The sequence below is a fragment of the Triticum urartu genome, chromosome 2A, assembly GCF_056163025.1.
Source record: "Triticum urartu cultivar PI428250 chromosome 2A, HENAU_Tu73, whole genome shotgun sequence".
Taxonomy (NCBI): Eukaryota; Viridiplantae; Streptophyta; class Magnoliopsida; order Poales; family Poaceae; genus Triticum; species Triticum urartu.
The window spans coordinates 17,813,860-17,885,798 of NC_141874.1; the positions used below are offsets into that span (position 1 = coordinate 17,813,860).

Here is a 71,939-nt window from a genome sequence, read left to right on the forward strand (position 1 = left end):
CTGTGTTTATACTTTTGCCTGAAAGTATTATGATGCCTCCTGTGCGGCCGTTTATGTATATATGTATATAACCTGAAAGTTTGCAGTCGTCGGCTTCAGCCCCCACGCATATAATGCGGGGGTGTTTGCAAAAAACGCGTATTCACACTTAATCCAACGTCTTGGTCCATGAAGGAGGTGGTAGCGCAGCGAATGAGGCAATCAGACTATATTGCTTTAACACTTTCACTTAGCCATAGGAGTTTGACGGTGGGACTACTATATAGCCCCTGGTACTTCCGTGCTCGTCCGAATACGGGGCGCGTACGTACATGACCGGGAAACGGCCCTTCGTTAATGCGGAGGAATCCCGAAGATTCCGCTAAGTCATCGAGTGGTTGACCAGTCTCGCGCTTTATCATGACAGTCAGTTTTCGGCTTTCTCTACTGAGGTGCTCATCCGGATGAACCAGGGCAGAATGGCAGTAGTTCCCCTGGTGCCGCCTTAGCCGATAGAGTGGAACGTAAGGTAGCAAAACCCGGGAGCCGGGCAAACCCAACATTTGACCAAAGACATGATTCGGAGCTGATGCATATAAGGCCAAACTCGCGATGCCAAACACTCCCTAAGGTATTCGGTCTTTATAACATATGCCGGGCTGAACGATGCCCTTAATAATAAGCCCCGAGTGTCCAGGTACGTGCAATATCCTGACGTGGCCACATGCCAATAACGTCAGCATCCTTCTCGGTTGTATTGAGTATCCGGAGGATGCGAATCAACAAGAGACAGTAAAAAAGGTTTACACAGGGTCTTAATCTGAAAAGAAACTTTTGAGCGGGTCCCTGCTGCACGTCTGCGCCTGTATCTCCGTTGTGCCGTGTCCTGGACGGGTGTAGCACGATTTTTATCTGTAAAAGAGAAGAACTTAGGTGAAAGTTGTCGTGCCAAAAAAGGTTGGTTATTCTAGATAAACCACTAAAATTCAAGATAAGTCAAGTTGAGCCGAACTAGCCCTGATTACACGCGTGAAGCCCCTTGTACTGTCTATGAGGGTTTAACCATCAAACCAATCTCAGGTATATCTAGTGATGCGCCGGACTCGTCTAACCATGTCCGCGGTCTTGATGACCTGTCACTTATTCTGGTTGGAGAGGCCGTCTATTGCTCAGCTGTTAAAGCCGCCGCACGTTCTTCCGCGCGTAGAGAACGCTAAATATTTCCACTAACTGTGATGGTGCCACGTGGACCGGGCATCTTAAGCTTGAGAGAAGCGTCATGCGGTACTGCATTAAAACGAGCGAAAGACGCTCTTCTGAGTAGTGTTTGATAGCCACTTCAGAATGGAGCGATGTAGAAAATTAACTTTTCGCTTTGGAAGTTGTCGGAAGAACCGAATACAACCTTTAGTAATAGAGAGCCCGTGCAGCGGGCCTCTGGGCCTGGTATTACTCCCTTGCAGGTAGTATTACTATGTCTGATTTTTGTCGGGCCTATCCCCATTTTGCGGACTGTGTCCTATGATACGTCCATTTTGCATCATGCTTTTATATCGATATTTATTGCATTATGGGCTATTATTACACGTCATGTCACAATACTTATGCCTATTCTCTCTTATTTTACAAGGTTTACATGAAGAGGGAGAATGCCGGCAGCTGGGATTCTGGGCTGGAAAAGGAGCAAATATTAGAGACATATTCTGCACAGCTCCGAAAGTACTGAAACTTCACGGAAGACGTTTTCAGAATATATAAAAAATACTCAGCGGAAGAGATTCACCAGGGGGGCCACACCCTGCCCACGAGGGTGGGGGGCGCGCTCAACCCCCTGGGCGCGCCCCCCTACCTCGTGGGCCCCCTGGTGGCCCTCCGGTGGCCATCTTCTGCTATATGAAGTCTATCGATGGAAAAAATAAGAAGCCATCTTCTCGGACGAAACTACGCCGCCACGAGGCGGAACCTTGGCGGATCCAATCTAGGGCTCTGGCAGAGCTGTTTTGGCGGGGAAACTTCCCTCCCGGAGGGGGAAATAATCGCCAGCATCATCACCAACGCTCCTCTCATCGGGAGAGGGCAATCTCCATCAACATCTTCATCAGCACCATCTCCTCTCAAAACCCTAGTTCATCTCTTGTATCCAATTCTTGTCTCCAAGTCCGGGATTGGTGCTAGTAGGTTGCTAGTAGTGTTAATTACTCCTTGCAGTTGATGCTAGTTGGTTTAATTGGTGGAAGATCATATGTTCAGATCCTATATGCATATTAATACCCCTCTGACTATGAACATATTTAGGCTTTGTGAGTAGTTACGTTTGTTCCCGAGGACATGGGAGAAGTCTTGCTATTAGTAGTCATGTGAATTTGGTATTCGTTTGATATTTTGATGAGATGTATGTTGTCTCTCCTCTAGTGGTGTTATGTGAACGTCGACTACATGACACTTCACCATTATTTGGGCCTAGAGGAAGGCATTGGGAAGTAATAAGTAGATGATGGGTTGCTAGAGTGACAGAAGCTTAAACCCTAGTTTATGCGTTGCTTCGTGAGGGGCTGATTTGGATCCATATGTTTCATGCTATGGTTAGGTTTACCTTAATACTTTTGTTGTAGTTGCGGATGCTTGCAATAGAGGTTAATCATAAGTGGGATGCTTGTCCAAGTAAGGACAATACCCAAGCACCGGTCCACCCACATACCAAATTATCAAAGTACTGAACGCAGATCATATGAGCGTGATGAAAACTAGCTTGATGATATTCCCATGTGTCCTCGGGAGCGCTTTTCTCTATATAAGAGTTTGTCCAGGCTTGTCCTTTGCTACAAAAAGGATTGGGCCACCTTGCTGCACTTTATTTACTTTTGTTACTTGTTGCTCGTTACAAATTATCCTATCACAAAACTATCTGTTACCACTTGTTTCAGTACTTGCAGAGAATACCTTGCTGGAAACCGCTTATCATTTCCTTCTGCTCCTCGTTGGGTTCGACACTCTTACTTATCGAAAGGACTACGATAGATCCCCTATACTTGTGGGTCGTCAAGACTCTTTTCTGGCGCCGTTGCCGGGGAGTGAAGCGCCTTTGGTAGGTGGAATTTGGTAAGGAAAAAATTATATATTTTGCTGAAATTTACTGTCACTTGTTACTATGGAAAGTAATCCTCTGAGGGGCTTGTTCGGGGTATCTTCACCCCGACCAGTAGAGCAAAGAGTTGCTCCTCAACCTACTGAACCTACTGAAAATGAAAATGTCTACTTTGAAATTCCTTCGGGTATGATAGAAAAACTGCTAGCTAATCCCTTTTTAGGAGATGGAACAAAACATCCTGATGAGCATCTAATATATGTGGATGAAGTTTGTGGATTATTTAAGCTTCCAGGTGTACCCGGAGATGTTGTTAAGAAGAAGGTCTTCCCTTTATCTTTGAAGGGAGATGCATCGACATGGTATAGGCTATGTGATGATATGGGGTCTTGGAATTACAAATGATTGAAATTGGAATTTCATCAGAAGTTTTATCCTATGCATCTTGTTCATCATGATCGCAATTATATATATAATTTTTGGCCTCGCGAAGGAGAAAGTATCGCTCAAGCTTGGGGGAGGCTTAAATCAATGTTATATTCATGCCCCAATCATGAGCTCTCAAGAAAAATGATTATTCAATATTTTTATGCTCGGCTTTCTGATAACAATCGCACCATGCTTGATACTTCTTGTGCTGGCTCTTTTATGATGAAGACTATTGAATTCAAATGGGATTTATTGGAAAGAATTAAACGCAACTCTGAAGATTGGGACCTTGACAAAGGTAAGGAGTCAGGTATGACACCTAGTTTTGATTGTGTTAAATCTTTTATGGATACCGATGCTTTCCATAAATTTAGCACTAAATATGGACTTGACTCTGAGATAGTAGCTTCTTTCTGTGAATCTTTTGCTACTTATGTTGATCTCCGCAAGGAGAAGTGGTTTACATATCATCTTCCCATAGAAGTAAAAGTAGCTGCACCTATTAAAGTTGAAGAAAAGATTGTCACTTATAATGATCCAACTGTCCCTACTTCTTATGTTGAGAAACCACCTTTCCCTGTTAGGATAAAGGATCATGCTAAAGCTTCAACTGTGGTTCGTAAAAGCAATATTAAAACTTATACACCTCCTGAGCAAGTTAAAGTAGAACCTAATATTGCTATTGTTAAAGATCTCTTGTCTAATAATATTGATGGGCATGTTATTCAGTTCAAAGGTGAAACTGCTAGAATTGCTAAACCTTGTGATAAAGATAAACATAGACCTGTGGTAGGCGTGCCTGTTATTTCTGTTAAAATAGGAGATCATTGTTATCATGGCTTATGTGATATGGGTGCCAGTGCTAGTGCAATACCTATTAGCCTATATAGAGAAATCATGCATGATATTGCACCTGTTGAATTAGAAGATATTGATGTCACAATTAAATTGCCAATAGAGATACTATTTCACCAATGGGAATGGTTAGAGATGTTGAAGTCTTGTGTGGGAAAACTAAATATCCTGCTGATTTTCTTGTTCTTTGTTCCCCACAAGATAGCTTTTGTCCCATTATATTTGGTAGACCCTTCTTAAACACTATTAATGCTACAATAGATTGCAAAAGAGATGTTGTTACTATCGCTTTAGATGATATGACTCATGAATTTAATTTCTCTAAATTTAGTAGACAACACCGTGAAGAAGAATTACCTAGTAAGGATGAAATTATTGGTCTTGCTTCTATTGTCATACCTCCTAGTGATCCTTTAGAACAATATTTGCTAGACCATGAAAATGATATGTTTATGAATGAAAGGAGGGAAATAGATGAAGTATTCTTTAAACAGGAACCTATTCTGGAACACAATTTGCCTGTTGAAATCCTAGGGGATCCTCCTCCACCCAAGGGTGATCCCGTGTTTGAGCTTAAACCGTTACCTGATACTCTTAAATATGCTTATCTTGATGAGAAAAAGATATATCCTGTTATTATTAGTGCTAATCTTTCAGAGCATGAGGAAGAGAGATTATTGAAAACTCCGAAGAAGCACCGTGCTGCTATTGGGTATACTCTTGATGATCTTAAGGGCATTAGTCCCACTCTATGTCAACATAAAATAAATTTGGAAGAAGATGCTAAACCAGTTCGTGATCATCAATGACGACTGAATCCTAAAATGAAAGAAGTGGTAAGAAAGGAAATACTAAAGCTCCTTGAGGTAGGTATAATCTATCCCGTTGCTGATAGTCAGTGGGTAAGTCCTGTCCATTGTGTCCCTAAGAAGGGAGGTATTACTGTCATCCCTAATGATAAAGATGAATTGATTCCTCAAAGAATTATTACAGGTTATAGGATGGTAATTGATTTTCGCAAATTAAATAAGGCCACTAAAAAGGATCATTACCCCTTACCTCTTATCGATCAAATGCTAGAAATATTATCCAAACATACACATTTTTGCTTTCTAGATGGTTATTCTGGTTTCTCTCAAATACATGTGTCAGCCAAAGATCAATCAAAGACTACTTTTACTTGCCCTTTTGGTACTTTTGCTTATAGACGTATGCCTTTTGGTTTATGCAATGCACCTGCTACCTTTCAAAGATGCATGATGGCTATATTCTCTGACTTCTGTGAAAACATTTGTGAGGTTTTCATGGATGATTTCTCCGTCTATGGATCTTCTTTTGATGATTGCTTGAGCAACCTTGATCGAGTTTTGCAAAGATGTGAAGAAACTAATCTAGTCATGAATTGGGAAAAGTGCCACTTTATGGTTAAAATGAAGGTATTGTCTTGGGGCACAAAGTTTCTGAAAGAGGTATTGAAGTTGATAAAGCCAAGGTTGATGCTATTGAAAAGATGCCATGTCCCAAGGACATCAAAGGTATAAGAAGTTTCCTTGGTCACGCCGGATTTTATAGGAGGTTCATTAAGGACTTCTCAAAAATTTCTCGGCCTTTGACTAATTTATTACAAAAAGATATACCATTTGTTTTTGATGATGATTGTGTAGAAGCATTTGAAATACTTAAGAAAGCATTGATCTCTGCACCTATTGTTCAGCCACCTGATTGGAATTTACCCTTTGAAATTATGTGTGATGCTAGTGATTATGATGTAGGTGCTGTTCTAGGGCAAAGAGTTGATAAGAATTAAATGTTATTCAATATGCTAGTAAAATCCTAGACAATGCTCAAAGAAATTATGCTACTACTGAAAAAGAATTCTTAGCAGTTGTATTTGCTTGTGATAAGTTCAGACCTTATATTGTTGATTCTAAAGTAACTATTCACACTGATCATGCTGCTATTAAATATCTTATGGAAAAGAAAGATGCTAAACCTAGACTTATTAGATGGGTTCTCTTACTACAAGAATTTGATTTGCACATTATTGATAGAAAAGGAGCTCAGAACCCCGTTGCGGACAACTTGTCTAGGTTAGAAAATGTGCTTGATGACCCACTACCTATTGACGATAGCTTTCCTGATGAGAAATTAAATGTCATAAATGCTTCTCATACTGCTCCATGGTATGCTGATTATGCTAATTACATTGTTGCTAAGTTTATACCACCTAGTTTCACATACCAGCAAAAGAAAAAGTTCTTCTATGATTTGAGGCATTACTTTTGGGATGATCCACATCTTCATAAAGAAGGAGTAGATGGTGTTATTAGACGTTGTGTACCTGAGCATGAACAGGAACAGATCCTACGCAAGTGTCACTCCGAAGCTTATGGAGGACACCACGTTGGAGATAGAACTGCACATAAGGTATTGCAATCTAGTTTTTATTGGCCTACTCTCTTCAAGGATGCCTGTAAGTTTGTCTTATGTTGTGATGAATGTCAAAGAATTGGTAATATTAGTAGACGTCAAGAAATTCCTATGAACTATTCACTCGTTATTGAACCATTTGATGTTTGGGGCATTGACTATATGGGACCTTTTCCTTCCTCTAATGGATATACACATATTTTAGTCGCTGTTGATTCCGTTACTAAGTGGGTAGAAGCTATTCCAATTAGTAGTGCTGATCATAACACTTCTATTAAAATGCTTAAAGAAGTTATTTTTCCAAGGTTTGGAGTCCCTAGATATTTAATGACTGATGGTGGTTCACATTTTATTCATGGTGCTTTCCGTAAAATGCTTGCTAAATATGATGTTAATCATAGAATTGCATCTTCTTATCACCCACAGTCTAGTGGTCAAGTAGAATTGAGTAATAGAGAGCTCAAATTAATTTTGCAAAAGACTGTTAATAGATCTAGAAAAAATTGGTCCAAGAAACTTGATGATGCGTTATGGGCCTATATAACTGCATATAAAAATCCTATGGGTATGTCTCCGTATAAAATGGTTTATGGAAAAGCATGTCACTTACCTCTCGAACTAGAACACAAGGCATATTGGGCTATTAAAGAACTCAATTATGATTTCGAACTTGCCGGTGAGAAGAGGTTATTTGATATTAGCTCACTTGATTAATGGAGAACCCAAGCCTATGAAAATGCCAAGTTGTTTAAAGAAAAGGTTAAAAGATGGCATGACAAAAGAATACAAAAGCGTGAGTTTAATGTAGGTGACTATGTATTGCTATGCAACTCTCGTTTAAGATTTTTTGCAGGAAAACTTCTCTCTAAATGGGAAGGTCCTTACATTATCGAGGAGGTCTATCGTTCCGATGCCATAAAAATCAACAACTTCGAAGGCACAAATCCGAAGGTGGTGAACGGTCAAAGAATCAAACATTATATCTCAGGTAATCCCATAAATGTTGAAACCAATGTTATTGAAACCGTAACCCCGGAGGAATACATAAGGGGCACTTTTCGGAACGTTTCAGACTCCGAAAAGGAATAGGTATGTGGTACGGTAAGTAAACCGACTCCAAAACAACTTTTAAGGCAATATTTCTCCGTTTTGGAATATTTAGAAAAATTGAAAAATAAGAAGCAGTCCGGGAAGGACACGAGGGCTCCACGAGGGTGGAGGGCGCGCCCTACCCACCTGGGCGCGCCCCCTACCTCGTGGGCACCTCGTGTGCTCTCCGGACTCCGTTTTCGTACACGACACATATTTTGGTCGGTAAAAATTCATTATATAATCTCTCGAAGGTTTTGACTCCTGTATCACGCAAATATCCTCTGTTCTTGTTTCGAGCTGTTTTTCTTACAGATCTAGATTATCATGACGTCTCCAAGTGCCCCCAAGGACAAGTTCTTCGAGAAGGTCATCAACCCTTACCTCGCGGAGGTGCAGCGACACCCTCAAACCATTGAGATGCATGATGGGTTGCTGCACATCTGTGATGCTGAGGGACCAAAGGAGACCGGAAGTGTGGAGACGAGGCTCGAAGCAATGGAGCAACAAGTTTTCAAGTGTCAGGGGATGGTGGAGCATGGACTCAACTCCAACCACATAATGATCGCGGAGTTCACCAACAAACACAAGCTGGATGCCGACAACATCGGGGAGACCATCTTCAAGCTTCACGAGAAAATCAAGCACCTTCAAGCTCAAATCTATGACCTGCAAAACCAAAACTGTGAGTATGAATATAGATTCAAAAGGATGAGTTTGGCTACAGATTTGAGGATCCCGGAGACTCGGTCATCCTTCTATGATGGTGAGCCTATGCCTTGGAAGAAGGACGACAAGCCTATGCCATCAACAAAATCACCACCGTCTCCACCAACAAAGAAGAATTGAGTATCTGGTATGGGCACTCCCCTTGTCAACTACCAAGCTTGGGGGAGTGCCTCGGTATCGTATCACCATCACTCTTATCTTTACCGTTTTCCTTATTTCGATCCTTTTGGTAATATCTTGACCTAGTAGAATAAAAGTTCTTAGTATGATCTAGTTGTGAGTTTTGCTTTATAATCCTTCTATGTAATCGAGTCTGTGAGCTATATAATAAAGATTAGTGTTGAGTCAAGGGCTTGATTATTTTGCCATGATCCTAAGAGAAAGAAAAGAGAAAGAACTAAGAAGAAACAAAGAGATTATGTGAACCTTATGGAGAGTAATGAGCTCACATAGAAAAGGTATGATGAATAAAAGTTGTTGAGAGTTGACAAACATAGTTTTGGTCATAGTTGCAATTAATAGGAAGTAATAAAGAAAGAGAGGTCTTCACATATAAATATACTATCTTGGACATCTTTTATGATTGTGAGCACTCATTAAAATATGACATGCTAAAGAGTTGACGTTGGACAAGGAAGACAATGTAGTGGGTTATGTTTTCTTACATCTGAGATAAATTATATTGTCATGGATCATCCAACATGGTTGAGCTTGCCTTTCCCCCTCATGCTAACCAAATTCATCGCACCAAGTAGAGATACTACTTGTGCTTCCAAATACCCTTAAACCAGTCTTGCCATGAGAATCCAGCATACCTACCTATGGATTGAGTAAGATCCTCCAACTAAGTTGTCATTGGTGCAAGCAATAAAAATTGCTCTCTAAATATGTATGACTTATTAGTGTGGGAGAAATAAGCTTTACACGATCATGTGATATGGAAGAAATAAAAGCGACAGACTGCATAATAAAGGTCCATATCACAAGTGGCAATATAAAGTGACGTTCTTTCGCATTAAGATTTTGTGCATCCAACCATAAAAGCGCATGACAACCTCTGATTCCCTCTGCGAAGGGCCTATCTTTTACTTTTATCTCCTACATTGCATACGAGTCATGGTGATCTTCACCCATCCTTTTTACATTTTATCCTTTGGCAAGCACAATATGTTGGAAAGATCCTGGTATATATGACTAATTGGATGTGACTTTTCATGAACTATTATTGTTGACACTACCCTTGAGGTAAAGCGTTGGGAGGCAAAACCATAAGCCCCTATCTTTCTCTGTGTCCGACTAAAACTCCATACCCATAAGTATTGCGTGAGTGTCAGCAATTGTGAAAGACTATATGATAGTTGAGTATGTGGACTTGCTGAAAAGCTCTTATACATTGACTCTTTCCTATGTTATGATAAATTGCAATTTCTCCAATGACTGAGATTATAGTTTGTTAGTTTTCAATGAAGTTTACGATTCATACTTGAAATTGTGATTGAATTATTACTCTAGCATAAGAAATCATATGACAAGAATTATATAAGTTGCTGTTCTAAGAATGATCATGATGCCCTCATGTCCGTATTTTATTTTTATCAACACCTGTATCTCTAAACATGTGGACATATTTTTCGATTTCGGCTTTCGCTTGAGGACAAGCGAGGTCTAAGCTTGGGGGAGTTGATACGTCCATTTTGCATCATGCTTTTATATCGATATTTATTGCATTATGGGATGTTATTACACATGATGTCACAATACTTATGCCTATTCTCTCTTATTTTACAAGATTTACATGAAGAGGGAGAATGCCGGCAGCTGGGATTCTGGGCTGGAAACGGAGCAAATATTAGAGACCTATTCTACACAGCTCCAAAAGTCCTGAAACATCACGGAAGACGTTTTCAGAATATATAAAAAATACTCAGCGGAAGAGATTCACCAGGGGGGCCACACCCTGCCCACGAGGGTGGGGGGAGCGCCCTACCCCCTGGGAGCGCCCCCTACCTCGTGGGCCCCTGGTGGTCCTCCGGTGGCCATCTTCTGCTATATGAAGTCTTTCAATGGAAAAAAATAAGAAGCCATCTTCTCGGACGAAACTCCGCCGCCACAAGGCGGAACCTTGGCAGATCCAATCTAGGGCTCCGACAGACCTGTTCTGCCGGGGAAACTTCCCTCCCGGAGGGGAAAATCATCGCCAACATCATCACCAATGCACCTCTCATCGGGAGAGGGAATCTCCATCAACATCTTCATCAGCACCATCTCCTCTCAAAACCCTAGTTCATCTCTTGTATCCAATTCTTGTCTCCAAGTCCGGGATTGGTGCTAGTAGGTTGCTAGTAGTGTTAATTACTCCTTGTAGTTGATGCTAGTTGGTTTAATTGGTGGAAGATCATATGTTCAGATCCTATATGCATATTAATACCCCTCTGATTATGAACATGTTTATGCTTTGTGAGTAGTTACGTTTGTTCCTGAGGACATGGGAGAAGTCTTGCTATTAGTAGTCATGTGAATTTGGTATTCGTTCTATATTTTGATGAGATGTATGTTGTCTCTCATCTAGTGGTGTTATGTGAACGTCGACTACATGACACTTCACCATTATTTGGGCCTAGAGGAAGGCATTGGGAAGTAATAAGTAGATGATGGGTTGCTAGAGTGACAGAAGCTTAAACCCTAGTTTATGCGTTGCTTCGTGAGGGGCTGATTTGGATCCATATGTTTCATGCTATGGTTAGGTTTACCTTAATACTTTTGTTGTAGTTGCGGATGCTTGCAATAGAGGTTAATCATAAGTGGGATGCTTGTCCAAGTAAGGACAATACCCAAGCACCGGTCCACCCACATACCAAATTATCAAAGTACTGAACGCAGATCATATGAGCGTGATGAAAACTAGCTTGATGATATTCCCATGTGTCCTCGGGAGCGCTTTTCTCTATATAAGAGTTTGTCCAGGCTTGTCCTTTGCTACAAAAAGGATTGGGCCACCTTGCTGCACTTTATTTACTTTTGTTACTTGTTGCTCGTTACAAATTATCCTATCACAAAACTATCTGTTACCACTTGTTTCAGTACTTGCAGAGAATACCTTGCTGGAAACCGCTTATCATTTCCTTCTGCTCCTCGTTCGGTTCGACACTCTTACTTATCGAAAGGACTACGATAGATCCCCTATACTTGTGGGTCATCAAGACTCTTTTCTGGCGCCGTTGCCGGGGAGTTGATACGTAAGAGTATAGGGGATCTATCGTAGTCCTTTCGATAAATAAGTGTGTCGAACCCAACGAGGAGCAGAAGGAAATGATAAGCGGTTTCCAGCAAGGTATTCTCTGCAAGTACTGAAATAAGTGGTAACAGATAGTTTTGTGATAAGATAATTGTAATGAGCAGCAAGTAATAAAAGTAAATAAGGTGCAGCAAGGTGGCCCAATCCTTTTTGTAGCAAAGGACAAGCCTGGACAAACTCTTATATGGTGTAAAGCGCTCCCGAGGACACATGGGAATATCATCAAGCTAGTTTTCATCACGCTCATATGATTCGTGTTCGGTACTTTGATAATTTGGTATGTGGGTGGACCGGTGCTTGGGTGCTGCCCTTACTTGGACAAGCATCCCACTTATGATTAACCTATATTGCAAGCATCCGCAAATACAACAAAAGTATTAAGGTAAACCTAACCATAGCATGAAACATATGGATCCAAATCAGCCCCTTACGAAGCAACGCATAAACTAGGGTTTAAGCTTCTGTCACTCTAGCAACCCATCATCTACTTATTACTTCCCAATGCCTTCCTCTAGGCCCAAATAATGCCGAAGTGTCATGTAGTCGACGTTCACATAACACCACTAGAGGAGAGACAACATACATCTCATCAAAATATCAGACGAATACCAAATTCACATGACTACTAATAGCAAGACTTCTCCCATGTCCTCAGGAACAAAAATAACTACTCACAAAGCATAAAAATGTTCATAATCAGAGGGGTATTAATGTGCATATAGGATCTGAACATATGATCTTCCACCAATTAAACCAACTAGCATCAACTACAAGGAGTAATTAACACTACTAGCAACCTACTAGCACCAATCCCGACTTGGAGACAAGAATTGGATACATGAGATGAACTAGGGTTTTGAGATGAGATGGTGCTGATGAAGATGTTGATGGAGATTGCCCTCTCCCGATGAGAGGAGCATTGGTGATGACGATGGCGATGATTCCCCCCTCCGGGAGGGAAGTTTCCCTGGCAGAACAGCCCCGCCAGAACCCTAGACTGGTTCCGCCAAGGTTCCGCCTCGTGGCGGCGGAGTTTCGTCCGAGAAGATGGCTTATGATTTTTTCCCATCGAAAGAGTCCATATAGCATAAGATGGTCACCGGAGGGCCGCCAGGGGGCCCACGAGGTAGGGGGCGCGCCCAGGGGGGTAGGGCGCGCCCCCACCCTCATGGGCAGGGTGTGGCCCCCCTGGTGAAGTTCTTGTGCTCAATGTTTTATATATATTTGGAAAACATCATCCGTGAAGTTTCAGGACTTTTGGAGCTGTGCAGAATAGGTCTCTAATATTTGCTCCTTTTCCAGCCCAGAATCCCAGCTGCCGGCATTCTCCCTCTTTATGTAAACCTCGTAAAATAAGAGAGAATAGGCATAAGTATTATGACATAATGTGTAATAACATCCCATAATGCAATAAATATTGATATAAAATCATGATGCAAAATGGACGTATCAACTCCCCCAAGCTTAGACCTCGCTTGTCCTCAAGCGAAAAGCCGAAATCGAAAAATATGTCCACATGTTTAGAGATGAAGTTGTCGATAAAAATAAAATAAGGACATGAGGGCATCATGATCATTCTTAGAGCAGCAACTTATATAATTCTTGTCATATGATATCTTATGCTAGAGTAATAATTCAATCACAATATCAAGTATGAATCGTAAACTTCATTGAAAACTGACAAACTATAATCTCAGTCATTGAGGCAATTGCAATTTATCATAACATAGGAAAGAGTCAATGTATAAGAGCTTTTCAGCAAGTCCACATACTCAACTATCATATAGTCTTTCACAATTGCTGACACTCACGCAATACTTATGGGTATGGAATTTTAATCGGAAACAGAGAAAGATAGGGGCTTATAGTTTTGCCTCCCAATGTTTTACCTCAAGGGTAATGTCAACAGTAATAGTTCATGAAAACTCACATCCAATTAGCCATATATACCGGGATCTTTCCAACATATTGTGCTTGCCAAAGGATAAAATGTAAAAAGGAAGGGTGAAGATCACCATAGGCCCTTTGCAGAGGGAAGCAGAGGTTGTCATGCACTTTTATGGTTGGATGCACAAAATCCTAATGTGAAAGAACATCACTTTATATTGCCACTTGTGATATGGACCTTTATTATGCAGTCTATCGCTTTTATTACTTCCATATCACACGATCGTATAAAGCTTATTTCCTCCACACCAATCAATCATACATATTTAGAGAGCAATTTTATTGCTTGCACCGATGACAACTTACTTGATGGCAAAACTGGTTTAAGGGTATTTGGAAGCACAAGTAGTATCTCTACTTGGTGCAATGAATTTGGCTAGCATGAGGGGGAAAGGCAAGCTCAACATGTTGGAGGATCCAAGACAATAAAATTTATCTCAGATGTAAGAAAACATGACCCATCATGTTGTCTTCCTCGTCCAATGTCAACTCTTTAGCATGTCATATTTTAATGAGTGCTCACAACCATAAAAGATGTCCAAGATAGTATATTTATATGTGAAGACCTCTCTTTCTTTATTACTTCCTATTAATTGCAACGATGACCAAAACTATGTTTGTCAACCCTCAATAACTTTTATTTATCATACTCTTTCTATGTGAGCTCATTACTCTCCATAAGAGTCACATGATCTCTTTGTTTCTTTTTATTTCTTTCTCTTTTCTTTTATTCACTTAGGATCATGGCAAAAATAATCAAGCCCTTGACTCAACACTAATCTTTATTATATAGCTCACGGACTCAATTACATAGAAGGATAATAAAGCAAAACTCACAACTAAATCATACTAAGAACTTTTATTCTACTAGATCAAGATATTACCAAAAGGATCGAACTAAGAAAAGCGGTAAAGATAAAGGTGATGGTGATACGATACCGGGGCACTCCCCCAAGCTTGACAGTTGCCAAGTGGAGTGCCCATACCAGATACTCAATTCTTCTTTGTTGGACGAGACGATGGTGATGTTGTTGATGGCGCAGGCTTGTCGTCCTTCTTCCAAGGCATAGGCTCACCATCATAGAAGGATGACCGAGTCTTCGGGATCCTCAAATCTGCAGCCAAACTCATCCTTTTGAATCTATATTCATACTCACAGTTTTCGTTTTGTAGGTCATAGATTTGAGCCTGGAGGTGCTCAATTTTCTCGTGAAGCTTGAAGATTGTCTCCCCGATGTTGTCGGCATCCAGTTTGTGTTTGTTGGTGAACTCTGCGATCATCATGTAGTTGGAGTTGAGTCCACGCTCCACCATCCCCTGAAACTTCAAAACTTGTTGCTCCATTGCTTCGAGCCTTGTCTCCATGCTTTCGGTCCCCTTCGGTCCCTCAGCATCACAGATGTGCAGCAACCCATCACGCATCTCAATGGTTTGAGGGTGTCGCTGCACCTCCGCTAGGTAAGGGTTGATGACCTTCTCAAAGAACTTGTCCTTGGGTGTACTTGGATACGTCATGATAATCTAGATCTATCAGAAAAACAACTCGAAACAAAGACAAGAAATTTTTGCGTGATACGGGAGTCAAAACCCCCGGGAGGTTATATAATGAATTTTTACCGACCAAAATACATGTTCTGCAAGAAAACGGAGTCTGGAGAGCACACAAGGTGCCCACGAGGTAGGGGGGCGCGCCCAGGGGGTAGGGCGCGCCCTCCACCCTCGTGGGGCCCTCGTGTCCTTTCCGGACTGCTGCTTATTTTTCTATTTTTCTAACTATTCCAAAATGGAGAAATATTGCCTTAAAAACTGTTTTGGAGTCGGTTTACTTACCGTACCACATACCTATTCCTTTTCGGAGTCTGAAACGTTCCAGAAAGTGTCCTTTATGTACTCCTCCGGGGTTATGGTTTCAATAACATTGGTTTCAACATTTATGGGATTACCTGAGATATAATGTTTGATTCTTTGACCATTTACCACCTTCGGATTTGTGCCTTCGAAGTTGTTGATTTTTATGGCACCGGAATGGTAGACCTCCTCAATAACGTAGGGACCTTCCCATTTAGAGAGAAGTTTTCCTGCAAAAAATCTTAAACGAGAGTTGTATAGCAATACATAATCACCTACATTAAACTCACACTTTTGTATTCTTTTATCATGCCACCTTTTAACTTTTTCTTTAAACAACTTGGCATTTTCGTAGGCTTGGGTTCTCCATTCATCAAGTGAGTTAATATCAAATAACCTCTTCTTACCGGCAAGTTTAAAATCATAATTTAGTTCTTTAATAGCCCAATAAGCCTTGTGTTCTAGTTCGAGAGGTAAGTGACATGCTTTTCCATAGACCATTTTATACGGAGACATACCCATAGGATTTTTATATGCAGTTCTATAGGCCGATAATGCATCATCAAGTTTCTTGGACCAATTCTTTCTGGACCTATTAACAGTCTTTTGCAAAATTAATTTGAGTTCTCTATTACTCAATTCTACTTGACCACTAGACTGAGCGTGATAAGGGGATGCAATTCTATGATTAACATCATATTTAGCAAGCATTTTACGGAAAGCACCATGAATAAAATGTGAACCACCATCAGTCATTAAATATCTAGGGACTCCAAACCTTGGGAAGATAACTTCTTAAGCATTTTAATAGAAGTGTTATGATCAGAACTACTAGTTGGAATAGCTTCTACCCACTTAGTAACGTAATCAACAACAACTAAAATATGTGTATAACCATTAGAGGAAGGGAAAGGTCCCATATAGTCAACGCCCCAAACATTAAATGGTTCAATAACAAGTGAATAATTCATAGGCATTTCTTGACGTCTACTAATATTACCAATTCTTTGACATTCATCACAAGATAAGACAAACTTACGGGCATCCTTGAAGAGAGTAGGCCAATAAAAACCAGATTGCAATACCTTATGTGCAGTTCTATCTCCAGCATGGTGTCCTCCATAAGCTTCGGAGTGACACTTGAGTAGGATCTATTCATGTTCATGCTCAGGTACACAACGTCTAATAGCACCATCTACTCCTTCTTTATAAAGATGTGGGTCATCCCAGAAGTAATGCCTCAAATCATAGAAGAACTTTTTCTTTTGCTGGTATGTGAAACTAGGTGGTATAAACTTAGCAACAATGTAATTAGCATAATCAGCATACCATGGAGCAGTATGAGAAGTATTTATGACATTTAATTGCTCAACAGGAAAGCTATCATCAATAGGTAATGGGTCATCAAGCACATTTTCTAACCTAGACAAGTTGTCTGCAACGAGGTTCTCAGCTCCTTTTCTATCAACAATATGTAAATCAAATTCTTGAAGCAAGAGAACCCATCTAATAAGTCTAGGTTTAGCATCTTTCTTTTCCATAAGATATTTAATAGCAGCATGATCAGTGTGAATAGTTACTTTAGAATCAACAATATAAGGTCTAAACTTATCACAGGCAAATACAACTGCTAAGAATTCTTTTTCAGTAGTAGCATAATTTCTTTGAGCATTGTCTAGAGTTTTACTAGCATATTGAATAACATTTAGTTTCTTATCAACTCTTTGTCCTAGAACAGCACCTACAGCACAATCACTAGCATCACACATAATTTCAAAGGGTAAATTCCAATCAGGTGGCTGGACAATAGGTGCAGAGATCAATGCTTTCTTAAGTATTTCAAATGCTTCTACACAATCATCATTAAAGACAAATGGTATATCTTTTTGTAATAAATTAGTCAGGGGCCGAGAAATTTTTGAGAAGTCCTTAATGAACCTCCTATAAAACCCAGCATGACCAATGAAACTTCTTATACCTTTGATGTCCTTGGGACATGGCATCTTTTCCATAGCATCAACCTTGGCTTTATCAACTTCAATACCTCTTTCAAAAACTTTATGCCCCAAGACAATACCTTCATTAACCATAAAGTGACACTTTTCCCAATTCAAGACAAGATTAGTTTCTTCACATCTCTGCAAAACTCGATCAAGGTTGCTCAAGCAATCATCAAAAGAAGATCCATAGACGGAAAAGTCATCCATGAAAACCTCACAAATCTTTTCACAAAAGTCAGAGAATATAGCCATCATGCATCATTGAAAGGTAGCAGGTGCATTACATAAACCAAAAGGCATACGTTTATAAGCAAAAGTACCAAAAGGGCATGTAAAAGTAGTCTTTGATTGATCTTTGGCTGACACAGGTATTTGAGAGAAACCAAAATAACCATCTAGAAAGCAAAAATGTGTATGTTTGGATAATCTTTCTAGCATTTGATCGATAAAAGGTAAGGGGTAATGATCATTTTTAGTAGCCTTATTTAATTTGTGGAAATCAATTACCATCCTATAACCAGTAATAATTCTTTGAGGAATCAATTCATCTTTATCATTAGGAACAATAGTAATACCTCCCTTCTTAGGGACACAATGGACAGGGCTTACCCACTGACTATCAGCAACGGGGTAAATTATACCAGCCTCAACGAGCTTTAGTATCTCCTTTCTTACCACTTCTTTCATTTTAGGATTTAGCCGTCATTGATGATCACGAACTGGTTTAGCATCTTCTTCCTAATTAATTTTATGTTGGCATAGAGTGGGACTAATGCCCTTAAGATCATCAAGAGTATACCCAATAGCAGCACGGTGCTTCTGAATTTCAATAATCTCTCTTCTTCATGTTCTGAAAGGTTAGCACTAATAATAACATGGTATATCTTTTTCTCATCAAGATAAGCATATTCAAGAGTATCCGGTAACGGTTTAAGCTCAAACACGGGATCACCCTTGGGTGGAGGAGGATCTCCTAGGATTTCAACAGGTAAATTATGTTTCAGAATAGGTTCCTGTTTAAAGAATACTTCATCTAATTCCCTTCTTTCATTCATAAACATATCATTTTCATGGTCTAGCAAATATTGTTCTAAAGGATCACTAGGAGGTACGACAATAGAAGCAAGACCAATAATTCATCTTTACTAGGTAATTCTTCTTCACGATGTTGTCTACTAAATTTAGAAAAATTAAATTCATGAGTCATATCATCTAAACCGACAGTAACAACATCTCTTTTACAATCTATGGTAGCATTAACAGTATTTAAGAAGGGTCTACCAAATATAATGGGACATAAGCTATCTTGTGGGGAACCAAGAACAAGAAAATCAGCAGGATATTTAGTTTTCCCACACAAGACTTCAACATCTCTAACAATTCCCATTGGTGAAATAGTATCTCTATTAGCAAGTTTAATTGTGACGTCAATATCTTCTAACTCAATAGGTGCAATGTCATGCATAATTTCATTGTATAAGTCAATAGGTATTGCACTAGCACTAGCACCCATATCACATAAGCCATGATAACAATGATCTCCTATTTTAACTGAAATAACAGGCATACCTACCACAGGTCTAGGTTTATCTGTATCACGGGGTTTAGCAATTCTAGCAGTTTCATTACAGATATAAATAACATGCCCATCTATATTATCAGACAAGAGATCTTTAACAATAGCAATATTAGGTTCAACTTTAACTTGCTCAGGAGGTGTATATGTTTTAATATTGCTTTTACGAACCACAGTTGAAGCTTTAGCATGATCCTTTATCCTAACAGGGAAATGTGGTTTCTCAACATAAGAAGTAGGAACAATAGGATCATTATAAGTAATAGTCTTTTCTTCAACTTTAATAGGTGCAGCTACTTTTACTTCTATGGGAGGATGATATTTAAACCACTTCTCCTTGGTGAGATCAACATAAGCAGCAAAAGATTCACAGAAAGAAGCTACTATCTCAGAGTCAAGTCCATATTTAGTGCTAAGTTTACGAAAAATATCGGTATCCATAAAAGATTTAACACAATCAAAACTAGGTGTCATACCTGACTCCTTACCATTGTCGAGGTCCCAATATTCGGAGTTGTGTTTAATTCTTTCCAATAAATCCCATTTGAATTCAATAGTCTTCATCATAAAAGAGCTAGCACAAGAAGTATCAAGCATGGTGCGATTGTTATCAGAAAGCCGAGCATAGAAAGTTTGAATAATCATTTCTCTTGAGAGCTCATGATTGGGGCATGAATATAACATTGATTTAAGCCTCCCCCAAGCTTGAGTGATGCTTTCTCCTTCGCGAGGCTAGAAATTATATATATAATTGTGATCACGATGAACAAGATGCATAGGATAAAACTTTTGATGAAATTCCAGTTTCAATCGTTTGTAGTTCCAAGACTCCATATCGTCACATAGCCTATACCATGTCGATGCATCTCCCCTCAAAGACAAAGGGAAGACCTTCTTCTTAACAACATCTCCGGGTACACCTGCAAGCTTAAATAATCCACAAACTTCATCCACATATATTAGATGCTCATCAGGATGTTTTGTTCCATCTCCTAAAAAAGGATTAGCTAGCAGTTTTTCTACCATACCCTAAGGAATTTCAAAGCAAGCATTTTCATTTTCAGTAGGTTCAGTAGGTTGAGGAGCAACTCTTTGCTCTACTGGTCGGGGTGAAGATACCCTGAACAAGCCCCTCAGAGGATTACTTTCCATAGTAACAAGTGACAGTAAATTTCAGCACACTATATAAATTTTTCCTTACCAAATTCCACCTACCAAAGGCGCTACACTCCCCAGCAATGGCGCCAGAAAAGAGTCTTGATGACCCACAAGTATAGGGGATCTATCGTAGTCCTTTCGATAAGTAAGAGTGTCGAACCCAACGAGGAGCAGAAGGAAATGATAAGCGGTTTCCAGCAAGGTATTCTCTGCAAGTACTGAAATAAGTGGTAACAGATAGTTTTGTGATAAGATAATTGTAACGAGCAACAAGTAACAAAAGTAAATAAGGTGCAGCAAGGTGGCCCAATCCTTTTTGTAGCAAAGGACAAGCTTGGACAAACTCTTATATGGTGTAAAGCGCTCCCGAGGACACATGGGAATATCGTCAAGCTAGTTTTCATCACGCTCATATGATTCGCGTTCGGTACTTTGATAATTTGGTATGTGGGTGGACCGGTGCTTGGGTGCTGCCCTTACTTGGACAAACATCCCACTTATGATTAACCTCTATTGCAAGCATTCACAAATACAACAAAAGTATTAAGGTAAACCTAACCATAGCATGAAACATATGGATCCAAATCAGCCCCTTGCGAAGCAACGCATAAACTAGGGTTTAAGCTTCTGTCACTCTAGCAACCCATCATCTACTTATTACTTCCCAATGCCTTCCTCTAGGCCCAAATAATGGTGAAGTGTCATGTAGTCGACGTTCACATAACACCACTAGAGGAGAGACAACATACATCTCATCAAAATATCGGACGAATACCAAATTCACATGACTACTGATAGCAAGACTTATCCCATGTCCTCAGGAACAAAAGTAACTACTCACAAAGCATAAACATGTACATAATCAGAGGGGTATTAATGTGCATATAGGATCTGAACATATGATCTTCCACCAATTAAACCAACTAGCATCAACTACAAGGAGTAATTAACACTACTAGCAACCTACTAGCACCAATCCCGAACTTGGAGACAAGAATTGGATACAAGAGATGAACTAGGGTTTTGAGATGAGATGGTGCTGATGAAGATGTTGATGGAGATTGCCCTCTCCCGATGAGAGGAGCGCTGGTGATGACGATGGCGATGATTTCCCCATCCGGGAGGGAAGTTTCCCCGGCAGAACAGCCCCGCCAGAACCCTAGATTGGTTCCGCCAAGGTTCCGCCTCATGGCGGCGGAGTTTCGTCCGAGAAGATGGACTATGATTTTTTCCCATCGAAAGAGTCCATATACCAGAAGATGGTCACCGGTGGGCCACCAGGGGGCCCACGAGGTAGGGGGCGCGCCTAGGGGGGTAGGGCGCGCCCCCACCCTCGTGGGCAGGGTGTGCCCCCTGGTGAAGTTCTTGCGCTCAATGTTTTTTATATATTTGGAAAACATCATCCGTGAAGTTTCAGGACTTTTGGAGCTGTGCAGAATAGGTCTCTAATATTTGCTCCTTTTCCAGCCCAGAATCCCAGCTGCCGGCATTCTCCCTCTTTATGTAAACCTTGTAAAATAAGAGAGAATAGGCATAAGTATTTTGACATAATGTGTAATAATAGCCCATAATGCAATAAATATTGATATAAAGCATGTTGCAAAATGGACGTATCAGGCTCGAATCCGTCGAAGATCAAGTCTCCGCGGATGTCGGGAGTGTAGTTTAAGTTTCCGAACCTGACCTGATGGCCAGGGGCGTAGCTCTCGATCTGCTCCAGATGGCCAAGCGAATTGGCCCGCAGTGCAAAGCCGCCGAATGCGAAGATCTGTCCGGGAAGGAAAACCTCACCCTGGACCGCATCGTTACCAATGATCAAAGGGGCCATCGAGCCTTATGGTGACGGCACAGTGGAACTCTCAATTAAAGCACCAATGTCGGTGTCAAAACCGGTGGATCTCGGGTAGGGGTCCCGAACTGTGCGTCTAAGGCGGATGGTAACAGGAGGCAGGGGACACGATGTTTACCCTGGTTTGGGCCCTCTTGATGGAGGTAACACCCAACGTCCTGCTTGATTGATATTGATGATATGAGTATTACAAGAGTTGATCTACCATGAGATCGTAGAGGCTAAACCCTAGAAGCTAGCCTATGGTATGATTGTCTGTTGTCCTACGGACTAAACCCTCTGGTTTATATAGACACCGGAGGGGGCTAGGGTTACACAGAGTCGGTTACAAGGGAGGAGATCTACATATCCATTTTGCCAAGCTTGCCTTCCACGCCAAGAAAAGTCTCATCCGGACACGGGATGAAGTCTTCAATCTTGTATCTTCATAGTCCAACAGTCCGGCTGTCCGGAGACCCCCTAATCCAGGACTCCCTCAGAGACCTTCTCACCTGTAGCGATGCTTAAGTCCGTATGAATCATGTTAGCAATTGCCGCATTTTATGATTATGAAATTTTGCAAATGAATGTCAAAACTGCATTCCTTAATGGATATCTTAAAGAAGAGTTGTATATGATGCAACCAAAAGGTTTTGTCGAACCAAAAGGTGCTAACAAAGTGTGCAAGCTCCAACGATCCATTTATGGACTGGTGCAAGCCTCTCGGAGTTGGAATATACGTTTTGATAGTGTGATCAAAGCATATGATTTTATACAGACTTTTGGATAAGCCTGTATTTACAAGAAAGTGAGTGGGAGCTCTGTAGCATTTCTGATATTATATGTGGATGACATATTGTTGATCGGAAATGATACTGAATTTTTGAATAGCATAAAAGGATACTTGAATAAGAATTTTTTAATGAAAGACCTCGGTGAAGCTGCTTATATATTGGGCATCAAGATCTATAGAGATAGATCAAGACGCTTAATTGGACTTTCATAAAGCACATACCTTGATAAAGTTTTGAAGAAGTTCAAAATGGATCAAGTAAAGAAAGGGTTCTTGCCTGTATTACAAGGTGTGAAGTTGAGTCAGACTCAATGCCTGACCACTACAGAAGATAGAGAGAAAATAAAAGGTGTTCCCTATGCTTCACCCATAGGCTCTTTCATGTATGCAATGCTGTGTACCAGACCTGATGTGTGCCTTGCTGTCAGCTTAGCAGGGAGGTACCAAAGTAATCCAGGAGTGGATCACTGGACAACGGTCAAGAACATCCTGAAATACCTGAAAAGGACTAAGGATATATTTCTCGTATATGGAGGTGAGAAAGAGCTTGTCGTAAACGGTTACGTCGATGCAAGCTTTGACACTGGTCCGGATGACTCTAAGTCACAAACCGAATACGTGTTTTTATTAAATGGTGGAGCTGTTAGTTGGTGCAGTTCCAAGCAGAGTGTCGTGGCGGGATCTACATGTGAAGCGGAGTACATAGTTGTGCCACCTCTTGAGCACTGCACTGGTTTTCCCTTGAAGAGGAAAGGGTGATGCAGTAAAGCAGCGTAATTTCCCTCAATTTTTGAGAACCAAGGTATCAATCCAGTAGGAGACCACGCGTGAGTCACCTCGTACCTACACAAACAAATAAGAACCTCGCAACCAACGTGATAAAGGGGTTGTCAATCCCTTCATGACCACTTGCAAGAGTGAGATCTGATAGAGATGATAATAATAAGATAAATAATTTTGGTATTTTTATGATATAGATTGAGAGTAAAGATTGCAAAATAAAATAGCTAGATTGGAAACTTATATGATGGAGAATAGACCCGGGGGCCATAGGTTTCACTAGTGGCTTCTCTCAAGATAGCATAAGTATTACGGTGGGTGAACAAATTACTGTCGAGCAATTGATAGAAAAGCAAATAATTATGAAAATATCTAGGCATGATCATGTATATAGGCATCACGTCCGAGACAAGTAGACCGAAACGATTCTGCATCTACTACTATTACTCCACACATCGACCGCTAGCCAGCTTGCATCTAGAGTATTAAGTTCATAAGAACAGAGTAACGCCTTAAGTAAGATGACATGATGTAGAGGGATAAACTCATGCAATATGATGTAAACCCCATCTTTTTATCCTCGATGGCAACAATACAATACTTGTCGGTTCCCTTTCTGTCACAGGAATATGATGTAGAGGCCCTCCGTGATCAATGCCCCCTCCGGCGGAGCTCCGGAAAAGGCCCCAAGATGGGATCTCTTGGGTATAGAAGGTTGCGGCGGTGGAAATAGGGTTTCGTGGTGCTCCTGGATGTTTTCGTGGTATGTCAATATATATAGGAGGAAGAAGTAGGTCGGTGGAGCAACAGGGGCCCACGAGGGTGGAGGGCACGCCCAGGGCCCTGCCTCGTGGCTGCCTCATTGATTGCTTGACGTCCACTCCAAGTCCCCTGAATCATGTTTGTTCCAAAAATCGTGCTCCCGAAGGTTTCATTCCGTTTGGACTCCGTTTGATATTCCTTTTCGGCGAAACTCTAAAATAGGCAAAAAAACAACAATTTGGGCTGGGCCTCCGGTTAATAGGTTAGTCCCAAAAATAATATAAAAGTGTAAAAATAAGCACATGAACATCCAAAATAGATAATATAATAGCATGGAGCAATCAAAAATTATAGATACGTTGGAGACGTATCAAGCTGCTTCAGAAGCAGCGAATGAAGGAGTCTGGATGAAGGAGCTCATATCCGATCTAGGTGTCATACCTAGTGCATCGGGTCCAATGAAAATCTTTTGTGATAATACTGGTGCAATTGCCTTGGCAAAGGAATACAGATTTCATAAGAGAACCAAGCACATCAAAAGACGCTTCAATTCCATACGCGATCAAGTCAAGGAGGGAGACATAGAGATTTGCAAGATACATACGGATCTGAATATTTCAGACCCGTTGACTAAGCCTCTCTCACGAGCAAAACATGATCAGCACCAAGACTCCATGGGTGTTAGAATCATTACAATGTAATCTAGATTAGTGACTCTAGTGCAAGTGGGAGACTGAAGGAAATATGCCCTAGAGGCAATAATAAAGTTGTTATTTATATTTTCTTATATCATGATAAATGTTTATTATTCATGTTAGAATTGTATTAACCAGAAACTTAGTACATGTGTGAATACATAGACAAACAGAGTGTCACTAGTATGCCTCTACTTGACTAGCTCGTTGAATTAATGATGGTTATGTTTCCTAACCATAGACATGAGTTGTCACTTGATTAACGGGATCACATCATTAGAGAATGATGTGATTGACTTGACCCATCCGTTAGCTTAGCACGATCGATGATCGTTTAGTTTGTTGCTATTGCTTTCTCCATAACTTATACATGTTCCTATGACTATGAGATCATGCAACTCCCGAATACCGGAGGATCACTTTGTGTGCTACCAAACGTCACAACGTAACTAGGTGATTATAAAGGTGCTCTACAGGTGTCTCCGATGGTGTTTGTTGAGTTGGCATAGATCCAGATTAGGATTTGTCACTCCGATTGTCGGAGAGGTATCTCTGGGCCCTCTCGATAATGTACATCACTATAAGCCTTGCAAGCAATATAGCTAATGAGTTAGTTACGGGATGTAGCATTACGGAATGAGTAAAGAGACTTGCCGGTAACGAGATTGAACTAGGTATTGAGATACCGACGATCGAATCTCGGGCAAGTAATATACCGATGACAAAGGGAACAACGTATATCGTTATGCGGTTTGACCGATAAAGATCTTCGTAGAATATGTGGGAGCCAATATGAACATCCAGGTTCCGCCATTGGTTATTGACTAGAGACGCGTCTCGGTCTTGTCTACATAGTTCTCGAACCCATAGGGTCCGCACGCTTAACGTTCAGTGACGATCTGTATTATGAGTTTATATGTTTTGATGTACCGAAGGTTGTTCGGAGTCCCGAATATGATCACGGACATGACGAGGAGTCTCGAAATTGCCGAGACATAAAGATCGATATATTGGAAGCCTATGTTTGGACATCGGAAAGGTTCTGGGTGAATTCGGGCATTAACCAGAGTACTGGGGGTTACCGGACCCCCCCCTCCCGGGGGGAGTATATGGGCCTTAATGGGCTTTAGGGGAGAGAGGGAGGGACCACCTAGGGCAGGCCGCGCGCCCCCAAGGCCTAGTCCGAATTGGACTAGGGGGGAGGGGCGGCGCCCCCTCCTTCCTTCTCTTCTCTATTCCCTTTCCTTCTCTCCTACTCCTACTACATGGAATAGGACTCCCCAGGGCGCGCCATAGTAGAGGGCCAGCCCCCCTCCTCCACTCCTTTATATACGGGGAGGGGGCACCCCATAGACACACAAGTTGATCATTGATCACTTAGCCGTGTGCGGTGCCCCCCTCCATCATAATCCACCTCGATCATATCGTAGCGGTGCTTAGGCGAAGCCCTGTTCCGGTAGCATCATCATCACCGTCATCACGCCGTCGTGCTGATGAAGCTCTCTCTTGACACTCTGCTGGATCGTGAGTTCGTGGGACGACGTCACCGAGCCGAACGTGTGCAGATCACGGAGGTGCCGTACATTCGGTACTAGGATCGGTCGATCGTGAAGACGTACGACTACATCAACCGCATTGTCATAACGCTTCCGCTTACGGTCTAGGAGGGTACGTGGACAACACTCTTCCCTCTCGTTGCTATGCATCACCATAATCTTGCGTGTGCGTAGGATTTTTAAAAAAATTACTGCTTTCCCCAACAATTGGTAGGGCAGTCCTAGACGTGAAGGTCGATGGTGCCCTGCATGTCAAACTTTGTGTCGGCCTCGCCAGTGGCGCTGCCAGCAATCATATCATGTGTAGTCAATTGGATGTTGTGTAGTCAAATGTATGAATTTATAAGATTTTGTTGATTTCTACTTGTTGTATGATGTATTTACAAAAAATTGTGTAGTCAATTGGCGTCATAGGTAAAGTGTGGCTTCGCCACTGGGCCTCGCACATGTGGGTGGGCGCGGATATGTGGTCGCCATCATTACTGCGTGTGCCACCACCCTTCGTCGACCTCACCACGGACGAAAGCCACGGTCAGAACGGCGGCGAGGTGAACATCGAAGGCAGGATTGGAGGCGGCGGTGACACGGGATATAGGAAGTGACCGAAAGTTAGTTCGCGCCAAGAAAAAGAGAAGCTGACAGAAACAAGCAGAATGACATAGATATGAAGGAAATAGGCCGGTGTATTAGGGATCTCAAAAAACCGATGGTCGAATTTACGGGATCTATTCGGTCAGCAAGATGACCTCCGTTATGTAAATCGACAGTTATTCTGTAGGATGGCTCGTTTGTTTTACGGGATCTGTCAGAGATGTTGTGCTCGTGTTTTATAGTACAATAATGCTACACTTACGGGATGTATCCGACGGATTCAGCCTACGGACTGATGTGGTATGCAGCCATGCAACGGCGGGAGACAATTTCGGAGCAAATGAGTTAAGTCTTCCAACTGTATGAAGCCACGTTGCGTCCGTAACTTGAGTGCGTACCTATTTCCCGTAAGTGTAGCATTATTGTTTACAGTACTCCTGTCTTGCCTCCTGCATCCGGCAGAAACTACAGGGAAGTTCATGAGGGAACACCTTGATTGACTTGCATAGTCAGTCGGTGAAATTATTGTTCCACACAGTAGTAGTACTAGTCGAATATCCGTGCGTTGCCACGGGAGAGATGTTACCGATCAAATTATTGCGCTCTCAATGTTTGATGTGCTTTACTTTGGAGTATAATATAATTTGATCAGTTTGGTTATAGCGAATACATTATTTATTTAGGCGTATCATAGAAGTTCTATGAGCTCTAAGTTTTATGAATAAATTTTTTAGATAACAACTTTCAAAGACTAAAATTGAATCTGAAACTTAAGTGACAACTCTATTACTTAGACAATTCGTTTCCTTCTCCATGTCACACCATTTTCTTTGCGTCGCAGACAAAAGCTATATTGAAGCAATCTGTCACATGGTGTAGTTGGCAGTGTAGATCATAAAGGTTCCATGTACAGTCTATGTACATCAGCCAACACCATAAAGATTAGAGATGCGTGCATGACGCGGTAAAGAAAAATTAATCACTAAATTTGGTACTTTATTTGAAACAAAATAATTAGATATTAAATGACACCAATAAAATAGTACTCCCTCCTGTATATTAATATTCATGGTGATTTCGTGTCATTATCATTAACAAAATAACCTGTAGAAAATTATTCCCTTCTCTTGATCATACCATGCTACCCATTAGTACTCTCAATGTTAGTGAATAATGACAAATCATAACGTCAAAGTGTAAGAACAAACTTGTTTTGGTGACCAGAAATAAATTACCTGCACAAATCGTTCTTAAAGCTACAGGATGCAAGAGGAAAGCATAGTTAGAGCTACAGGATATAAGAGGAAAACATAGTCACACAGGACGAACAAAAGGAAGAGACGAACAAGATGATTACATGAACACAACGTGTCCTAGGTCCTCTCCCGCCGCCCTGGCTACTGCCTGCCCTGCACTCGCGCACGCCGCTCCGCAGCTGTCCCAAGCATCAACCATGTGCCTCGTCCGCGCCCTTCAGTAGCCCCACGAGCACCTGGCAGCCGTCACCGGCGCCCTCGCCTGCGATTCTGCAATGCCGAGACGAGCGGTCCTGCACCGGGATGAATGTAGCTAGAGCGATGGCCATGTCTGTACGCGCAGCCGTAGCACGCCCTTGTAGACCACAAAGAGAGAATGAGCATAAGAGATGAGGGAAAAAACTACCTGGATTGCAGCCGCCACTGCCCTAGCTCAGGCACGCTGCCGGCTTGTTTTCTGCTCCTCCATGAGTCGTGGCAATTCGAGGGGGCTCCGGGCCTCAGCCGCTTCCGCCTCGACGATCAACCCTGTCCATGGCTCGGGGCTTTATAGAGGACCACCAGGAGCATCTCGATGAAGACGATAGAGACAACGCCGCCGCGGCGACCGATGCTGGTGAGTTCAGAGGCCAGGAGGTAGAGCGCGATGGCCATCCCAAACGTAGGCGTGAACCCTGCGCGTCCACCACTTCCCCGCCCGCGTCATGCTAGTGACGTGCTCCTCGAGGAGGAACACCATTGAAACGGTGCACATGGCAGCCTCCCGTCTGGCACGATGGCGAGCATGACCAGGAAGGAGGAACATGCATGGTCAGGTCGTTAGGAAATAAGGAGAAGCCCTAGCAGATCGTGCATGTATAGATGTGTGCATACCGGTGCGTTGATTTTGCCTGGTCTAGCGGCAGTTCTGGATTGCATAGGTAACGTGCATGCGTGGGTAGGGTTGTTTCTTTTTTGGTTTTCCCCTTGTAAACCGGAGGGTTGGAAGTGTGGGAGGTGCTGTAAAAAGATCGTTACGGTTCTCGCGAGAGGCGATCATGGTCTCATGGATGGATCGTGGGAAGGAGGTGGCCCAATGATACGTGTCCAACGAGGTGGGGGGATCGAACGAGGTGTCGAACCACGAGGGGAGGTCGAACCATCACGACGTTCGATCCCCCTTTAATAGTAGAGACTAGTGCCCCACGTCGGTTGGTGAGGTGGTGACGTCGTGTTGATAAGCTCACAACCGCAACCGCTCCCTCCCCTTCCATTCCAAATCCCCGACCAAAACTCACGCGTAAAAGCTTAGCAAAAAGCAACAAGATCAAGCCAAGCCCATGGAGGAAGCAGCGAGTCCCGGTGGTTTGGATCCTGCAAGGCTGGCGGAGGCTCCACGGCTGGTCGGCTCGGTTTCTCGGGCCATCCAGGGACTGGCGACCGAGATCCAATCGCACGGCCACGTCTCCCGGGCGCGGAGGCGCGGCTGGCTGATGGCTGTCCAGGAGCTGGAGGTGCTCAAGGTCCATATGCTCAAGATCTGGTTCATCTCCGCCGACGTCGACCCACCGCGCGCCGGTGACAAGGCGCTGGCTAAGCAAGCCAGAGACGCCACCTATTTGGTCGATGGACTTGAGGACATGATTCAGTACAGCATGCTTCTGTCCAACCTAGCCCCGCGCGCCAAGATGCAGTTCAAACTGCTTCCCGCTCTGAGTCTGAGGTGCCGATGGAACTGCCTGCTAGCTTTCGAGTTTTCAAATCCAAACAAGATCTTGAGGGACATCAAACTTGTGAATGAAGAAACTGGCAGGCTTGGCCATCTGCTGGAAATGGAAAAGGCCGCTGGCAATCATCTGCCGCCGCAACCTTATTCGGGCAAGGAAGCTCTTCAGAGGGTGCTAGTATTTGGGCGCCACAAGGATGTCAATGAAATCGTGCAGATGCTCATCCAGCCTTGCGGTAAGCCTGCAACTGACAGGGTTATCTCCATTGTTGGTCCTGGAGGCATCGGGAAGACCACGCTGGCTCACATGGTGTCCAATGATGCAACAGTCAGGCAGCACTTTGATGTCACATGTTGGGTATCTCTTTCCAGTGTTTCTAACAAAATGTAGCTTGCTGCAGAGATCTTAAGACCTTGGAATGGGTCTGCTGAGAAGATGCTGGATTTTCAGATGCTTCAGTCCGAGCTCCACCGGTCTGTCACATCCAAAAGGTATCTGATTATTCTAGATGATGTTTGTAGCGGCACGGATGAATCCTGGCTGGACATGTTCACTCCTCTGCAGTCTGCAGATATTGGGAGCAGAATTCTGGTGACTTCTCGCATGAACACCGTGACTCACATGCCGGGTGCATCACAGGTGTACAATGTGAAGCCGCTAACTAGTGACGATTGCTGGGCCCTGCTTAAGGGACATGCTTTTCCGAGTGACACCGAGTACTGCTTCCGTATTGAGGATGGCATGAAATGTGACATCCCGTCAACAGTGCGCCATTTGTCGGTCACTGTGCACAGTGTGCCTGGTCTCACAAGCTCCCGTGGGCTAGAGGATCTGCGCACCTTGTTAATCCGACCATCAATTACGTCCTCCTCCAGCAGCTTCCAAGAGGATTTGGCTGCGAGTTTAAAAAGTATCCTGGAGAAGTCAAAGCATTTGCGTGTTCTTGATCTCAGCGGCTATAACTCCAAAGAGTTGCCTTATTGCATCTATGACTTGCTGCACCTCCGTTACCTGTCTATCCATGGCTCCATCCAGAGACTATCTGAGTCCATTGGCAAGCTTTCTGCATCTGCAAACATTGTGCATCACTGGGAAATGTTCCCTTGAGAAGCTTCCTGCGAGCGTTAGTATCTTGGTGAATCTGCGGCATCTTATGGTTGAAATAAAGTTTACTGCAGGATTTGGTAGGCATTGGCCAGCTAAAAAACATGCAGGGATCACTTGAGCTCCACATTGAGAAGAGGGAAGGACGTAAACTTGAAGAGCTGAAGAACATCAATGGTCTTCGTGGGCTACTAAAAACAAAAGGTCTAGAAAATGTTTCAAGCTATGAAGAAGCCTGCAAAGCTGAGTTGAATAAGAAACTTCATCTTAATTCTCTGAATTTGGAATGGAGCCCCGCTAGTAGAAATAGCTCCCCTTGTGCTGATGCAAAGGTACTTGAAGGTCTGCAGCCTCACCAAGACATCAAGGTACTTCATATTAGAAGATATTGTGGCACCAAAGCTCCCAGTTGGCTAGAGCCATTGCAACAACTGCGTTCCTTGCACCTTATCAATTGCAGGAGTTTATGCACTCTTCCTCCATTGGGAAATTTGGGATCACTCAAATATTTAAACATGAAGGAGCTGTGTGCAGTCGACCAGATTGGACAAGAGTTTTATGGCACCGGTGATGTGGCATTTCCATCTCTAAGTGTCCTTGAATTTGATGATTTCCCAAAGTTGCGTCATTGGGCTGGCACAGAAGACAATAACTCATTTCCATGCCTTGAAAGTTTAAGTCTAATTGATTGTCCAGAATTGATCCAAATTCCTTTGTTACCCCAAGCTACCCGTGAAGTTACCATCGAACGTACACGGTTGATACCATATATCATATATGAGGCTTGCGCCCTTGTCTTCAAGTTCAGAAATGCTCCAGCTGGATGTTTGCGCAAGTTCTGTCATCCTCGATACACTACTCTACAAACATAATATAGAGTCCATTGCAGTGTTAAACATAAGTGGGGCTGAACAACCTGATGCTTCTGGACAACTGGGGTCTCTTGTTTCTCTGCAAAGGCTTGAGCTCTCTCGGTGCGGTCTTAGACCAGGCTTTAAGAAGCTTCGTCCAGGATCTGCCTTGTTTGTCCCCTTTGGAGATTATAGACCTTCCTAACATAACATCGCTTCCGGTATCGGGAACACTCAAGTTCTGCAGAATGCTCACTGGGTTGTGCATTCGCAACTGCCAATCGCTTTGTTCTCTATCCTCCTTGTAGTATCTTGGTTCACTAAAATATCTGGTGGTCGAAAGATGCCCTCAAGTAATCGCAACATCTTTTCCGGTGAACTTTATGAGCCTTGCATATCTGAAGGTGCTGAGGCTGTCGTACTGCACAGAGCTTCAAACTTTACCGGGTCTGCCATCCTCACTGGAAACACTTCATATCTTTGGGTGCCACCCAGAGTTGTCCAGGCAGTCAAGAAACAGGAATGGGAACTATGCTGAGAAGCCTGCAGTTGCACCTAGCGTATTTGATTCGGTGACAGAATATTGTGCAAGGTATGTATAAATTTCAAGTCTCTGTTTCCTCCCTAAGATCACGGCGAACGTTCGTACTACTATGTTATGATAACCATCTTTAATCTGTGGTGTTAATCTTTTCCTCAGCGGTTCTAATCGAGGAGGTAAAATCCCCCGCATCATCCTTTAAGCGACGGACTATGTCCAGGTCCTTGCCATTGCCAGAAGACGCCAATGGGCAAAGCCCGCAGCCCACGGAAGCAGCGGGGCTTGTGGTGGTTTCATCACGAGGCACAGCAGTGACACGGTAGCAGAGCACGTAGATAGATTTTTTTTTTTCAAGAATCTGCACGCAGATAGATTTTTCTTTTCGAGAATTTGCACGCAGATAGATTTTTTTTAGGGAAGCCAAGACTTTATTACAAAAAAATACAGAGTTTGGATTACAAAAGGGATCGTGGAGTTAGCCGGACTTGATCTCGGTGGTGAAAACACATGATTTGGCCTGTAGTCATTTGATCCGCCAACCATGGTACGGGTGTGTTGTTTCCCTTTTTGGCCACGTAGCCTTGATTGTTCATGTGCTATGGATGGGCCATGCTTTTCTTTTCTTTCTTTTGTTTTTTTTATAATAATTTGGTCATGTGCATCTGGGTGTCTTTTTTAGTTTTCTTATTAGATGTGCCTTAATTAGTTCGATGTCGTGTTTCTGTACAGACGACGTATAATTGGTGTCCTTTTTATGTTGATATACTCTCTTACCAAAAAGGTTTTCGTCCCGTTTTATATATAAAGCAAACCACCCGAGCAACAAGATCGAACATCAAGATTCACAACACTTTATCAAAAAAATCTTTAATATGCGGAAGCCTCCGACCTGAAAATGCTGCCCTATCCTGTTACTTCCCCTGTGGTATTTTGGCCGGCACAATCTTGACAGAATATTTGATGCTAATTTGTTTGTTCGGGGTGATGAAACTTTAGTGAGGGTGCAAGCTTGAAGTATCGGCTCGACTTGTGAAATCCTTATACCAGCAAGTGTTAATTCTTCAGTTATCTTCGAACCGGTTCATCCAGCTATTCTTCGAAGGGCTATTGGCCGAACTTAAGGGTACAATAAGGCTTAAAGTCTAGGCGTTCTAGAATTGAAAACCGAACAAAATACAACACCGAAGACCGATCGGTGAACCCAGCTAAACCCTAGCCCAGGGGTCACATTATACCCTGAGATCCATAATACAACCCGCGGCCCTCCAGACTCCAATTTCCTCCCTGACTTTGTATAGAACCCGGTCATCTGCCATACCAGCAATCTGATCAAAGATCCTGGCATTTCGCTCTTTGCAAACCCTCTAGTGGAGAGGTATTGCAATAGTGTCGAAGTTATGACGTGCTTGCTTAGGGACTTTGCTCCTGGCCTTAAGCCACCGGTCCTCGGTGTTGCTGAAGTTATCATAGACATGATGAAGAACTCCCTTGTGGAAAGCTTGAAGAGCCGACACAAATGTTGCGTGAAGTGACAGTGTACAAAAGAGATGTGTGCAATCTTTCGGTTCCACAAGACAGAGAGGGCAGGTGGTGTTGGATGGCTGCCTCGGCGTTGAAGATTGAAAGAACTAGAGAATACCCCACGCGTTGCTGCGGGAACCGATTGCACTATATTTTAGTGATTTAATTGTATGAAACTTCCATAGTTGAATTAATAACTAATTCCGCCAAAAAATATGAACTAAAGCTAAAATTAAATATTATATATTATATTTGATTATTGTGTAGTTAGATTTTTTAATATAAGTGGCATAATGTAATGAAAAAAATTTATGCATTTTGAGTGAACCTTTGATGAGGTGGCATGTGTGGTGAGGTGAAAGGTGTGCATGAGATCAACTAATAATGGAAAACATTTTCTCATGCATGTAGTGGTGGACCTTTGATGAGGTGGCATGTGTGCATGTTAAGATAAATAGGATAGTGGGGATCAACTTCTTATGTATATAGGATTCCTTATTTAACATTATCTTAAAATTCGTTTTCTTATTTAACGTTGGAAAACCTTTTTTTCCTATCTAACAACAAGTCTAAATTTTATGTCCTTTATAACATTTTCGTCCATTTTTCATAAAGTTATTAAACTACACATCAAAAGACACTTTTACCCCTTATGTAATATGAAGCGGCTATCTGGCCCAAGTCGCCGTTCCCTGATCCATCCCCGCCAGCCGACCCGCTCGAACCGAAAAATTACCCTCTCGATTAGGGTTTAGGCGACTCCACTGGCGACTCCTCCGCCGGCGGGAGATCTCTGTCTTGGAAATTGAATACTGAATCGGGGGATCCCGAGGGTGTAGGGAGAGGGCTCAAGTTGGGAAGGGCCGTCGGTTTCTTTCAGCATGGCGGCTTCGAGCTCTGCAACAGCGCCTGGGGCGGAAGAAGAGATAGATCTGGAGGAGATGCTCAAGAACATGGAACTGATGGATGAGGAACTTGACGATGTCGTGATCGGGGCAGAGGAGGCGAAGTCTTTCAATGAGAAGGCGGGGTGGATGGCAATTGCTAGGGTTAACACCAATCGGACCTTCAGTCCGATAGCCTTTTCAGATAATATGAACTTCATATGGGGATTGGCTCAGACTCCGGAATTCAGAGAAGTTGGAGAAAACTTATTCATCTTCAAGTTCTTCTGCCTAGGGGATTGGAAGAAGGTAGTTCATAGAGGGCCATGGTGTGACGCCCCGAGACCGATGCGCCAGGTGTCTTCCAGTTATTCGCTATTGTTGTCTTGTCATTTGCTTGCATGTTGCATCTTGCCATGTCATCATCTGCTTTGCATCATCATGTTTTCAAAACTTGCATCCGTCCCGGTCTCCCCGTTCCTTCCGCTGTCCGTTTTGAGCCCAGACACACTTGCACGCGTCCGTGGCACGCCCGAAATATTATTTTATAAGTGACCAGAAAATGTTCTCAAAATGGGTTGAAAGTTGGGATGCGGTGTTGTTTTGTTGTCAGTAGGCCGCTTGCCAAGTTTCATCGCATTCAGAGCTCGTTTGATAGCCCAACCGTTAAACTATAGCGGCAGTATAGCCGGTCTTTTCGTCGGACGTTTTTGGTCTCCGAAAACCTTGCCTTGCATTTCCGTCTCTCTCCTCTCAGCCCAACCCGCTCCCCACAGCCCACCTAGGTCTACCTAACCCTCCCCCTCTCGATCGGGTCTGTCGGATCGCGATTGGAGGCTCCGAAAACCTCTCCTAGACCCAAAACCCTAGCAATTTTGCTATATATGGACACTCTCCTTCCAAAATTGGCATCCTCTAGTCTCCAACTACCTCTAGCCGCCACGCACCTCCATTTCCGCGCCGGCCGAACCCATCTCCGCCACTTGGCACCGCCGCCAGCGCCCCCGCAGCCAACCACGTCGCACCACCATACCTCTCAGCCGCCTTCCAGCCAACCCCAGCGCGCCACGCGTTCCCCCCTGCGCCCCACTTCACCGCGGCCCGCGGAGCCCGCCGCTGGCCCGCGCCGGGCCAAATCTGGGCCTGGACGAGCCCATCTCTGCCCGAACACCGCCGTTCGTCCCTCGCGCAAGCCTGCGCCTCCTCCCGCTCGACCCCGAGCTGGATCGGAGGAGCGCCGCCATCGCCCCTCCTGCCGGCGAGCCGACGCCGACGAACCTCCTGCCGGTGACCAGCAGGTCACGTCGCGCTCGCCTCTACCTTTCTTCTCCTTCCTCCTGTCCCTCTCTCTCTCTCTCTCTCTCTGACATGCACTCTCTCAGCCAACTTGGACAGGGTCTTCATGGAGCTCGCCGCCTCGCGCCGGCGTGCACTGCCGGACGCCGCCACCACCGAAAACGGACACCTCGCGCCCGGATCTGTGCCTCTCCACCCGGATCTGCTCCATCCCACCGGACCCCTGCCTCCCCTCGCCATCCCACCGCCGCCATGACCTCCTGCTCACCTGGAGCAGAGGAGGAGGTCGAGCGAGCCCCTCTAACGGGCCGCCTCCCACGCCCCAGCCCAGATCCGCCGGCCCAAGAGGCCCATGGGTGAGCAGCAACCCCTCCAGCCCTTTGTGCCTATTGGGCCAGTTCAACTTTCGGCCTGTTGATGTTTTTTTCCTGCCTGCGTATTTATCTATATTCCAGAGAAGACCTGTTTTGCAGAAAAGTCCCTCAACATCATGCATATCATAACTCACGAACCGTGCATTGGATGTAAATAAGTTATATATGAAACTTGACTAGAATTTCATCTAGTTTAATAATATCCAACTTTCAATCATGTTTGCATGTTTATTTTGCTGTTTGATTAAATTTGCTCTAATAACATGCTAAAATGATTTATTTCATAACTAAATAACCGTAGCTCCAAATTTAATAAACTTTATATGTAAATGGGGTAGAAAAATGCCTAGTTTAACATGGTGGCATTGGTTTGCATGTTTAACAACTCTAAAATTGTGTATAGGGCAGAACAGTACCAAATCTAATATATGCTCATGGGGATTTTCCGGAATTGTTGTTTGTTGTTTCTGGCCTCATTTAAACTTGACTAGGTAGTTAGTTTATGTATGCTTCACCTCTTGCCATGCTAACCAACATTTAATATTGTTGAGTACATAAACGAGATCGAACTAAATAACTTGAATGTGGTGTTTCGTCAATATGCAACCCGTTGCATATTAAGCTCCACTTAACTTGTAGTTTTGCTTGTGCACTTTGCCATGCCATCTATCATTAAACCGGACATGCATCATACTTGGTTGTGCATCATGCCATGTTTATGTGATGTTTGTTTACTATGTTGTTTGCCTCTTTCCAGTGTTGCCTCTTCGGGTTAGTTCCGATAACGTCGCGTTTGTGAGGATCCGTTCGACTACATCCGTTTGTCTTCTTCATGGACTCGTTCTTCTTCCTTGCGGGATCTCAGGCAAGATGACCATACCCTCGAAATCACTTCTATCTTTGCTTGCTAGTTGCTCGCTCTATTGCTATGCCGCGATACCTACCACTTGCTTTATCATGCCTCCCATATTGCCATGTCAAGCCTCTAACCCAGCTTTCCTAGCAAACTGTTGTTTGGCTATGTTACCGCTTTGCTCAGCCCCTCTTATAGCGTTACTAGTTGCAGGTGAAGATGAAGTTTGTTCCATGTTGGAACATGGATATGTTGGGATACCACAATATATCTTATTTAATTAATGCATCTATATACTTGGTAAAGGGTGGAAGGCTCGGCCTTATGCCTGGTGTTTTGATCCACTCTTGCCGCCCTAGTTTCCGTCATACCGGTTTTATGTTCCTTGATTTTGCGTTCCTTACACGGTTGGGTGTTATTGGGACCCCTTGACAGTTTGCTTTGAATAAAACTACTCCAGCAAGGCCCAACCTTGGTTTTACCATTTGCCTCACCACCACCTACTTTTCCCTTGGGAGTCGCGCTCCCAAGGGTCATCTTTATTTAACCCCCCGGGCTAGTGCTTCTCTAAGTGTTGGTTCGAAATAGAGCCACTTGCAGCACCACCTCGAGGAGACTTGAGGGCTGGTTTTAGTTGTACGTAGTGTTCATCTAGTGTTGCCCTGAGAACGAGATATGTGCAGCTCCTATCAGGATGTCGGCGCATCGGGCGGTCTTGCTGGTCTTGTTTTACCATTGTCAAAATGTCTTGTAACCGGAATTCCGAGTCTGATCGGGTCTTCTTGGGAGAGGGAATATCCTTCGTTGACTATGAGAGATTGTGATGGGCTAAGTTGGGACACCCCTGCAGGGTTTGAACTTTCGAAAGCCGTGCCCGCGGTTATGGGCAGATGGGAATTTGTTAATATTTGGTTGTAGAGAACTTGAAACTTAACTTAATTAAAATGCATCAACCGCGTGTGTAGCCGGGATGGTCTCTTCTCGGCGGAGTCCGGGAAGTGAACACGATTCTTGTGTTATGCTTGAACGTAAGTAGTTTCAGGATCACTTCTTGATCACTTCTAGTTCACGACCGTGCTTTGCTTCTCTTCTCGCTCTTATTTGCGTATGTTAGCCACCATATATGCTAGTGCTTGCTGCAGCTCCGCCTCACTACCTTTTCCTACCCATTAAGCTTAAATAGTCTTGATCGTGAGGGTGTGAGATTGCTGAGTCCCCGTGACTCACAAATTACTTCCAAAACCAGTTGCAGGTGCCGTTGATACCAGTGCAGATGACGCAGCTGAGCTCAAGTGGGAGCTCGATGAAGATTGTGTTCGTTGGGTTGTTTCGTTTCCTTTCGATCAGTAGTGGAGCCCAGTTGGGGTGATCGGGGACCTAGCAATTGGGGTTGTCTTTCTTTATTTGGTTCCGTAGTCGGACCTTGATTGTATTCTGGATGATGTAATGCTATATTTATGTATTGTCTGAAGTGGCGATTGTAAGCCAACTCTTTATCCCTTTCTTATTCAGTACATGAGATGTGTAAAGATTACCCCTCTTGCGACATGCCTACTATGCGGTTATGCCTCTAAGTCGTGCTCCGACACGTGGGAGATATAGCCGCATCATGGGTGTTACACATGGTTGTTCAAAGGATTGGCGGTGGTGATCGAGGACTATGATGGGAAGGCGGATCCAGAATTGGTGGTGCTAGATGGATTGTATGTCTGGGCACAGATCCATAAGATCCCAGAAGTTTACCGCCATGAACCGGTGGTGGATCAGCTTGCCCGAAGAATAGGGAAAGTCAAGGAGGTTCAGATGAGACCAACGCTCTACTACGAGGGGGACTATGTGAGGGTTAGAGCTAGGGTTCTTACTGCAAAACCCTTGACTCGTTTCACCCCATTGACTATGGCAGGAGAATGAACCCGGACTCTTGTGGTAAAGTACGAGAAGATTCCATTTTTCTGCAAGGTGTGTGGAATCATGGGGCACAGTCATGAGGAATGTGGCAGGGGGGTTTGGAAACAAGAGGACAAGAAGTGGGGCTCTTGGATGATCGCAAAGTGCAAGACTGTCACGTACTCGCAGCCTTCTGGGAGAGGTTTTTTCAGAGGGGGGAGAGGGCATAGTAATGGTGGTACATCAGGTCAATCAAGAGGTGGGGGTAGAGGAGGAGCTGCGGCAGAGTTTCAGCAGGATAAGGAGGGAGAGGGTGTAGACCCGAAGTAGCAACTTGACCCTACTGGAGTAAAATCAAACTTCAAGAGATCATCATAGGATAACACTTTGTTGGTGGCTGCGGCGTCCTCTGCCGAGCAGCGTCCCATGGAAGGCGGAGAAAACAATGCTATGGTGGCGCTCCCAAATCCTTCGGGGGTCCCTCCGTTGCCCCCTGTTTATGTGTCACCAAGGAAAGGAAACAAGAGGTTGAAGAACTCCCTGACTGAGCTCGGAGAAGGTACCAACGCAGGAGGGACAGAGAACACAGTTGCACCATCGGCGGGCTCCCCCGAGGAGTACCGCCGGGCACAATGAATATCAAATGTTGGAACTATCGGGGTGCGGGTAAAGCCTCGACAGTTCGCGTACTTCGTGAGTTAGCGAAGAAATTTACCCCTACTGTGCTTTGTATTGTTGAAACTCAATTGGAGAAAGCAAGAGTAGAAGGTTTAGCTAGCTCCATAGGTTATGATAAAGCCTATGCAATAAGTAGTAGTGGTAGGAGTGGAGGTATTGTAATTTTTTGGAATAATTCAATAAATGTGGAGATTTTGGGCTACTCTGTGTATCATGTTGATTGCAAGGTGGATGGTGGGTGGAGGCTAACAGTAGTATATGGGGAGGCGCAGACTCATCTTCGCCACCAAACTTGGGACAAGCTCAAAGAAATATGTGGTTTATATGACCTCCCATGGCTCTGTATGGGAGATTTTAATGAGGTGTTGAGGCCTAATGAGCATGAGGGGGTTGGGCAGCGGAGCAATGCACAAATGCAAGGATTCAGAGACATGGTGGATAGCTGCAACCTGATGGATATTGGCTTCAAAGGCAGGTTTTGGACTTCCGAAAATAAAGTTACAGGAGGTACATACACTAGAGTCAGACTTGATCGAGCTCTAGGGTCGGCTGAGTGGGGCGCCCAGTTTCCATTGGCTTGTCTCAGTCATTTGACTGTTGCGACCTCGGATCATGGGCCTATCTTATTGCAGCTCGAGGGGGAGAGTAACAGGTTTAGAGCTCCTCCTGTCTTCCGATATGAGACAGCCTGGGAATCTCATGGAAATATGAAAGAAACTATAGTGGAAGAGTGGGCTGCAAACCAACACAATGGCAGGGTGGAAGATATAAAGCAGAAGCTCTCCTCTCTCACGACCAGACTTCAGAGCTGGAACGTCGACACCTTTGGGTCAGTCCGCAAGGAGATCAAAGGCCTAAAGAAAGAGCTTGAAAAACTCAGAAATGCGCCGTAAAGGGTTGGACCGAGTCAGGAGGAGATACAGATAAATGAAAGACTAGTTGAGTTATACCATAGAGAGGAGATGCTATGGAGGCAACGATCAAGAATCAATTGGCTAGCGGAGGGGGACAGAAACACAATTTTTTTTCATATCCGAGCCAGTATGAGGAGAAGGAAAAATATGATAAAAACACTATCTAACTCCCTTGGAGTTGTGGTTGATGATCCGGCTGATTTAAACATTCTGGTCTCAAATTTCCATAAGGATTTATACACTTCAGAGGGAGTTACAAACATGGAGGGAGTACTCGAGCATGTGCCAAGGAAAGTCACGGATCATATGAATGATATCCTATGTGCTACATACACGGGTGAGGAGGTAAAAACTACTTTATTTCAAATGTTTCCGACAAAATCACCAGGTCCGGATGGGTTCCCAGCACACTTTTACCAGCGGCATTGGGATGTCTGTGGGGAAGAGGTAACGAAGGCAGTGTTGAGAATAGTAAGAGGGGAAGAGAGTCCCGTATGCATTAATGATACTTTTTTGGTTTTGATCCCAAAGGTAATGAATCCAACTCTCCTGACTCAATTCAGACCAATAAGTTTATGCAATGTGTTATACAAGATAGCTTCGAAGGTGGTTTCAAATAGACTTAAGCAAATCCTTCCAAACATCATATCAGAGGAGCAGTCAGCCTTTGTCCCAGGGAGACTCATTACTGATAACATCATATCTGCTTATGAATGTTTACATTTTATGAAAAGAAGCAGGTCAAAGGTTAATAGCCATTGTGCCCTAAAGTTGGACATGATGAAGGCTTATGATAGGCTGGAATGGACATATTTGGAAGCAATAATTGGCAAACTGGGATTTGCCCCATAATGGATAAAGTTGGTGATGGGAATGGTGAATTCAGTTTCTTTTGCAGTGTTGTTCAATGGTGAAAAACTTGATCATTTTAAATCTTCTAGAGGGATTCGACAGGGAGACCCAATTTCTCCTTATCTTTTCTTGATCGCAGCGGAGGGCCTCTCGTGCCTTTTGAAATTCAGTTCTCAGTCATCTAGTTTTGTGGGAGTTAAGGTGGCACCGACAGCCCCGGTTGTCAACCACCTTCTCTTTGCTGATGATAGCCTCCTGCTATTCATGGCAAGTAATGATGGAGCAGTTGCAGTGTCAAACTTGTTGGATATCTATTGTAATGTGTCTAGCCAGAGGGTGAACAATGACAAATCTTCTATTTTTTTCAGTGAGGGATGCCCTCAAACAGTGCGGGGTGGCATAAAGGGAACGCTCAACGTTCACAATGAACAACTTAGCGAGAGGTATTTGGGTATGCCCATTGATGTGGGACACTCAAAAAATGGCACTTTCAAATATTTGAAAGATAGAGTTTGGGAGAAGATTAAAGGGTGGATGGAAAAGTTGTTATCTTATGCTGGCAAAGAGGTTCTGATTAAGGCAATTGCACAAGCTATCCCGGTCTACTCAATGGCCTGTTTCAGATTATCAAGAGGAGTTTGTGAAAGCATAACATCTCTAATCAGACAGTTTTGGTGGGGCAGTAAGAGAGGAAGGAGAAAGCCATGCTGGGTCTCTTGGGACGTGTGCACAAAACCGACACATCTGGGAGGGCTAGGTTTCCGTGACATGGAGCTATTCAACCTGTCTCTCTTGGCAAGGCAGGCGTGGCGGCTCGTTCAGGAGCCAATGACACTCAGTGCAAAATTTTTGAAGGCAGTTTATTTTCCCACCACGAGCATTTTAGAAGCAGGCCTAGGCGGTCATCTCTCTCAGGTATGGCGCGCGATCCTAGACGGACGGGACATCTTGTCCCAGGGCATCATTCGAAGAGTTGGAACTGGAGAGGAAACAAAGATCTGGGAGCATAACTGGCTCCCCCGAGAGGGAGTTAAACGACCTTTGAATGCGATGGTTGCTCACCCGCCTGAACTAGTTTCAGAATTAATTGATGCCACTTCAGCCACTTGGAGAGAAGATCTAATACGGGCCACCTTTAATCCTTATGACGCCCAAAGCATACTAAGGATCCCACTGTGTACTCGTAAGGTTGCTGATTTCTGGGCTTGGGGTGCTGATCACCGTGGGAGATTTTCAGTTAGCTCGGTTTACAGAATGCTCATTAAAACAAAACTGTAGAGGGAAAGTTGGCTCTAAGATTCAGAAAGCCCTGTGGATGTTGTAGTGGAGGCGAAGAGGTGGTCTAATCTGTGGCAGATTAAGGTTCCATCGATGCTCAAGAAGTTTTTATGGCGTTTCTGTCAGAATTCATTACCAACAACAGACTTGTTGAATCACCGTAACATGTTGACTTCTTTGGTCTGTGCTATTTGTTCAACTTCTGACAGTTGGAGGCACGCGCTGGTCAATTGCCATATGGCGGGAAGTGTCTGGGCGCTAGCTCCTTCTGAGATGGTGGAGAATATGCAAGCAAACTTGGAGCTGGAAGCGAAGGACTGGTTGTTTCTGATGCACGAAACTCTGGTCCAAAATGATTTCACAAGATTGGTGGTCACCTTGTGGGCAATCTGGAGAGATAGGAGGAAAGCTATACACGAGGAGATTTTCCAAAGTCCGTTGTCAACTTTCTCTTTCATTAACTCTTTTCTGGATGACTTGGAGTCTCTTAAGCAGCTAGCTATTGCTCAAGCAAGGAATCAGCCGGCCAGAGTGCAAGTGTAGATTGCACCACCGTTGGAATATGTGAAACTGAATGCCGATGCAGCAGTAACGAGCAATGGAAGATATGGCTCAGTTGCGGCTTTGTGCCGTGACGCGGGAGGTTCTTTTCTGGGAGCTTCATGCATAACATTTAGGAACATTTCGGATCCTGAGATTCTTGAGGCTTTGGCAGTAAGAGAAGCCCTGGCTTTGGCGAACGATCTTTATGAGCAAAAAATACATGTGGCATCGGACTGCTAGAATGTGGTACACGGAATAAAGAAAGGATCAGCAGCGGAGTGTGGAGCTATAATTCGTAAAATCATAGACCATTCGACCTTGTTTACTTCGTGTAATATAGTTCACGAGCATAGATCCTCGAATACCGAGGCCCACAATCTCGCTAAGCATGCTTTATCATTAGGGTTTGGCCGCCATGTATGGTTTGGCCAGCCCAACGATCTTCTTTTTGTACCTGTAAACATTATGGTTACATGAATAAAGCCACTAATAGTACGAGCTGGCCACTAACTACTCCCTAGCTATGTGGTTGTTTTCCTCAAAAAAAAACTACGTGGTTGTTTAGATAAATGAAATTATTGACTAGTTTTAACCGAACCTATTTTCGTGGGATTTTGGGAAGACCAGCTTTACAAACAAGTCGGTTAGGAACGCTAAATTTTCTTTGGATAATTTTTTTATGGTAATATGTGTATCACTTATGTTATAAAAATTAAAGTATAAGTCACATAAGGACCGACGTGACAAAACTGAAAAGATAGTAGAACATTTCTAAGTTTGACACCAACGTCCGTCACCTGCCTCCAGCATCACCATAGCAGCCACCGAAAAAAAGAATGATTGATCACCTACTCACCCGAGCTCGACGCGGCTACATTTCTTTGGACAAGGTGGTAAGCTAGCCTCTGAAGCGCTCCAACGAAGTAGCACCTTTTTTTAAGATGTATACCCTAAGCATACATTCCTTGTTGGGGATATAACCCTGTGTTATAACCCGTCCTGAAAGGGCCTGGTCAGGCCGTTGGCGACTCTCGAAGCTAGGCCTTAAACAGACCCAGGTGATCAAGACGAAGGGCCGGAAGGGTGATACGTCCATTTTGCATCATGCTTTTATATCGATATTTATTGCATTATGGGCTGTTATTATACATTATGTCACAAATACTTATGCCTATTCTCTCTCTTATTTTACAAGGTTTACATAAAGAGGGAGAATGCCGGCAGCTGGGATTCTAGGCTGGAAAAGGAGCAAATATTAGAGACCTATTCTGCACAGCTCCAAAAGTCCTGAAACTTCACGCAAGTCATTTTCAGAATATATAAAAAAATACTGAGCGCAAGAAGTTCACCAGGGGGGCCACACCCTGCCCACGAGGGTGGGGGGCGCGCCCCCCTACCTCGTGGACCCCCTGGTGGCCCTCCGATGACCATCTTCTGCTATATGGAGTCTTTCGATGAGGAAAAAAATCATAAGCCATCTTTCCGGACAAGACTCCGCGGCCACGAGGCGGAACCTTGGCGGAACCAATCTAGGGCTCTGGCGGAGCTGTCTGCCGGGGAAACTTCCTCCGGGAGGGGAAATCATCGCCATCGTCATCACCAACGCTCCTCTCTTTGGGAGAGGGCAATCTCCATCAACATCTTCATGAGCACCATCTCCGCTCAAAACCCTAGTTCATCTCTTGTATCCAAGTCCGGGATTGGTACATGTGGGTTGCTAGTAGTGTTGATTACTCTTTGTAGTTGATGCTAGTTGGTTTACTTGGTGGAAGATCATATGTTCAGATCCTATATGCATATTAATACCCCTCTGATTATGAACATGAATATGCTTTGTGAGTAGTTACGTTTGTTCCTGAGGACATGGGAGAAATCTTGCTATTAGTAGTAATGTCAATTTGGTATTCGTTTGATATTTTGATGAGATGTATGTTGTCTCTCCTCTAGTGGTGTTATGTGAACGTCGACTACATGACACTTCACCATTATTTGGGCTTAGAGGAAGGCATTGGGAAGTAATAAGTAGATGACGGGTTGCTAGAGTGACAGAAGCTTAAACCCTAGTTTATGCGTTGCTTCGTAAGGGGCTGATTTGGATCCATATGTTTCATGCTATGGTTAGGTTTACCTTAATACTTTGTTGTATTTGCGGATGCTTGCAATATAGGTTAATCATAAGTGGGATGCTTGTCCAAGTAAGGGCAGCACCCAAGCACCGGTCCACCCACATACCAAATTATCAAAGTACCGAACGCGAATCATATGATCGTGATGAAAACTAGCTTGACGATATTCCCATGTGTCCTCGGGAGCGCTTTACATCATATAAGAGTTTGTCTAGGCTTGTCCTTTGCTACAAAAAGGATTGGGATACCTTGCTGCACTTTATTTACTTTTGTTACTTGTTACTCGTTACAAATTATCCTATCACAAAACTATCTGTTACCTATTATTTCAGTGCTTACAGAGAATACCTTGCTGAAAACTGCTTATTGTTTCCTTCTGCTCCTCGTTGGGTTCGACACTCTTACTTTTCAAAAGGACTACGATAGATCCCCTATACTTATGGGTCATCAAGGGCGGCTCACAAGATGGGCCCGCTTAAGGCCCAAGGCCAGAAGACGACATGCGACCTGGAGGTGTAGGCCTCCCTATAATGACTTGTCCTAGAAGGCAAGGCGACTTAGATTTAGGATCGGTCACGGATCCTAATCCGACCTGGGCTCTTGTAAATCAGTGGCCTCGACCTGTATATAAAGGCGAGTCCCCAGATAGAATAGACAGGTTACAATCAATCTATAGCTAGGTCAAGAGAATCTGCTCCGTTACAATCAATCGATAACTAGGTCAAGTGAATCCGCTCCCATATAATCGATACTCAAGCAATAAGCAGAAAATCAGGAGTAGGCTTTTACCTCCTCCATGAGGGGCCGAACCTGGGTAACTTGTGTCTCTCGACCCACTCAACCCCGACAAGCTAATCACTAGTTGCGATGGCCTCACCACTAAGTCCTTTCACGAGGACATCTGCCGTGACAAAACCATGACAGTTGGCACCCACTGTGGGGCCAGCGCATGGTGGTTTCGAGTTCTTGAAGGGCTCTTTCCTAGGGATCGAGGGATATGCCGTTGGCAAGATGACCAAGAGTCGCCGCAACAAGCTCTACATCGACGACGCCGGCTGGGGCCCTGAGGTCGACTCAATCGAGTACGCGTACCGGGTTCCCTTCGGCGGCATCCATGTCTTCATCGGCAAAATCGAAGGATTTGAACCCAAGCCAGACATCTGCACCGACCTCTTCGAGCTAGTTCGGCGCGCACAACCGCCCGGAACCAACCCGGCCGGAGGCATGTCTTCGTTGGTTTCATGCAAAGCGCGGAACTCGTAGAAAACTCCGTATCTGGTGGAGATACTCTAGTTTACTCGGATGGCAACTCTTTGACCGGAGAGACGGAGTCATTCTACCAGCTTCAGAATGCCGGGCTTGGGGGTTGCTCTGATGGCGACAGTATTCCGGACCCCTATGAGCCACCAAGCCGAGCCGCCATCTTCATGGCAGGCACGGTGCCGGATCTCAACACCACAGCAGCCGGGAGCGACAACGGCGACTGACCCATCAGGATCCGGCTCAGTCAGGCCGCCAGCTCAGGAAGGGGAATGAACTGGCGGTTGGTCGTTTGGCGGGCGGTCGCGGTTTTACATCAGTTGTATCTCGTGATGTAAATTTGCATCACGAAGTTTTTAATTTTACATCTTCGGAAGGCGGTAGTCCAATTTTTTTTATATATGGACCGTCTGTTGGAGCAACGCCTTTTGCTCTCGAAGCTCCAAAAGTTAGTTATTTTTACATATGAACCGTCTACTAGAGATGCTCTTAGAGCAACTCCAACGGGGCGACCCAAACGGATGACGCTTTTGTCCGTTTGGGTCGGCCCGGCGGACACAAACGCCCACTACCGCGTTTGGGTCGGCGCGAGCACCCAACGCTGGCCCGACCCATTTTTATCGGCGCGTAAAATAGAAAAATGTTTGAGCATTAAAAAAATAAAACAATCATTTAATTAACATAAAAGTCAGCCACGAAGGCTGGCGATAGTCCACATTACATTAATTAAACATAAAAAACTAAAAACTAGACGACAGCGCGCTGCCCTAGGCGTCCTCGTCCTCGTCCTCGTCCTCGTCGGCGTCTGTGTCGGGGCCGGTGAGGTCGATCAGCGTCGGCGTAGGGTCGGCCCAGGGGAACGCCGCGTTCCAGAGGGCGGCGATGTCGGGCTATGCCGCCGCTGCCTGGGCCTGGCGCGCCTCCTCCTCGGCCACGCGCTCGAGCAGCTGGAGGTGCTCGCCCTCCCGGCGCTCCTCGACCAGCCGAACACTGCGCCAGTGGTTGAGGTAGGCCTTCTCCTGTTCCTCCGTCACCCCGAGCCAGATCGGCGGAGAGCTGACCCACTCGCGCACTACTCAGATCCACGAGTAGCGCTCGAGGGGGGCTGGCTCCTCCGGCTTGGCTTTGGGCGGAGACGGCGGGGTCACTGGCGACATGACACAGTCGCCCGCTGCGGAGAGGGCCATGGCCTCCGCCATGGCAGCTTGGAATGCCGCCTCCTTCGCATCCCTCCACCGCTCCTCCTCCTCGCTCTCCTTAATGGAGGCCTGGTAGGCAGCCTCGGCCTCCTGGTCCTCGTCGCGGACGACGAGCTGGGGCTACGGCAGGCTACGGTCGACGCCGCGGACGCCGCGTCGCCTCGCCTCCTCGTGCTCGAAGGCAAACCAACGAGCCTAGTTCGGCGAGTCGAAGGCATATTTCGGGTCAGCGCGCTGCTCTGACATATGCACCGCCCGCCGGCGCCGCACCTCCTCTGCATGGGCCCTCACCGACCGCGGCGCAGCCGGCACTAGGATCCTCTCCGGATCCAAATGCCAGTCATGCGGCAGCGTGGCGTCGGGGTACGGCAGAGGCACGCGGTGCTACCAGTGCCACTCCGCCTGGTGCACCGGCACATTGATGCGCTGCCTCTGCCGGGGAGCGTGCAGCGGCGCGGGGAGGGCGGGGGCCTTGCCCTTCCCGCCGCTGCCGATGCCAGAGAACAAGCCCATGTTGGTGGTGGCTAGGGTTGTCACCGCCGGGGGAGGGGAGCAGGGTTTGGCAGATGGGGACGGAGACGACTAGAAGTGGATGAGTACGGCCCCACCGCACGGCCGACTTAAAAAAGGACGACCGCCGTCGCTGACGTGTGGGCCCATGGTCATAAATTAAGCTGACCGCGTGGGCAGCGGGTAGTTGGGTGGCCGCCAGGTGGGGACGCGGCGGACAACGAGAAGGCGTGCGTTGCGTCTGTTCGGCGTCCGTGCTGACGCATTTGGGACGCAAATTTGGGCCGCAAATGCGTCGACGCGGACTTGAAATGGACGTAATTTGAGTTTGAGTCGGCGTGCTGGGCCACCACTTTTGTCCGCGCCGATCCAAACGGGCGCAGGCGGACGAAATGGATCAGTCCTTTAGAGTTGTTCTTAGGAGCAGGTGGCATCGGACATTTGCAGAGCCAAATGGCCACGGCAGCTCCGAGCGCAGCACATAAATAGAATCACAGGAGCGTTGCAAGCGGGCTACTGAGCATGCCGGGGCCCAGGGAAGGGGTGAGGCGGCGTCCCCGAGGACCGCGGTCAAGACGGCTAGTGACGACCCACCGCGTGATGCCGGTGAATGAGTCAATTTGTTTATACCAAACTACCCGCGCCTGCAGCTGCCTCCCTTTCTTTGTTCAAATATAAAAGCATCTTCAACCGCAATCTGTAAATTTTCACTCGTATCCGTTCATGAACAAGAAAAACCTGTCCGGAAACATGAATATTAAAGGCAGCCATCCAACACTAGTTGTATACGTTTTCATAGCAACTCAAGTCAACCGGACGAAATTTGATTAAACAAGCCAAATTTCATACAAACACGACGAATTTCATTACATTTCAAACATCCAAAACAAAAGAAAAGACCTAGCCCTAGATCTATCCTACTGCGACGGCGCCCGGCATCCAAGCATGTCTCGTCCTCCATCCGCCGTCTCCATATGTACCGGCGATAAGCCCGATGAAGTGAAGGTGCGGTCTTCGGCGAGGAATAGTAAAACATAGGAGGCGCAACTAGCATTGTTCTCGTCCGCGTTCGCCTAGAGTTGTGCCACCGCGGTGGCTTGAGCGCGGACGACATCGTAGATGGCACGTTGCTCCATGACGAAGTTGTGGTCCACCGCGGCCAAGGCCGTCATGGCATCCTCGCTCGCCCGCTCGCCGTAGATCTGGCCCTCCGCCAGCCGGTGCTACTACAGGAGGAGCAGGCTGTACCATTGTTCCTCCCGCGTCTATCGGAATGTCGTCAAAGGCTTCGGCGCAGGCAGCACCTCCGCCATGGCGACGTCGTAGTGCGCCTGGGCCTGCTACATGGTGAAGCCGGCGTGCACAAGAGACGCAGAGGCAGGGCGGCGCCGTCGGAGCGCGTCTTCATTGTGGTATCGTCCTCATTGTCGGAGACATCGGGCGAGCTGGCCGGCAAGCTGACCTCGGTCCACCTTGCATAGCGGCTCTGCCAGGCGGTGGTAAGGGCGGCCATGGCATACTTCATCTCCGTTGAAAGCCTATCTCATAGAGCTTCACCGCCAGCAGTCATGGTAGATGCAGTGCAAGGGAGGAGGGTGGGAAGGGTCTTGTGTGGTGGTGTGGAGTTTAGCCGGGTGTAGCCGCCTTTATATAGCGGTTTTCGGTGATGCAAGGCATTCGGGTTCGTTAATGCGCGATGTCGGAGTGGGTTTCTCGGTTGGCGAGTCTGGTCAATGCCAACATACCGACGAACACCGGCATTGAACAGGCGTGGTAGATATCCGTCTCGTCTCATCGAGTCACGCGTCTCCAGTATTGAACAGACGTAGATATCGATGACGCGCGGCTGGCGAGCCGCTTTAATGCCAACGCCAGTGAGAGGTTGCATCCGGTCTTCAATGGGGAGAGGCCGCTCTATAGCAGCAAGAATGCGGGCAGGTGGCGTTGGACGAGAAAAGGGATGTGTTTTTGATAGGGCGGTCGGAAGAGGGTTTCGGATCGGTCCGGACTCCTGCAAACCTTCTCTATTTTTTGTCTCTGGTTTGCAAAAGAAATCACGTCTGATCTGATATTGGATCACGTTAAATGGATTCCTTAGAGCAACTCCAATGGTGCGACCCATTTCGTCCACGGCCGTCCGTTTGGGTCGGCGCGGACAGAAAAGTCGGCCCAACGCGCTGAACCAAACGGACGTGCGTCCGCTTTCGTCCGCCTGCCGACCCATTTTCTGCCCATTTTTAAGCCGGATTTGCGTCGGCGTGGACACAAGACGGACGCGCGCGCTCGCCCTCTTTCCTCACCGGGCCCGCTGATCGGTGGCACATTGGCCTCTCCACATCAAACTGCACACCCTCGCCCGCCTGCTTCGTCGCCGACGCCGCCGGCCATTTTTTCCGATAAAAAGATAGTTCTAGCGTACACAGATAAAAGAAAAGACCAACTACTCGTCGCTTTCCGACTCCGACTCGATAATGTCCTCCTCCGACGTCTGAATTTAGGCGTCAGCATGCTGCTCGTCTTCAAAGTCCCAACCCGACGTTTCTCGTAGCTTCAGTTTCAATTGAACGGCCTGCTTCCGCGAACGCTTGTCCTCCCAATAGGTGGCTTGCTCCGTCCTCCTCGCGTCCCTCTCCGTCCTCCTTTGCTTGTAGAATTGGCGCTCGTCGACGATGTCCTGCGGGGAGCGTTCGCGCCACACCACCATGGCTTCCACGTCCATCTCAGCAATGGTGAGGCGACGCTGCCGCCTTCGGTGGACACGACGATCCTTGTCGGTGAAAAGCCACGGGAGAGGCGCAAGATCCTGCGCCCGCTGGCTCGACACGTCGGGAAAATTCATATCCCGACGAGGCCTCAGGAGGCGCCACGCCGCCACGTCGTGCGTGCGGGCCGCCTCCTCTGCGGTGTCTAAGGTGCCGAGGATGAGGCGTTTCTCACGAAACCAGATCTCGAAGGAGAAGGCGCCGGAGCGACGCTCGCGAACTCTGCGAAAATCCAAAGCGCCCAGGCGGCGCATCGACATGGTGGCGCAGAGGCGGCAAGGCTAGTGAGAGGGGGTGAGACGAGTGGGCGGCGGACATAGTGTGGAGGGAGCGCCTTCTTATAACGAGCGCCGGCCACGGCGCGCGCGCGAACCTTTCCCACGCGCTGGAGCGCCAAAACCAGCGCGCGCTAGGCCGCTTTTCCCCCGCACGCGCGAACCTTTCCCGCACGCTGGAGCACCAAAACCAGAGCGACGGCATGGCCGCTGGCATGATCTAAAGCGCGCGCGGTCATGAAATGGGTCGGCCCGTTGGGCGCACTGCCGACCCACATCTAAAAGAGGGCGGACGGTGGGCGGACGGCTGACTCAAACGGACAAAAGCGGACAAAAACACCGTCTGTTTGTGTCGACCTGTTGGAGTTGCTCTTAGTCCGTACAACCCGATCTAAACAATTGCGGTAGATTTATGGGTCCACGTAGGAGATGCCTAAGGCCAACTCCACCGCGCGACCCTATCCTGTCTGGCCCCGTCCGTTTGGGGTAAAACGGACAAACAAGGCGGCCCAGCACGCGACGGCCCAGACCCATCTTGTCTGTTTTGTGTCCGGGCCGACCCATTTCGAGCGCAAACTTGCGCCGGGTTTGGGTCGCGACGGACACCAAACAAACCTACCTCCCACCCGCCCACATCAATGCGCATAGCGGGCGGCCCCACCTGTCATCCGCACATCCAAAGGTCGTCGTCCTTCTTTAAAGTGGGAAGCATGGACGGGTCGTCGTCCACACTGCCCCACGCCACCCCGCGGCCTCCTCGAAACCCGACAGCGATGAACCCAAACCCTAGCCAAGAACTCGCCGGCCGGCCGCCCGCAGCCATGGGCCTCTGGAACTACGGCCGCAAAGGCAAGCACGACCGCGAGGCTGGTTCCTCGTCGGGACGCCGCCGTGGCTCGATGAAGAAGGAGACGCCCGTGTCGCCATAGCCACCACGTCGGGACCTCGCGTGGCCCGCGTTCTCCATCGCGCCCACGACCGCCGGTGAGCGTGACGGGCACTACATTGAGGCGGTCGTCTGCCGCTAGTATTGGGAGACGAGGACGCCGCTGCCCTGGAGCGACGTCCACCTCCCCAATAACTGGCACCTGTCGGCCGACCGTGTGCTGATCCCGCCCGTCCCGCAGAGAGGCCGTGCGCGCCGCCAGGAGATCGAGCGCCGCCGCGTCCTCCTCCCGGACGACCTCTACTACGATGAGAGGTACGCCCCTGACTCGCCATTGTGGGACACTTGGCTCCGCGATGAGCACGATGTGCGACGGGCGTCGTTCTTCGCCGGCACGTCGACGGGGCCGCGGTGGCCACGTGAGCCCCGAGCGGCTCCCCAGGCACGCGGGCATACGTGGGTGTGCGGCCTGACGCCCACGCCGTCGCCGTCGCCATCTCCATCGCCACCCCCACCTTCTCACATGACGGCGGAGGAGGAGGTCCGGCTCATGGCATGTGTGCTGGAGGACTCCAAGCACACGCATGACGAGCGCCAATGGGCGGACCTCGAGGAGATGATGGTCCTCTCCGCGGCCGACGACGTCGCCATCCCCGAGTAGGAGATGGTGCCGAAGGAGCAGGTCGTGGAGGAGCCGCCGGTGGCCGCGTTCCACCCTGACCTGGTGGGCCAAGGGTGGAGCTGGTCGTGCTCCGCTGAGCAGATGGCGGCCGCCCTGGGGGCCGTGAACTGGTGCCCCACGCCACCGCGGTCACCGGAGCGGGAGGCCTCGCCTCAGGAGGAGGTGGTGCAGGCACCGCCCACCTTCCAGCCCGCCGCCCTCGTGCACCACGGACCACCGGCCCGCCTGTGGACGCCGCCGGACTATGTCGACCTTGTCAGCGACGACGACGACACCAACAGCCAGTGAAGACGGCGTCGGCGACGGACACAGCATCGACGGGCGCGGTAGAAGCGCGCGGGAGGCGTTTTTTTATTTTGGTTTTATGTTAATTATGAAATTGGGCCTGAGAAACTGGGCCGTTTTGTGGCCGTACCCTATATAAGTTTTATGTTCTTTTAACTGCGTTTATTTACTTTTTTAGTCATTTCATTTAAGTTTTTAATTTTTTATTCACGTTCACCCCGGACAGGTTTTGGGGTGCGGCCGCGCGTTGGGCGAACTCACGACCCATCGGACAAACGCGGACATGGACGAACCCATCCGCGCCCAAAGAGACAAAATCCGGCCAAACCGGACGTCCGTTTAGGGTCGCTCTTGGAATTTTGCTAGTAGGCCTTTGGCCCAAAGCCCAACTAAAATTCTGAAATTCTCTTGGCCCATTCATGCACACATGTGAGTGGAGTGAGTGAGGCTAAAGTTTAGAGAGAGTTGCACCTCTTTATAAGGTGAGCTCTTCTACCACTTGTATGAGCATGAGAAGAGGAGACCTACACGCGCGCTCCTCCTCCTCGCTCGCCTCGCCATGCCACGCCTCGCCACGACACGCCACGGGTTGCGGAATTGAGCCGAGCCGAGGACAGAGCTATGCACGTTGTCTATATTTTTGCTGCTCGGGAAAAATTAATGAGTCATTAATTAATAATTAACGGATGCGTTAATTACTGAACCGTTTCCAATTCTTTTGGATCGTGACGACTCGGACGTGGGGTTTACTCCCACGACCTACCCGGCCCGCACTATATAGTCAGGCAGACGTCTACCCTAGCCGCCGCCGCTTCGTATGGTTTCTCACCACCGTTCCAAATCATTGCGAAGCCAAGCAAGTCTTCTCCATCCCTCCTTTCGGCGTGCACCGGGAGAAGGGACAGCAGGCCTCCGGAACCCCGCGCTCTCGTGATCCTGTACGGGAGAGGGGCGATCAGGTTTTTGGGGAGCGCACTCGCGCGACTGCTGGCAGGGACGACTTCGTGAACGACGACTTCTTCCCCGACCTCGGCAATCTCATCCTCGACGACATGGGCGACAACGTCAACGCCGGCGGTGCTGCTCCCGCTGCATCGTATGTGATTCTATCCTTCCTGTTCGAGATCGTGGTAGAATTCATGTTTCTAGTATGTGCCGTAGATGTGATCTGTTCATCTGCTATGCTAGTTCGCATGATTAGTTTAATCTCTGCTACTGTAGACATGATTTATCTTCTAATTATTCGGATTAAATCTCTTAGTAACTTGCTCATATTTCCAACAATCCAAAAACCTGACTATAGGCAATTTACTCCGAGTGGTTTTGCTGCGCATCTGAAGCCGCCTGCCTTTAAGGGGGCACAATATAAGAGGTGGCGCACGAGAGCAGTCTACTGGTTGGTTTCAAACCATGGGCTGCTATGACGCCACCAAGGGCAAGCCTGAGGGCGATCTTAATCCAGCACAACTGGAAGCTTTCGTGAAAATCGATACCCTCTTTAAAGGCGCTCTTCTGAGTGTTCTTGATGACTCCATTGTGGATTCATATATGTAGTTTGACAACGTCAAGGACATGTGGGCTGCGCTCGAGGCCAAGTTTGGTGCCTCGGACGCCGGCAACGAGTTGTACGTCATGGAGCAATTCTATGACTACAAGATGACTGATGAGCGCCCTGTTGTACAGCAGGCTCATGAGATACAGTCGCTCACAAAAGAACTTGAGTACTTCAAGTGTGTGTTGCCGGAGGCATCATTGCCAAGCTTCCACCTTCGTGGAACAATTTTGCTACTTCCCTGAAACACAAGAGACATGAGTTTTCCGTTGCGGATCTCATTGGTACTCTTGATGTTGAAGAGAAGGCGAGAGCAAAGGACACACGTGCTCGAGTTGCTGAGGGAGGTTCTAGTGCCCACATGGTATAGAAGAAGAACTCCCAGCCCAACAAGTTCAAAAACAATAAGAACAAAACTCAGGGTAAAGGCAAGTTTGATACAAAGAACAAGCCATCACATGCTACCAACTTCAAGAAGAATTTCATAAGAAGGGGAAGGGACTTTGCAATGTCTGCGGTGATCCTAATCACTGGGCTCCGAAGTGTCCTAACCTCTTTGAGGAGCGCGAACATGAGAAGAGTGGCAAGTCCGCTAATGTTGTCATCGGTGATATTGATATGAAGGAATCAGGGTACGGTATTTTTCCTACCATCCTTTCAGTATTTCAATCCCTTGATTGGTTAATTGACACCGGTGCCAATGTACATGTTTGTGCTGACGCCTCCATGTTTTCTTCTTACCAGGCAACAGGGACTTCACCCGTGCTGATGGGGAACGGGTCACATGCCATCGTTCGAGGTGTTGGTACGGTCGATCTGAAGTTTACTTCGGGGAAGACTGTGTGTCTGAAGAACGTTCATCATGTGCCGTCCATAAATAAAAATCTCGTTAGCGGTTCCTGTTTATGTCGAGATGGTTTTAAGTTGGTTTTTGAATCCAATAAAGTTGTAATTTCTAAGTATGGACAATTTGTTGGAAACGGCTATGAGAGCGGAGGCTTGTTCCGCCTGTCTTTGTCAGATATTTGCACTAAAGTTATCAATAATGTTTGCCACAACAATGAGTCTGATATTTGGCATTCACGACTTTGTCACATTAACTTTGGTTGCATGGCGCGGCTAGCCAATATGAATTTAATTGTGAAAATCTCTACTGTCAAAGGCTCCAAGTGCCAAGTATGTGTGCAAGGTAAGCAACCTCGCAAGTCCCATAAGAATGCAGAGGCAAGAGACTTGGCGCCACTAGAGCTTATACATTCTAATCTTTGTGAGATGAATGGCGTGTTGACAAAAGGTGGAAAGAGATATTTCATGACGTTGATTAATGACTCCACTAGATATTGTTATGTGTATCTCCTGAAATCAAAAGATGAGGCTTTAACTTTCTTCAAAAACTATAAAGCTGAGGCAGAGAACCAACTTGATCGAAAAATTAAACGGCTTAGGTCCGATCGTGGTGGAGAGTATTTTTCCAATGAATTTGATCTGTTTTGTGCAGAACATGGTATAATCCATGAGAGGACGCCTCCCTACTCACCTCAGTCAAATGGGGTAGCCGAAAGAAAGAACCGAACTCTAACTGATATGGTTAACACCATGTTAGACACATCGGGTCTTTCCAAGGAATGGTGGGGGGAGGCGCTAATGACTGCGTGTCATGTCCTAAACCGAGTTCCCACAAAGCATAGGACCATGACTCCGTTTGAGGAATGGGAAAGGAAAAGATCGAAACTCTCTTACCTTGTACTTGGGGTTGTTTGGCGAAAGTCAATATACCAATTCCCAAGAAGCGCAAGCTTGGACCAAAAACCGTGGATTGTGTTCTTCTGGGCTATGCTTTTCATAGCATCGGCTATAGATTTTTGATAATAAAATCTGAGGTATCCGACATGCATGTTGGTACGATTATGGAGTCAAATGATGCAACTTTCTTTGAGGACATATTTCCTATGAAGGATATGTCGAGTTCATCAAATCAGGAGATACCTACTCCATCTAGTGAGGAATTCACTGTAATTCCTGAACCCACCATTGTGATGGAACACGTTGAGAATCCTGTTGAGGGTGACAATGGAACTCCTGTGAGGAGTAAGAGACAGAGGACTGCAAAGTCCTTTGGTGATGATTTCATTGTGTACCTCGTGGATGACACACCCAGGACTATTTCAGAAGCCTATGCGTCTCCTGATGCTGACTACTGGAAGGAAACTGTACGTAGCGAGATGGATTCCATCTTAGCTAACGGTACCTGGGAGATCACTGACCGTCCTTATGGGTGCAATCCTGTAGGATGTAAGTGGGTGTTCAAGAAGAAGCTTAGACTTGATGGTACGATTGAAAAGTACAAGGCACGGCTTGTGGCCAAGGGTTATACCCGGAAAGAAGGTGAAGACTTCTTTGACACTTACTCACCCGTGGCTAGACTGACCACAATTCGGGTGCTACTATCACTGGCTGCCTCACATGGTCTTCTCGTTCATCAAATGGACGGTAAGACAACTTTCCTCAATGGAGAGTTGAAGGAGGAAATTTACATGGATCAGCCAGATGGTTTTGTAGTACCTGGTCAGGAAGGAAAGGTGTGCAAGTTACTAAAGTCTTTATATGGCCTTAAACAAGCTCCTAAGGAGTGGCATGAGAAGTTCGAAAGAACATTAACTGCTGCCGACTTTGTAGTAAACGATGGTGACAAGTGCGTGTACTATCGCTATGGTGGGGGCGAAGGAGTTATTCTTTGTCTGTATGTCGATGATATACTGATCTTTGGAACCAAACTTGATTTAATCAAGGAGGTTAAGGATTTCTTATCTCGCTGTTTTGAGATGAAGGATCTAGGAGTAGCTGATGTTATCTTAAACATCAAGCTGTTGAGAGATGAGAATGGTGGGATCACACTGCTTCAGTCTCACTATGTGGAAAAGGTCTTGAGTCGTTTTGGGTATAGCGACTTCACGCCTTCTCAAACTCCATATGATGCTAGTGTGTTGCTTCGAAAGAACCGACGGATTGCTAGAGATCAACTGAGGTATTCTTAGATTATTGGCTCGCTTATGTATTTGGCGAGTGCCACGAGGCCTGACATCTCTTTTGCAGTGAGCAAGCTGAGTCGGTTTGTGTCAAAACCGGGAGATGATCATTGGCATGCGCTTGAGAGAGTTATGCGCTATTTGAAAGGCATCGCAAGCTATGGGATTCACTACACCGGGTATCCAAGGGTACTGGAGGGTTATAGTGACTCAAACTGGATATCTGATGCTGATGAGATTAAGGCCACAAGTGGTTATGTTTTCACACTTGGTAGTGGCGCTGTTTCCTGGAAGTCTTGCAAGCAGACCATCTTAACGAGGTCAACTATGGAAGCAGAACTCACAGCATTAGACACTGCCACTGTTGAAGCAGAGTGGCTTCGTGAACTCTTGATGGACTTACCTATGGTTGAAAAACCAATACCCCCTATCCTGATGAACTGTGATAATCAAACTGTGATCGTCAAAATAAACAATTCAAAGGATAATATGAAGTCCTCAAGGCATGTGAAGAGGAGACTGAAATCTGTCAGAAAATTGAGGAACTCTGGAGTTATTACGTTGGATTATATCCAAACGTCGAAAATTTTGGCTGATCCCTTCACAAAGGGTCTATCACGTAGTGTGATAGATAATGCATCGATAGAGATGGGTCTGAGACCCACCGCATGAGTTGTCCATAGTGGTAACCCACTCTATGTGATCGGACATCCCGTGAAGTAGAAGTGGGAGACAAGCTGTTGGTCAGCTGGGAGGAGAGTATCCCTATATTACCTATCCCACTCCATGAAGATGCAATACTCTCCTGATCTGCATGGCAGGTTGATATTTATCTTAATGTGTTCCAAGTGGCTTATTCGGGTAAGTAGAGATGTTGTTCTGCAGAACATCTTCTGAGGAACACACCTATATGAATTTGACTGTTAACGTCGCAGTATGTGAGAATTGGGTGTTCTCTAATAAATTCATGAAAAGTCCCTGGAGTATGACGTATACGCTCCACCCGCGGGGAAGCCTTGCGGCAACCCAGTATCGGTCAAGAATTTGTGTGAAACTAGTCTCGCAGAAAACTTGTAGTTCAAGGCATAGTCCACTATTCAAGTTGTGATCTAGTGTAGCATAAATCTCTAAGTGGAAGTTCAACTTCACAGTCTCCACTAAGCACCGGTATATAAACAATGTTTTGGAACTAAATGATGAGATGTGCCAATGAGACTTTGTGGGGGATTGTTGGAATTTTGCTAGTAGGCCTTTGGCCCAAAGCCCAACTAAAATTCTGAAATTCTCTTGGCCCATTCATGCACACATGTGAGTGGAGTGAGTGAGGCTAAAGTTTAGTCCCACCCCGGAAGTTGAGAGAGAGTTGCACCTCTTTATAAGGTGAGCTCTTCTACCACTTGTATGAGCATGAGAAGAGGAGACCTACACGCATGCTCCTCCTCCTCGCCTCACCTCGTCACGACGCGCCGCGGGTTGCGGGATTGAGGCGAGCCGAGGACAGAGCTATTCACGTTGTCTATACTTTTGCTGCTCGGCAAAAATTAATGAGTCATTAACGGACGCGTTAATTACTGAACCGTTTCCAATTCTTTTGGATCGTGACGACTCGGACGTGGGGTTTACTTCCACGACCTACCTGGCCCGTACTATATAGTCAGGCAGACGTCTACCCTAGCCGCCGCCGCTTCGTATGGTTTCTCACCATCGTTCCAGATCATTGCGCCGCCAAGCAAGTCTTCTCCATCCCTCCTTTCGGCGTGCACCGGGAGAAGGGACAGCAGGCATCCGGAACCCCGCCTCTCGTGATCCTGTACGGGAGAGGGGCGATCAGGTTTTTGGGGAGCGCACTTGCGCGACTGCTGGCAGCGACGACTTTGCGAACGACACCTTGTTCCCTGACCTCGGCAATCTCATCCTCGACGACATGGGCAACAACGTCAACGCCGGCGGTGCTGCTCCTGCTGCACCGTATGTGATTCTATCCTTCCTGTTCGAGATCATGGTAAAATTTATGTTTCTAGTATATGCCCTAGATGTGATCTGTTCATCTGCTATGCTAGTTCGCATGATTAGTTTAATTTCTGCTATTGTAGTCATGATTTATCTTCTAATTATTCAGATTAAATCTCGTAGTAACTTGCTCATATTTCCAACAGTCGCGCGGTGGAAATGGCGGACCTGACCGTGGTCTCCATGTGACCCATTAACCATTTCGGGCACAACCATCCCGTTGCCCAACGACCGCCTTCTTCTCTTGTTTATTCGACGATACCAGTAGTGTTCGTACTACTGCCTGATGTTTATCTCCTCGAACGGTGGATCGTCCCCGTACTACCTACATCCAGTCCTAGTACAGTTGTTCTGTCTTACTAGAATAATGATGAATGTGTCGACGTATCAAAAGAAAAAATGAATGTGTCAGATGTAAGAATGTCTTTGTCTGCTGTAGTACAGATCAAATCTTCCATCTGACCCGGCCCAGTCCAGAAGGAAACCGGACCGCCGGACAGAGTTGCGCTAGCCTAGGACAAGTTGATTTACTATTTGATTCTTCTCATCATTAAAATAGCAGCGAGCGAGACCTCCGTTTCCGCTCCAGAAACTAATTGGACAAAGTACTGATAAAAATGGTTGGTTCGACACCTAGGACAAATGGTGGTCAAGAAAGAAACAATATCTGCAGAGCAACTCGGAGGAGAGAAAAAGCACAGGAAAGAAAATCATACAGTACATTGAGAAGAGTGTGTGTGATCAATTTCATTTATGTTCCAACTTGCCACCGATGAGCCATACATGCATGTCAAACATACACATATGAAGGTTTCCAACAAAAACGGCTTGGCAAGCACAACTCTAGTCTAGTCTCTAAAAGACTAAAACTATCATGACAATGGCATCTATGTAACGCATTGCATTACAGAACGAACCCTTTCCAAAGAGAGAAAGATATACAGGCATGGGTGCAACAATCAAGATGATGACAGGAGAGGAGAGGAGATTGCTCATCCCTCAAACAATCCTCTTATCTTCCCTTCCAGTTGGGCACCAGTATCATACCTCTTTTGTTTCTTCCCTCCAAACACCATTCGTTTCAACGAAAAGGACGGCCCTGAACATGCGCTTCGGTCAGACAAGGATGCCTCATACGGCGGAACAACGAAATCCACAATCTCCTGCCGCAGGTTGTACCTGAGCTCAGCTCCGACCTTCCATGTCGACTGGCAGTCACAGGTGGCACGAAATTCAGCAGCAAACATGTCCAAGTTTAAGCGATGCAGAGGAGCCCAACACTCGTCCAAGTAGCACTTCTTGTACAGCTCCACCATTGATGTCAGCCTACTCGCCAATTCTTGAGCACCGGCGAAAGATGCTGCCCCTGGATGCCCCATCATTTGCAAAACAAGACATGTGTTATTCATAAGGAATATGTATTTCACACCCTTTTCGCCTTGGCGTATCATCTCTGCATCTTCCTCGAGCTTGGCTGCCCAGCAATCGACCATGTGAGAGCAAGGGTCAGTGGTGTGATGCACTGGCTCCACCAAATATGTGCTTCGAGAGTAATTCTGCAGGGCTTGTATCAAAAGGTGAGTTGATGGATGGACTGTGAATTCGGTCCCGGAGATGTGCAGAACCGTTGCTCCCAGACCATCCACCATCTTGTTCAGGAGAGCAGCAACCTCAGCAGATCTGTTCAATGGGTCGCATTGTTAAGAACCATTTGAGATGACTCAAATTGCATAATTCTAGTACTGATTGTAAAAAATTAGCATAATTGTAGTACTGGTTGGTGTGTGTGGGGGTAGTCATTTCGCCCGCCGGCTAATCCTCCCGCACCTACTAATCCTCGCCGCGATAGGCCGGCGGCAGGGCGAGGCGAGCACGCGCGGCGAGAGGGGGGAGGCAGGCCGGCGGCCGGGCACGAGCGGAGAGGTGGCCTAGTTGCTCGGCGCAGCCAACAGCGACCCGGAGAGGTGCGGCAAAGGGGCGGAGGCGGGAGCGGGCGGCGACCTAGAACCTCGACCGGTTTGGGCGTTCCCTCGACTCCGCCGCGGTTGGGCTCGATTCTACTCTAGGCTAGGCGCCGCCGGCGAGGCGCGGGGGGAGGGGGCGTTGAGATAAAACGCGCCGGGAACGCGGAAGCAGAGAGGGGCGTGGTGGGGATTGACCCATTTGTTACCTGCCGATGCCGGCGGCGGCATCCGGCGTTGCTCGGAACATGCCCATGGAGCCATCCCCTGCCGCCTCCATCTTGGTCCACCACTTGAGCCCGGCCGCCTTCCTTCGGCCGCCCCCGCGGCGGAGTGGAAGCGCTCGAGCGAAAGGGGCGGAGCGGCAGCCGGCGGCGGGCTCCGAATTTCGTTGATGGGTTTTTCGGCGGCCGCTCTTTGCGCTTATAGGAGCTAAGCTGATGCTGACGCCGAGGAGGGCGGCGACGCGTCGCTGGGTTGACGAGAGATCCGGTTAGGTGGCAAAGGGTCCCAACCCCTTACGTGATAGCTCGTCCGTCAACTCTCTCTTCATGTACAGTTTGTATAGGTATCGAGGTGTCTGGTCACCGAACGGTACAGCAGAGGATCCCAACCCACCTTACCGGACAACGCTACTATACATAGTACTCCCTCCATTCCATAATGTAGTGCTTCCTCTATCCCTGTGCTTTAACTTTGACCGTAAATTTAACTATCAAGACCGATTACGGCGGGAGCAAAAGTTATATCAATGAATTCATATTCGAAAGATGTTTTTAATTATGTAACTTTTTCTTCCGCCGCAGTTGGTCTCGTTCGTTAAATTTACGGTCAAAGTTTGACCTTGAAAACGCGGGCGCACTATATTTTAGAATGGAGGGAGTACTAATAAGTACTCCTTGGTCATGAACTCATGATACAAGTGTAAAACAAATCTCTTGGTCATGATAATGTGTTTGGGTCGAGGAACTGTTCCTGACGTTAACGTGGATATACATTTTGCTAAACAACCATGGGAGTACTAGTAGTAGCATTACCGCACGTCTGTGACAATAAGATTAGCCGTAGTGCCAGTGTAGTTGAGCAAAACGTAAGTACTTTGGATAGAGAACACAGTCTGGCTGGCGTGGGACGATGGTAGTAGTGGCAAGTGATAAATGCTGTGCAGGGCGTGGACTTCGGTAGCCTGGTCAAGCTTCAGCATCGCAGCGGTTAAAATGTACAGAATCAGGTCATGCCCCAGAAATGCAACAGAATCAGGTACATGGGAATCAGCATGCTTCAGAGCAACTCCAAGAATTCCCCTAAAAAACATTTTTATGAGAAATTTTTGGATAGCCACTTTTCTTAGTTCTCATAAACATCATCCTGTAAAATCTTTATTTTTCTATTTCAGTTTAGGAAACTAGCAAAAAGCATAGGGCCTGCATGTCAGTGACAGAGACGGGACGACGAGAGGCGGCGGCGCACCAATGGCTGAGCCGGTGCGTGGCCGCGGCGCACGGGCAATGATACATGCCGGTCGGCCGGCCCAAATTTGGGCCGGTTGCACCAGCAACGTATGATGTTGTGATTTACATCCGCACAATCTCATTCCTCCTCTCCCCTACGCCTTCTTCTATGAGAAAATACACCTCATCGCGCCGCCATGGACGAGCATACACTCGGCCTTGAAGCACCGCCCGGTGCGTCTAGTCTAGTGCCGCCCTTGCCGCCGTCTACTGTATTTCTCTCCGGCTCCACGCATGCAATAGCGTGTCCCCATGTTTGCAGCTCCTCGTGATGACGCTCGCAGCTCTGGTGGCCACGGCCGGTGGTCGCAGCACCTCCGAAGACGAGCTCACAAATAACTGTACTATCCCTTTGATTGCCAGTTGCAGCAAAAAAGCGGTACAGTTCCAGCAAAAAAAAAAGCTCACCTGTGCCGCCACCCGGTCGTCATCGTAGCAAAAACTCTGACCGGTTGTAGCTCATCAGGTTGCCGGTTGCAGCAAAAAAAACCGATGCAATTGTTGCAAAAAAAGGCGCCGATCACATCTGCATATAGTGGTAACAAAAACCGTCGCCGATGGTAGCAAAAAGTTGTGTTGTTTGCAGCAAAAAAAAACATTGTCGCTCGCCATCGGGGTTGCATCATCTTCATGAAAGATTTAGCGAAAAAAATGTAGTCGCCGGTAGTAACAAGTGAAGTCACCGGTAGTAGAGAACCAAACACCGGTTCCAGCAAACAAAAAACAGTGACAAAACCAGTAGTTAGTTCATGCAAGGTTTATCGGTTGTAGCATCCCTCGTCAACAGACGTACCATCTCCTGCGGCCGGTTACAGTATTCATAAGGAAAAAGCGAAGGCCTGTATGAGCACATCCATGGCGACTGATGCATCGTCGTGTGCGTCGACCTCGCGGTACTGTGTGCGCGAGCACTAGCGAGAGGGGAGCGGAGGTTCGGCCGTGAGATGGCTGACATGCAGCACCGCCAGCCCCATGTAGAAAACGCAGCTCACGGTGGTTTGGTGCGGGAGAAAAAGGACATGAAAGCAGGGCCGTCCCATAGATATATGTGGCCCAGGGGCAAGACAAGAACAAGGGGCTCTTCTTGAAACACAAAAGCTTAAATTAAATATCCAATGCACATCATAGATTAATTATCTTTGGACTCTTAAGACTGACAGTACAACTATTTATCAATCAACAGAACTGTATCATGATAGTAATGAAACAATGCAGCTCCACAAAAGATTGATTTCTTAATTGTCAATGGAGACATTTTTTTTCTGCACAACAAATGGCCTTGTCGAAACTGGTTGCTTCTTAAAACATTTGCGTTACCATGAGATATAAAATTAATGCAACAACTTACATTTGTTTCTGGATCCTCCCCAATCTGCATGTTCTTCACATAAAAATTCTTCACCAAAATAATAACTCACCTGTTCCAAGCTATCCTGCATAAGGCATGGCAAAGCAAACTGACTATTTCATGTTTATACTATGATGATCAAAACACGCGGATTCCCTCAAAGAATTACTAGTTTTGAAGAACTTAGCAATTGATCCCTTTTGGGATTCCACTAGCAGACAAATAATTTCTTGAAAACATGTCACTAAATAAGTTGTATAAAAATGGTTAATACAAGGATCAATAGCACCTGGAAATGAAATGATGGATGTAGATGGCTTGATCCGTATGCTGCAGTAATCAGCACGAACAAAAATACAACGCCATGAGGTGAACAAAATTTCTCCCTTCTCTAGTCTCCTGCCTGAGCACTCTCCAACGTTTGGATCCAATGAAGAGTAGAAGAAGACCCATGTAGATTTGGTGGATGTGCGATGTGGAATCCTGCGCAGAGCTATTTATCAATGAATCTCTGAATTAAGGAACATAATTACTGGAAACAGTGGAAAGAGAACATCTACCCTCACGGTCTCTCTCCGAAGTGAACGGGCACAACGATGAGAAGGAAGGAGAGCCGATTGGGGAATTCACGTCATTGGTCGGCCAGGACACTGGAATTGGGGAGGCACGGTAGGGGCGGCTGGCAGGCGCTGAGCCTGCGATTGGGGAAGCAAAGGAGTCGCCGGGTCAGACTGCGATCGATTCCTTGGGCCTCAATTTTTTTCGTGTAGTTTATGGGCTGCCTGCAAGAATACTGCCTGGCCTGGGGCCCTTGCCTCCTCGGGGCCCAGGGCAGGCGCCCCGTTTGCCCGGCCTATGGGCCGGGCCTGCATGAAAGAAATAGTGACAGAGCATGGATGCAAATGAAGGAAGAAGTGTTTTGAATCGAATGGAAAAAAACTTCTATTGACCGGGAGTTGCAAATTACAATATATATTATCCGGAGAGACGCGACGTTAGGAAAGGATGCGACGGTTCCGGAGAGAAAAGAGAGAGGCGTCTGTTTGGGTGTAACCGCACGCCGGTTGGGAAAGTGGAGATTTTTCCCCAATTACAGGCTTGTAATTAATCATAACACTCCCCCTAATCTACGCTTGACCATGCAGAATCATTTCACAATCATCCCTGTAGCGCTATCATCTCAAAATGATTCTCCTCCAAAAATGCTCCATAAAATCTTTGATGAGAATTTGAAACATAAACTCACAAAGAGAAATAGTGTAATGTGATGTCTTGAACAAGGATATCTCAAGAAGAGACTCCCCCAGACACCTGCAAGCCCCGAAGCTGTCACATACCAATTCCATGAACATATTTCTGGAATGTATAGTTTGGTAGAGACTTGGTAAATAAATTAGCAAGGTTTTCACATGATTTAACTTGCAAGATGTTTATTTCTCTGCTTTTCTGAAGATCATGGGGAGAAAACCACTTAGGAGAGACATGCTTAGTGATATTACTCTTGATGTATCATGTTTGCATCTGTGCAACATAGGCCGCATTATCTTCATAGATAATGTTAGTTGATTCTATCGAACCAATTCCACATGACTATTGTATGTGGTTTATCATTCTGTGAAGCTATACACATTCACATGTTGCTTCAAATAATGAATATTTTTAGAATGATTGGTAGATGTTGCTGAGGGAGTCCTGGACTAAGGGGTCCTCGGGCATCCGACCTATTAGACACGGGCCGGACTGATGGGCTGTGAAGATACGAAGACCGAAGACTTTACCCGTGTCCGGATAGGACTCTCCTTGACGTGGAAGGAAAGCTTGGAATCCAAATATGAAGATTCTTTTATCTCTAACCGACCTTATGTAACCCTAGATCCCTCCGGTGTCTATATAAACCGGAGGGCTAGGTACATAGATGGACATCCTCATAATCATAGTTAGACAGGCTAGACTTCTAGGGTTTAGCCATTACGATCTCGTGGTAGATCAACTCTTGTAATACTCATATTCATCAAGATCAATTAAGAAAGAAGTAGGGTATTACCTCCATAGAGAGGGCCCAAACCTGGGTAAACATTGTGTCCCCTGTCTCCTGTTACCATCGACCTTAGACGCACAGTTCGGGACCCCCTGCCCGAGATCCGCCGGTTTTGACACCGACATTGGTGCTTTTATTGAGAGTTCCACTACGCCATCATTAAAAGGTTCGATGGCTCCTTCGACCATATACAACAATGCTGTCTAAGGGGAAGTCTTCCTCCCCGGACAGATCTTCATATTCGGCGACTTCGCACTGCGGGCCAACTCGCTTGGCCATCTGGAGCAGATCGAAAGCTACGCCCCTGGCCATCAGGTCGGATTTGGATGCTTGAATTACGTCGTGATATCCGCGGAGACTTGATCTTCGATGCATTCGAGACCACGGCAGCTGCTCCCTGCCACCACGATGAACACGACGAAAATCTGTCATCGGACCATACCCAGGAGACAGTACCTGTAGCTGCTCTGGTCTTAGATCCGGAGCAGATCACGCCATCCGAGGACGGGAAGCTCAACCCCGCTGCGGAAGCTGCAGACTCAGCGGCGTTGGAGCCACACACGGACCTAACTTCAAGTGACATCTGTGTCACCGGAACCATGGACTCGTCTCCAGCTACAGGTTCCGAATCTTGCGGGTCTGTGTACGTCGAGCTTGATCGGTCATCGATCGTCGAATTCAGTTCCGCGGACATCTTCCAGTACTCGCCTTTGGGCGACGTGTTAAACTCGTTAAGAGCACTATCCTTAGCGGAGGGCTCACAGCCGAATCATATCCGGTTCAAACTGGAGGCTGATGACGGAGAATTTTGCTTCCCACCGACCGCCCAGTTCATAGCCACTGTTGAAGACTTAACTGACACGCTCGATTACGGCTCCGAAGACATCGACGGTATGGACGACGATGCTAATGAGGAGCGGGGCCAAAACCCGCCGTTTACCGGACGCTGGATGGCCACCTCTTCTTACGACGTGTACATGGTGGATACACCTAAAAAACTAACGATGATGACAAAGAAGATCCAGTTGAGGACGAACCTCCTGTGATACAACCAAAACGCCGGCGTCTGCGGCGCCGCTCTAAGTCACGCTGTGAAAAAGATAGCAACACCGGCACGGGAGACGATAACACTCCGGACGGTGCCGAAGACAGAGAAGATCCCGACGAACGAACTGTCGAGAAGGACGATCGGGAAGATGGGAATGTTAGCCCCAATGAATAGGCCATAAACGAAGACTCGGAGGACAATATAGTTATCTCCCGCTCTCCGAGGAGAAGGTGAGACTCGGCAACGGGGATTTTATCGTACCTGAGGAACCTCTCGAGCAGGAGTGCTTTAAGTGCCAGCTAATAGGCACAGGGAGCCTGAAAAAGAAGCAGAAACAGCTTCAAGCTGACCAAGATTTGCTCAATGATAGATGGACCAATGTCCCAGCAGCCGAAGAATACGGCCTCAAGCGCCCAGCCAAAAGCTATCCGAAGTGCAAATTGCTACCTCAGTTCGACGACGAGGCACTGGAGCCCATACCATCGTCACGCAATGCGGCTGACCGACCACCACGTGGTCGGGATAAAACGACAACTCAAGCCGAACACCAGCCCTACCGGCCTCATCGCAAAGGCAGAGATAAAACAGGTCATGGTTATACATATGACCTTCGGCAGGACCTGGAAAATAGAGCAGGACATACCATATCGATCTACGAATCACGAGGACGTGCCCCGACACGTGACGATGGCTATCTATTCAGACGTGACAAGCCTAGTCATGCGCGGGCCGAAAACCGCAGACGGACTCCATCGAAGCTACATTGCGATGTGGCCCGATATAAAGGCGCCGCACACCCTCTTTGCTTCACTGACGAAGTAATGGAGCATGAATTCCCAGAAGGGTTTAAACCCATGAATATTGAATCATACGATGGGACAACTGATCCCGCTGTGTGGATTGAGGATTTTCTTCTCCATATCCGTATGGCATGCGGAGATGACCTCCACGCCATCAAATACCTTCCGTTAAAACTCAAAGGGCCAGCTCGGCACTGGTTAAACAGTCTGCCCGAAAATTGTATTGGTAGCTGGGGGAATTTGGAAGGCGCCTTCCGCGATAACTTCCAAGGTACATATGCCCGGCCACCAGATGCCGATGACTTAAGCCATATAGTTCAACAGCCTAGAGAGTCAGCCAGGAAATTCTGGACTAGGTTCCTAACTAAAAAGAACCAGATCGTCGACTATCCAGATGCCGAAGCCCTAGCGGCCTTTAAACATGGCATCCGTGACGAATGAATTGCCCGCCACCTCAGCCAAGAAAAGACGAAGTCCATGGCAGCCCTCACGGCACTCATGACCCGCTTTTGTGTGGGTGAAGATAGTTGGATGGCCCGTAGTAAAAACAATGCAAGCAACACCGACATCTCTGAAGCCAGAAATAGCAAGGACAAGTCCCGACACAACAGACACAAGCGTCGAAACAACAATGACAACACCGATGATACGGCAGTCAATGCCGGATTCAGTGGCTCTAAGTCCGGTCAGTGGAAGAAGCCGTTCAAAAAGAACAATTCAGGCTCATCCAGCTTGGACCGCATACTCGATCATCCGTCCCAGATCCATGGCACCCCAGACAAACCACCCAATCATACCAACATAGATTGTTGGGTTTTCAAATAGGCCAGCAAGTTAAATGCCGAAAGCAAGGAGAAGGATCGCAAAGCGAAGACGACGACGAGCATCCCCGGCCACCGAACACAGGGGGACAGAAGAAGTTTCCCCCTCAGGTCAAAACGGTGAACATGATATACGATACCCATATCCCCAAGAGGGAGCGCAAGTGCGCGCTTAGGGACGTCTATGCGATAGAGCCAGTTGCCCCAAAATTTAATCCATGGTCGTCATGCGCGATCACTTTCGATCGTCGGGATCATCCGACCAGTATTTGTCACTGCGGTTTAGCTGCACTGGTCCTGGACCCAATAATTGATGGGTTCCACCTGACGCGAGTCCTGATGGACGGTGGTACACTAGTAGAAAAAAGGGTCAAATGTGAAGCACATTAGTGTCGGTTTGTATTTGAGCCGGCACTAATGTATACATTAGTGTCGGTTCCAACGGCTAGCCGGGCCGCTTTCATTAGTACCGGTTCGTGGCGAACCTTTAGCACCGGTTCGTGCCACGAACTGGTACTAATGAGAGTGGTGGCAGGATGTTGTGAGACTGGGGCCCCTCCAGCCCCTTTAGTACCGGTTCTTGGCACGAACCGGTACTAAAGGTCGTCCTACATAAACCCTTCGTCCACCCGAGCTCGCTCTGTTCTTCCCCTTTCCCCTCTCCTCTCTGTTCTTCCCCTCTTCCTCTCGAGCTCATCACACATTTTGCCCAAAATTTGTCAAGATTTGAAGGCCCCCATCCATTCAAATGATCACAAAGGTTAGCAACTTTGTCCTTTCATCTCTCATTGCTAGATTAGCTCTTGCAATGCTTTATATAGTGATTAATTTGTGAGTTTAGTAATTTGGGAGGATATATATATGTGCTAGTATTTGATTTATATGCAATTTGAGGTCAAAAATAACACTTAGTTTGCATATGTAGGTGTGGTTTACTTAGTGCCTTCTAAATCTCCGTCGTAACCACCGTCGATCGCCCGCATCGTCCCGTCGCCGGCACCACCTTATGGTGAGCCTCTTGTTCATGAAATTTTATATAAAAATTGATGTTTGTGTGATTTGGATATATAGTTACTCGTATAATTATCTTACCCGTACGTTGTTTGTTATACATATAGTGCCATGGTTTTGATATCCGTCCCCGTCGGCCCTCGTCCTTGTTATGATTCGGATGTGGTATATATATTCTCTTTTAAAACTAGTTGCATTTCGTGTTTATGACAAATTATGCCCATCAAGTTGACATAGAAATTTTTTTCTAGGAGGTATGTGAACCGGAAATTCCAACCGACCCTATTGTCGAGAGGTTAAATTTAGTTGAAAGAGAAAACAAGTACTTGAAAGAAAAATTGAAAAGAATTGAGGGGGAGAAGATGGAATTGGAGTTGCATGTTGCCGATTGTAAGTGCATCTAGTGCCACCCCTAATTGGTTTTGGAGTATTGACGACAAACCTAGTTGAGGGACTAATGTGTTTGTGAGAATTGCAGGAAAACACAGGTAGAAGTCCCTCATTGATTCGGTTTTACTACCAGAGATGACCCCTAAAAATGTATGAAGACATTGAAGACAAAGGTGGTATATGAAGATATTCACATTGAAGACTATGACAAAAGAAGACACGTTATGAAGCTTATGGAACTCGAAGACTTAGATCTTTCGTAGTTCTTTTTCTTTTCTGTTGAGTCATAGGAACCACCGTATTGTTAAGTGGGGTCCAGGAGAACCAGTCAGAATGACTGAAGTGATGCCTAAATCAAAAACCTATGTCTTCGAGTGAAGACAATGAGAGCGAATCTTGTCCAGAGCCGAACAAGTCAGCTTTGCTTGTAGCCCAAGTAAAGTTGCCATGAGAGTTCGAAGTGTGACCGTTGAGA

General features: G+C 46.1%; 3 protein-coding genes, 1 long non-coding RNA gene and 1 pseudogene across 7 annotated transcripts; 3 read left to right on the forward strand and 2 right to left on the reverse strand.

Moving 5' to 3' along the window:
- Positions 1-29,660: 29,660 nt before the first annotated feature.
- Positions 29,661-33,544, forward strand: LOC125535171 (putative disease resistance protein At3g14460; annotated as a pseudogene). Its single transcript, XR_015615543.1, has 3 exons — positions 29,661-30,622; positions 30,788-32,934; positions 33,043-33,544. The product of XR_015615543.1 is annotated as a putative disease resistance protein At3g14460 (transcript).
- Positions 33,545-36,221: 2,677 nt separating this feature from the next.
- Positions 36,222-39,731, forward strand: LOC147982975 (uncharacterized). Its single transcript, XR_015615544.1, has 3 exons — positions 36,222-36,586; positions 36,671-36,940; positions 37,716-39,731. It is a non-coding gene; the product is annotated as an uncharacterized LOC147982975 (long non-coding RNA).
- Positions 39,732-40,720: 989 nt separating this feature from the next.
- Positions 40,721-41,269, forward strand: LOC147982976 (uncharacterized). The gene has a single exon (XM_087540607.1). The coding sequence runs from the start codon at positions 40,721-40,723 to the stop codon at positions 41,267-41,269; it is 549 nt and encodes a 182-aa protein (XP_087396733.1).
- A 10,283-nt stretch (positions 41,270-51,552) lies between these two features.
- On the reverse strand, positions 51,553-52,080 carry LOC147982977 (uncharacterized). The gene has a single exon (XM_087540608.1). The coding sequence runs from the start codon at positions 52,078-52,080 to the stop codon at positions 51,553-51,555; it is 528 nt and encodes a 175-aa protein (XP_087396734.1).
- Positions 52,081-61,268: 9,188 nt separating this feature from the next.
- On the reverse strand, positions 61,269-62,999 carry LOC125534757 (uncharacterized). 3 transcript variants are annotated; one of them, XM_048697875.2, is made up of 3 exons: positions 62,707-62,999; positions 61,716-62,216; positions 61,269-61,635 (listed from the first exon to the last, which is right to left on the reverse strand). In XM_048697875.2, the coding sequence occupies exons 1-3, from the start codon at positions 62,775-62,777 to the stop codon at positions 61,578-61,580; spliced, it is 630 nt and encodes a 209-aa protein (XP_048553832.2). In that variant the 5' UTR covers positions 62,778-62,999; the 3' UTR covers positions 61,269-61,577. The 3 variants fall into 3 exon arrangements, with proteins under 3 accessions (XP_048553832.2, XP_087398898.1, XP_087398899.1); XM_087542772.1 differs by having other exon boundaries at positions 61,269-62,216; XM_087542773.1 differs by lacking the exon at positions 62,707-62,999 and adding an exon at positions 62,311-62,675 and having other exon boundaries at positions 61,269-62,216.
- Positions 63,000-71,939: the final 8,940 nt, after the last annotated feature.

Bases quoted from the DNA above. Each gene is read 5' to 3' on its own strand.
- LOC147982976 (XM_087540607.1), top strand. From the start codon at position 40,721: ATGGGAGATTTTAATGAGGTGTTGAGGCCTAATGAGCATGAGGGGGTT.
- LOC147982977 (XM_087540608.1), bottom strand. From the start codon at position 52,080: ATGTCGATGCGCCGCCTGGGCGCTTTGGATTTTCGCAGAGTTCGCGAG.
- LOC125534757 (XM_087542772.1), bottom strand. From the start codon at position 62,777: ATGGAGGCGGCAGGGGATGGCTCCATGGGCATGTTCCGAGCAACGCCG. The intron at 62,217-62,706 runs GTAACAAATGGG...CCCATTGAACAG, and splicing joins GCCGCCGCCGGCATCGGCAG to ATCTGCTGAGGTTGCTGCTC.